Here is a 60,948-nt window from a genome sequence, read left to right as displayed (position 1 = left end):
TTTCTTTGACAAAAGACGCTCCAACAATATTGTATGAAGACAATGCTGCATGTATAGCTCAACTGAAGGGAGGATACATCAAAGGAGACAGAACAAAACATATTTCACCAAAATTCTTTTTCACTCATGATCTTCAAAAGAAGGGTGAAATAGATGTCCAACAAATTCGTTCAAGTGACAATTTGGCGGATATGTTCACCAAAGCATTGCCAACTTCAACCTTTGAGAAAATGAGATACAAAATTGGAATGCGTCGTCTTCGAGATATTAAGTGATATTTTCATCAGGGGGAGCAAAATACGCGCTGTACTCTTTTTTTCTTAGTCAAGGTTTTGTCCCACTGGGTTTTCCTGATAAAATTTTTAATGAGGCAGCACTCAAGGCGTATTATTAGATATGTGTACTCTTTTTCCTTCATTAGGCTTTTTCCCACTGGGTTTTTCCTAATAAGGTTTTAACGAGGCACATTTCTCGTGGACATCCAAGGGGGAGTATTATCAACCAAGTAAAATGGTTGTCCACTTAAAATGGTGGATAATCCATTTACTTTTTAAGTGGGTAAAATGCCCACTAATATTTTCCTCTACTTGTAAATATGACTATAAATATAGCCTTAAACTTCAATGTAAAAACACACAAAACATATAAAAGAAGAGAATTACTATTACTCTCTCTATATTACTACTCTCTCTATTAATACTTTCTATATTATTCTCTTGTTCTTCTTCTTTTATAAAATTGTCAAGTAAGTTCATTTATAACACCTTGGTGATTATAATTAATAAATTCGTTTGTTATACGCTAGAAAACTTAGAGATTTCAACATCATCTTTCCTCTTAAAAATAGAATGATGCAAGTGACTCTTTTTTCAGATGTTTTTCAAGAGTGGGAGAGAATTGAATGAAGAAAACAGACTTTGGACTGCCTCTGACCCTCTTTGTTTCTGATCACGATCAAGTTTGAAAGTTGAACTCTTGAACTCAGATGGTGGTGTTAAATGTTCATGCAAAGACGAGACAAGAAAAGAAATTAACGCACCTAATCCTTAAAGATGAATGAGACGTTATCATACACTTGCTAACAAACATCAATTATTATTAATTGAAACTGTAATAATTATATATCTTATCTAAATATGCTGTATTTTAAGATAAATATATCACACACGCGCTGGGTTATGCGAATAAGTTTAGTAGTATGTATTTTATCTAATAATAATAGTAATAAGTATCCTATAAAAAGATGGGAAGGGACGCTCGGAAAGCGCGTGATAGAATAGTGGTAATTTGGTATGTGTCCATAATTAAAGATTGTTCGAAGAGGAGAAGAGTCAACACAAGACTTGACATGAGCGCTTGGTTTCTGATTGGAATTAATTAATGTGTGAGTCAATGCTAGGGTTATTATACTTTTCCTCATTTCTAAAAAGGTTTGGTGCTTTAATGGAGTAGTAGTAATTCATGTGCTAATTTGTAATTGAGTTGAGTATGGAAGACAAATTTGGAGAGGTAAAAGTGATGGTTGTACAAGGCAGACGTTTGGTCATTCGGGACTTCAAGAGTAGTGATCCTTATGTCATTCTTAACCTGGGTAATCAGGTACGTAATAAGTTACAAATATGGATCCATCTTCACACATGACATCCTTATCTCATTCTCATCCTACTCTTCAATATTTGTTGTACCAGACTGCAAAAACCAAGGTCATAAATAGCTGCCTTAATCCTGTTTGGAATCAAGAATTTCATTTTTCCATTTCAGAACATCCTCAGCTTCTCAAATTGGTAAGCCTCTCAATTTCATTTACTTTATATTTTCTGTCTTTCAATTACATAATTGTGATGTTTGTATATCGAATAGTGTAAACGGCACTTAAGGAAAAATGGCATCTTGACATATATCATGGAATGAATGTGTACATAGCATTCATTAAGAACTAAAAATAATTCTTAACAAGAATTATCACTGGATCCTAATGACCATAAATTATTAATTCTGAACTAAAAGGCCAGGGACGATAATCAGATAACTGTTGATGCATGAGAGACCAAAAGCTTAATCTTTATACACCTGACTGGCAAAATCCCATAGAAATGGAGAAAGAAGCTAATAAAGAGAAAGGTCTTACAGGGAAACAGTGCTACTCAAAGGTCCATCTTTTGCAGTTTGGACAAGATTTTAATACAATAAGTTGGGGCTGTGTAGTCTTTCTCCAATGTACACACTGCCTCTTGAGAGTTTAATATCATGACCTGGCAACTTCTATTTTCAAGTGAAGGAACGTCTCTGTGTAGTATCAAGGCATATGATAGCTTTCATGTTGACAGAAGTGATATTTAAGCTGTCATTTTGCTGCTGAGGTGTTATATGCTAGTAGCTCTGTGGACAAAAACTATATTTTGAAGAAAATGCATAACATGGAATTTGTGGATGTTGATCAAGGTATATCTGGTTTAAGCAGCCATATATATTATTCTGTAAAGGAATTTGTCTTGGGATTGTCCGTGCTCAAGAATTGCACCCCAGTATCGAGTTATCAAGAAAATATGATGCCTTGAAGTAGTTTGATAGGAGTTGATCATGCGTTTGAATGCACAAATATTAAAAGCAGCAAAGGACATTTTTAGGGCATTAATTTCGTTGTTTTTGAGAGATGGTCACCATCAGTTGGTTTGGGAGTTCCTCCATGTTAGTCCATGAGAATATTGAACTGTGTGAAAGATAAATATAAAGGCAAATTCCTGAATGGGTGAAAAATAAGTGATTATGCAAATCACTTTGGAATAGGTAAAAATTACCTTACCCATTTTTTATGTCATTTTTCCACTTCCAAGTGGTGTGATAGTGCAGATAATATGATGAAACTAAGCTGACGAAACAAATAGAAAAACAATCAAACAGCGGGAGAGGGGGCTTTACAGGATATGGGGAGAAGAAAATATCAGACCGTCCCTTTTAGCTTATTGTCCAAAGATGTATTCTTCTATTCCACATCGGTACTATCTTGTACCAAAATTCTTTTCCTACTTTCATGGCAAAGTTTTTGATCTGGGAGTAGTTATAAGAGGATCCTGTCATTCTTATCAAGGGAAAAAAACGACAAGTATAGTTAAATAAGGAGACCACCCATCTCATTAACCACCGATGTGGTACTTTTCATACTTCAACATAATTTTGTTTTAATGTTTGAACAGATAAGTTGGTCAAACAGGTCTTTAGGTTATCCACTATATATTTAGAGCATTCTGTGAAACTTGCTATGACTGAGCTTGATCAGTTGCTCCAGTATTCTTTGATCCTTCTTTGTAGTGGGCGGACATGTGCGCGCACACTCAGTTTTTCATTTCTATGTTTACGTAATTAATTTACATGTATGTTAAAGATAAACTTAGATGTAAGAGAGGTGCTGTTCTATTCCAAAAGAAAAGAAAAAACATTTTCACTAGGCTTTTCTAACGCCTTGTCTTCAGGGTTGTATATTTACTACCTGAAATATGATCATTTCAATTCAAAACTTTATGTATTAAGTTGTTTTCAGCTTATGAAATTTCAATTGTGACAGCAAGTGTTTGATAAAGACCATTTCAAGGCGGATGACAAAATGGGAAATGCTCATCTCAGCCTTCAGCCTTTAGTTGCTTCTGCTAGATTGAGAAAGATTCTTGGGGTTACCACTGAAGGAACAACACTGAGGAAGGTTATCCCAGAGAGTGATAACTGTCTAGCAGCGGATAGTTGTATTAATTGGGTGAATGGTGAGGTTGTGCAAGACGTGTGGTTGAGGCTTTGTGATGTGGATTCTGGGGATATAGAACTGAAGATCAAATTGATCAATCTTCCTTCTGCAGCTCCCTCTAAGTAAGAAGGAAATGGATCTAAGATTGGTTTGGGCCGTAGAATTTTCATGTTACAGGTGGAAAAGGATGTCGAAGATTTAGCAGTAGGAATTGTATCTCAAATGTATCGTATAGTGTGTACTTGTGCTTCAGCTAAATCCTTGTTAGAACATTACTTCTCTTAGTCCTTTTCAATAGCCAACAGCAGTGAGCTGATGGATTAACGTATCATCGCTATGTGATATATCGTTCAAGTTATCGCAATTGGCTTTGCTATTCTATATTTTTAATTTTGACTGCTATCGCATTAAAGCTGAGAAAAGTATTGTTAACATAGAGGTCAACAATAATAAATTTCTTTCCAAAGTATGAGCTACGCACCTGAAATTAATAGACTAGGTAAATGTGTCGCCTTGTCTCGTTCACAAATGAGTTGAGGGTGATTATAATACATGTATTCCCTCTTATTCATATTAAGTGAATTTATGAAGCAATGCACATTCATCAAGAGTGGACACAAATGGGTAAATAATTCATTGATTTTTCAAACTGAACAAGTATTGTTGGACATCTATTTTAGTATAGTGGACAAGTAAAGATGGACAAATGGAGTAATAATGTTGGGATTGATATGTAGTTGTACATGGAATTGTATCCATGAATTGCTTAATTTAAGGACATGTTTTGTTTCTAAATATTTTACTTGGGTTTCTGCCCCAGATCTCTTTAATGTACCTTCCAAAATCTCTTTTAATGTATCTTCCAAAATTCATATCTTAAAAGAGAAACTATTCCTTGGACCTCACATCTGTCTTTTTTGTGGCCATTTCTCCCTCAACAGCCATTTGTATGGTTTTTGCGCTTATTCCGCAAACACCATTCTTGGAAAGACAACTTCACAGAGAGTAAAAAATAAAAATAAAAATAAACTCGTATATTCTGCCATTGCATTGCATGATGCAACAAAAAAAACTTATGAACCTATAGCTCCGTCTTCCTAACCACCTCTGTCTTTTGATATTCTTCTTCTTTCTTACCCCTGCGTATCCTATTTATTCTTTATCATTTGCTTCCAGGGGGGGAAAGAAGATGCAGCTTTGAGTTTTTACAACATACAGATATATAAATATATTTACCTTTCCATATATAAGTAACAAACACAAAGACATCTTGATATCATTGAGATACTCAGATACATATGATAAAACATTAATTAGCTATAAGGCTATCTGTTGGATCCTGACTTTGAACAACGCGAGCTACTCGCTAATTTGTCAGGTACGCACTAGTTGGGTAGATAGAGGTGATGAAATCTACCTTGATTTTTACCATTTTTTGTTTATAAATTCCTTCAATGTAAAATATAATTATTTTTCTCATTGGACTTGTACCATAATCTCAAAAATATATATTGGTTCTAATTCATTTCATTATGAAAGGTTTGGTTTGGATCAGAAATCGTAATTGCAGGTTCTCAGAACCTTCATTAATGTCATGTCATAAATGCGATAGTGGCTTCATTGATGGTTATTTCGCATAGTTTCAATTGATAATATATCCAATTCGATTAGACTTTAATAGGCATATATTAATTTATTGTATTTAAAAATAGAAATAAGACTTGACATGATTGAGTATTGTGATGTAGGATTCAGCAGGCAGGATTTCATATAATACAATGTTGAGAAACCGTAAGCAAAATGGGGGTTCTCCAAGATACACATCTTCTCCAACAAGTAGTCCATCAGGTTCTCCAAGAATAATAGTAACTCGAAGCATAGGTGGTTCTCCTACAAGTCGTCATGAGGTGGGAGAGATTGACACCAGATCACCTTTTCAATCCGTCAAAGCTGCTGTTACTTTGTTTGGCGAAACTGGCACTGCTACTTCTTCTGGTTGCTCCCCAAAAAAGGCTAATAAGCCTATCAGCACCTTTAAGAAATCAAAAACTGCTGAAGAGGTATATATATATGTTTGTTAGAATAGTTCAATATTCACACTGACTTGATTAATGTATATATATTTAGAGAGTGCAGGAGAAGGAGAGTCTGCTTAACTTGGCTCTGAGAGAAGTTGACAGCTTCAAACAACAGATAAGAAGCACTGAGACTACAAAAGGTCATGCTCTCCGTGAGCTCCAAAATGCCAAAACTACTTTGCAGGAGCTCACAAGCCAGCTCCAAACATTATACAAATCAAAGCAAGAAGCTCTTCAGGAAACCCAAGCTGCAAATGAACGAGCCACACAACTACAACTTAATATTGCAGATTCCATGCAATCTCTTAGAAAAGCCAAGGAAGAAGCGATATTCCACTCTCATCTACAGGAAACTAATAAGGGGATTCAAGTCTTACAAGAACAACTCAACAATATTCGTGCCTCAGATCTGGATTCTTTTACCAAAGCAACTTCACAGCTTCATCTTACAAAAAACACATTTCAAGATATTGTCGCAGAAGAAAGGTCGTTAAGAAGCCTGGTGGATTCCCTTCAAGCAGAATTAGATATGTTGAAGGGCCATAACTCTCAACTTAAAGATAAGGCAGATGAAGCAGAAGCCCTTGCTGAGAACTTGCGGTTAGATCTTGATAACAGCAAGCCAAAGGGAGATGCAATCCAACAGTTTACTTGTGAGGCTGTTCAGTTTCTAAAGGAGGCAGAGGAGATGAAGAAGAAGGTGGAATCACTCAGACAAGAAGCTGTCACAGCTCGAGCTGCAGCCAAGGAAGCAGAGGAAAGACTGAAACTTGCACTAAGAGAGGCTGAAGAGGCGAAAGCTGCAGAGACACTCACAAGTGATCAGATTCACAAAACAGAGAACGGAAAGATCAAATTGGCAGTTGAGAAATATGAAGCTTTCAGCAAAAAAGTCGAAGAAATCAGAAATGAGGCTGACACAAAAGTTGCCGCTACCATGGCTCAAGTAAAAGACATCACTGCCAATGAAAAGGTGCTTCTCATGAAAGTGGAGGCAGGTCTGAAAGAGAAGCAGGAAATGGAAGTTGCAATCAAGGAAGCTTTGAAGGCGACAGAGATGGCTGAGGCAGCCAAAAAGGCAGTTGAGGGCCAATTGCGGAAAAAAGCATCAAGAAAACGAAGTTGGAGAATCTTCTAAGAGCAAAGGAAGAAACAGAGTTTTGTGATCATCCATATGATTTTTATTATATAAACAACTCTAAGCTTTAATAAATATGGCTAATTGAGCACCGAGTGATTGCTTGAAAGATAAAAAAAGAAGCAAACTTCCTGCTCTCCCATATGGGAAATTTGTTCTTTCTTTTTCCGTTTTATGTTGCCTGCATTTCTGTTACTTTCACCAATTTGTTTGCACTATGTGTAGAATGTCTTTAAAGCTCTTTTTTGCTTCAGTAATTAGTAGTATGATGACTTTAGCTAAACTATGTAATTCCCATTATAACCAAAGACAAACTGCTGCATATTATCAATCAAACATACAAAAAAAATACATCTCCTCAAACCAGCTTTCAGGATTGTGCTGGACATTATTTATATCATAAAGTCAATACATAAAAGGGTCAGCATCAGAGATACATAAATAGTATTACTCTTATTAATACATGTGATAACTAATAAGAGCTCGAGCAACATATACCTCTGTACATCTAACATAACATAACAATAATAAATGTCAACCGTGTATCCCCTATATATACTTGGTAATTTTATATTGAAAATGCACCTCGTGCAACTATAACATATAAAATTTGAGTGAGACTTCTAATTAGAAGAGGACCTCTGCTATACTGCTCGAGCTATTAATACTATACTTGCATGAGGATCCAGAATTGTCAGCTGGTGAAGTGCATAATGACTCTTATTATAGAATGTTATTGGACCTCAACTTTCTATGCTCGATGATCATTGATATTAAGGTCATCTAGTGATTGAGCAAGCCCATTTTGCTTTCCGAACTTTTGAAATTCTGATTCCAACGTCTGAACAAACTCAGTCCCCTCGGTGACAGCATCAGGAAAATCCACATGGACAGAGCCCTGTTTAACAGGCCGAAGAGGTCTACGAAGCAATGCCTGCTGCTTTATGTAATTATAAAGTTGCTGGTGGAACGGATGATCCAAGGAATAACAATTTTCATTCGAGCTGCCTGAGTATCTGGAAGATCCAGAACCTTCTCTCCGGCAAAAATGGGGCAGTGACGAATAGTCCATGATCTACACGAGTTAACAGCCCAGACAGGGTTAGATCTCTCAACAACTCTGTAAATGAATAACACAAGATATTCACAACAGATCAGTGAGACCAGAAGTTGTTTATCCAAGTGGCACACTCATAATCATGAGTTTATGCCAGACTATCTGGCAGTTAACATAGAGGTAATTATTTGACAGAATCAGAAAGTTAATACATCCTCGTAGAAGATAAAGAAAATGGCAACAAAACAATTGTAGAAAAACTGCTACCTTCAACAGATCATTCTGTCCACAACCTGATAAAACTTGAACCTTTTTTCTGGTTCTCTCCTGCAGAAGAGGTTTGACTACCTAATGAATTCATACGTTACAACAAATTAGAAAATTGTCATTCACAATTGATAAAAGAGTAACAAAAAGGAAAAGGAAAGAGAATTGTATGAATAAGAGACAAACCTTCCAACAAGCTGAAAAGATATAGGGAGCATTCACAATGTAGTATGAAACTACTTTCTCCGGGTAATTTAGGTCATCGATGGAGGAAATTATAGTCAATAGCTGAATGATAGCAATAACATTCAGTTAGTATATTTTTCTCCAAAGATTTACAAGAACAGTTCCAAGGTTATTCAAATAAAGATATGTATCAGTCTATATGGTTAAACATAGACATAAGTCTTGCAATTACAAATTCTTCTGCAAAAGAAATATCTTTGTTCTTCGCGCTAGGCAAAGAGTGGAAAGGAAAAAAACTACTCCATAAAAGTAAGGGTTCTACATCAACAATCAGCAACCACTGAAATCTTCCCCAATTTAACGAATCAAATAATATTGTGTTAAGTCCCATATTAGTTGAAAAAATGGGTTGTGGTCTCCTTATACAGTATGGGGTAATCCTCCCCTCATGAGCTAATTTCTGGGATTGAATTAGGCCAAAAGATTATTTCTTGACATGTTATCAAAGCCAGACATGTCGATCCCTGTTGTTGTGTTTCTCAATGTTGCACTCTCATACTATATCATCCATGCTCTAGTTTTCCGGTCCTAAGCGTGTGGAGGAGTGTTAGTCCCATACTGAATGAGGGAATGGTTGTGGTCTCCTAATATGATCTTGGGTTAGCATCCCTTCATGAGCTAGCTTATGGGATTGAGTTAATGCAAAAGTCCTTTACATCATATTTTGAAAGGACCCAACTAAACGAGATTAGAACTCTTGATGGAATATACCTTTATTTGGTTTAGAGCTGAAAGTTTCAAGCCAGTCATATCTAAAACCTTCAGTGATTTGCTGATATGTTTCCCATACTTCTTAGTTACAGCAGGCTGTGACAGATGAACCAACTTAGTAAAATATAAGGGATTAAAGCGCGCACACACATACACAAAGGAAAGTGATTTATGAATCCTTTTTACCAGAACCACGCGATCGCGATATTCATTAATCTGAATGTGTGATTGCACATAATAATGAACCTGAGATGAAGAACTCAAGTTACTATTTATATTAGCAGAACAATAGTTAAAATAATGAAAGCAATAATTAAAACATGGAAAACAGAAGAGTTCAAACACTAAACCTTCCCTCCTGGGGATAAAGCAAATAAAAAAAAAAAAACTGAGACAAAATAACCAAAGTCAAGGAAAGTGTATAACAGGGGGGAAATTATGTGGAAGTTCCCAGTGCATGTTCATGAGGTAACAGTCAGTGCACAGAATATCACAGACATAACGGGGGCATGATTGAAGGATCAAAGGTCTACTATTACTACTATCAATTGATGTATATAGGTGGACTTCTATTTGCAATTTTACTTTCCCTCCTCTATGCTTTATCTCTAATCTCTGATAAGTAGAACCAAAATAAAGGAAAAATGTTCAAAATACTAATCGATTATGAAATAATAACAGGTTTAGCAGTTTCATATCTATATATATGCAAACTGTTTGCAAAAATGTGTTGCCATTGGACTTGACAAAAAATAGCATTGGTCTTGATATGGATGGAATTCTTGTTTTTTGCCGGTGAAACTAATCCAATCATTAGACCTCCATTATCCATAAATCAAACATCCATTACTTGACAACAAGTTCTTGAATAAGTAAATGCACATGAAATCTCATAGCCTTGAGGGAAGATAAGAATCTTAACGACCCTTACAGATGCTTTATCATATGTGCTGAGTCCTGCACCAAAAGCAAATACCGGAAGGCCCTGAAAAAGAGGGAAATGGAGTTCTCAAATAGTTATATGAAGTCCACAGGAGCATCAATAGAAAAAGATAGCTATAATGTGTGTCACAACATTGTTTCATGAATGATACCTCTCTTGTGTAACCTGGCATTCCTATTAGTTGAGAATCGCGAATTGCTCTGTAAAGTTCAGTAGGAATGATAGGTTTCTGACATAACATTTACAAATGAATCAACATTAGATAGTAATTTGCAAAGTAGCCAAGATACATTCAAGTTCAACTATAGTAAGAATATACTAGGATAAAATACAATTAATTACCTACGCCGAGGGTCTATCGGAAACAACCTCTCTACCTCCTTGAGGTAAGGTTAAGGTTAGCTTACACTCTACTCTCCCCAAACTCCACAAGTGGGATTACATTGGTATGTTGTTAATAAAATACAACTAATTCTTGTGTAAAAGAATGTACCTAGTATAAATACAATCAGTCGTAGTGAAGAAGTATCTGTGTGTACACACTCCTAAGGGGGACTCAGGAAGCACGATTTCCTTTCAGAACAGCCAGCAATCTTGTGAAAAGATTTCTACGGGTCTATACCACCATAAAACCCCCACCTAAAGTCTTCTCAGGATTGCTAATTTTTTTAGAGCAAAAAAATCTTGCCTAACAACATTTATCACAGCCACAGTGTCAGGCTCTAAGCTCCTATATAAAGTAAAGACTACACTCGATATAGATAGAAACCACTAAAACTGATTGTTATAATAGCAATAACAAGCTTCCATAATACTCACCGCTAAAATATCATCTATCTCATTTTGTATCCTCCACGTCGAAGAATCAACCAACTGAAACATTTGGAAAAAGGAAGTATCAGATACACCTAATGTTTTTAATATCCCACACATGGAAGGCCAAAAAAGGTTTAAATCTTAAATATAAGTTTTGACCATTTTATGAGCATTTGCAACATTTCCCTCTCTTGCTTTTAGGAATCGTAGATATGTGTCTCTTGGAAAGCCTTGATGAATATTCTGCAAAGTAGAGTAAAAGATCCTTTAATGAACCATTCATTATAACACAGAGTCTGGCATAGATCAAAAATTGAAATGAATGACCAATCTAATTTCAATTGATTCTATCATTAACTTCTAAGTTTTAACTGAACTAAGAATAGTCACAGGCAATGACAGCTATTGTCATACTCATCTTACAGCTCTTTGCCTGGACAACCATGATTCAGGAAATTTACCATCACAAAAAGTCCCAATGTGAAACATGTTATAGCGTTCTATTTGGATATTATAAAATTTCTAGAGACTAATTTAGTTACTAATACTCTGGCAATGCAATATTCAGAATCGTCTAGTCCCAAATGCTAGAAACTTTGAGTAAATGCTCTGAGAAGATCAATTTTCAAAGAGAATTCATTACTTTCACCAAATTCAATCATTCTCTTTGTATAGATGCATGATAACACTCTCTCAGGGTCAACATATAGAAACTGAAATGGAGATAATTAAAGTCGAAAGAAATATGGCTAGATGGTGAATCCGTACAGGGATGAAGTGAATTAAGAATTCCAATAACAGGAGACATGACAGATTTTTGTTTAACTAGAAAAAAGTAGCAGAAGAAAGTGAGAACCTGAAAAGTAGTTTTGAGTGCTTCATCAACTGCTCAGAAAAATGAATGAATGAATGAATTGGGTCAGCAAAATGAGGAGGACGCTGGGTTAACACAATAAGAGAGATGAAGATGTGTACCTTGCTCCATTAAAGCTTCAAACTGAGTGATGGCTTCTTCTGAAATCACACACATGGCTTGGCTACAGAGACAGAGACAGAGGACAGAGGAGGAAGAAATACAACAGTGTTTTCAAGTGAATGAATGAATGAAGAAGAATAAAAGTAAAGGTATCCCAAGGTCAAGATTCAAGAAAGGTATGCTTTTACTTTTCTCTCATTCAACCTTTATTTACTTTTCTTTCTTCCCCACTCCAACCGACACTTGTAATGAATAGAATACTCACTCAACCAACGTGACGCTATGCTTAATTACATGCCTCTTTCCTCAACGTGGAATTTTCTAATACAATTTCCTTCTCTTCTCCGATGCACATGCACTTGTATTTTTATAAAACAATATATAAGCTACTTTTCTATTCAAATTTTTTTATAGGATTTTAAATTTAATTATTTTAATTCATATTATTTTTTACATAATTTTTAGATAATATTATGTTATTTTTTAGGAAAAATTACACAGATCAATTGTGAAACTATTTATTCAAATTGGACTAAATCCAAACTATTTATCCAGATTCATGATCCAAATTATTTAACTTCTTACCCCCACTTTTTTTCTTTTAATTCCGTGTGTGACGTCATGCTGACGGCAGCATCACTGATCCTCTTTGATATCATCAGAGTATAATATACTCTATCGGTATCAAACAGTTTCGCTGAATCACTGTTCTCTTCCTTCGTGATACCATCAGAGTATATATATATATACTATTATGGTATCAAACATATATTTATGTCAGTGCCCCTTCCCTTGTTCCTCTTTGATACCGTCAGAGTATATTATACTTTGATGGTATCAAGCAGTTTTTTTTATACCATCAGAGTATAATATACTCTATGATATCAAGAAGAAAGAGATAGTGCTTCAGCGAAACTGCTTGATACCATCAGAGTATATTATATACCCTCATGATATCAAATGCGTGAAATAGTTAAACATAAGGGGTATGAAAGTAATGAGTATCCAATGGTAAATAATATTTTATTTTATTTTTTTTTGGGGGGGGGGGTTGTTATAACAATAATTATCCCAACTATTTGATAATATATTATATATTCACATAGTATCAAATGCGCGAAATGATTAAAAATAGGGGTTCTGAAAGTAATGGGTATCCAATGATAAATAATTATTATTTTTTTGATATAACAATAATTATCCCTATTTTTTATGTCTTATGATATTAATATAATTTCGAAAATCAATTAATTTCTTAATATTTTTTATATAATTTTTAAATATATAACAGATTAAAAAAAGAGTGAGACGAAGAAAGTACTGGATTTTCAAAAATTTCCTCAGCTTTCCCCATTTTAGACTCGGAAAGACGTGTTTTTTCTTCATTTTCTCTTTTATTTCTCCTCTTCCCTCCCACTCCGGCGTCCCTCTCCCTCCAGCAACCCCCTCCCTCCGACGACTCTTTCCTCTCTGTTAAGGTATGGCTTTTGTCCTCCCTCCCCCCCCCCCTCGATATTTTTAGTTTGATTATATATATATATATAATAGGGCTTGTTAAAAAAAATTCATTTGCAATGCATGAATTGTGTAGTTAAAATTCCTTTTTTGCAATCATATTTAAATCCCTATTTTAATTGTAATGTTGAATGTGTCGAGAGAAGAAGATAGATTAGGGTTTCAAATTTTAGAAATTTAAATTCTTTTATTGTTTTAAAATTTATTGAATATTATTAACCAACTAGCGTTAATTTTATAAATTTATGTTAAATTTAGATAATTTAAATTTGAATTTGAATTCATCACTTTTTAAATTTTGAATTTGTAGATTTAGGTTCTTGTCATTGTTAATTCAAAAAATGACCTAGAATGTTCTTAAAGTTGCTGCCATGTGACCAGGAGGTCACGAATTCAAGCCTGAAAACAGCCTCTGGCAGAAATGCAAGGTAAGGCTGCGTACAATAGACCCTTGTGGTCGGGCCCTTCCCCGGACCCTGCGCATAGCGGGAGCTTTAGTGCACCGGGCTGCCCTTTTAATGTTCTTAAACTATCGAATTTGGTATAAATTTATCCTACGTTAATTTTTTGGCTCCAAAATGCTCCGATGTCAAGGGCTTTAAATTGTTCTTATTTTTAGTAATCCACTTCAAAAATAAAATTAATAAATTCATTTATTACTTGGCACGTTCTTACTATGTTGTAGTTTCTTGTTCATAATTCATTTATTAGAAATTATCTTACTAGTATAATGTTCTTGTGTACTAATAGTCTAATAGTGCACTTGTTCTTTCTTTGTTGAATACATTGCATATTTAAGCAGCTGTTGAGAGACCTCAGTGAGGAGATCATTGATCGGTCGGATTCAAGAGTGAACTAATTCTTTCACGCTGCGCTGAATTTATCTTAGCTCTTAGTCCTTTTCTCTTGGACTTAGACATTTTAGATTATTGTTTTATATTTATTGTTTTCGGGATTGCATCCCCTTATTTTAGACCGTTAGTTATAGTTTTGGTACAACGACTTTTAGATTTTAGGGGGTTAAAATCTCGCATGTTTTGATAACTTTCCTGAGCTTATTGGGACTCAGCGTTTAAACTAATTATTTAAATTGTTTTCACATATTTAAATGTATGTTTGGTTAATAGTATATTTTAATTGGGTGTAGTATTGATTCTTCTATCATAGGGTTAGTGTGGTGACACTCACGACAGATCAGAACAGTGTGAAAAGGCTATGCTTCAAATTTTAAAAAGTGTGAAGATATGAATGAAGAAAAATTGTCCTGTGCGAAAAGCCATGATTGTCATGTTTTGATGAAAATTTTAATTCCTATCGCACTTAGCTGCTTACGTGACAGGTTATTAAAATTAATTACAAAGGTAAATTTGATCTTTGAAAAATTATATTTTAACACTTTGTGGGAGCATTGGGAGGGTATTCAGTAATTTGGATTGGCTTATTCTAAATATTTTTAGCCAAATTTTTAAAAGTATTTTTACACCTAAAATAAGTCAAAAATTTTAAGTCCATCCAAACAAACTCTCATACAATCTGCCCAAATGATCCCTAATAGTATTAAGTATTAATTACTTGGATAAGTATTTTTTAATAAATAATTACTGTTTCTAAGTATATTTTTTTAAATATAGCAATACTATATTCCTCTGTCTCTCTCTCTCTCTCTCTCTCTCTCTCAATAGTACGATGATTATCTCTTTTTCTCTCTTTCTATTGTTCGTGTATCTTCTTCTCATTTCTTTGTCATTTTCTTTATCATCTATGTCTATCTTTAACTATCCATAATCGATATTAAAAAGCTTCAAACTTTTGATTGTAAAATCAATTTTAAAATTTCTTATTTTATTTGGACTGAATATTATTGCAAATGATTGAGTATATCGTTTGAAATTTATGTCCCAATATTGAGGATGTTTGATGAAGATTCGAGTTGATTTTGACAAGATTTGAAAATATGAATATTTGAAGATATGAAGTTTATATTAAAATTGGAATGATTTTTGCAATGTGGATTTGTGCATATATTATAAATACATTATAAGTATGTTATAAATTATATTGATTGATACTACTGAGAGTGATGTCTGCAATATGTCTTATAGAATACATGTTTATTCATATTTTATAATACACATGTATTTTTTATTTGTTCTAAATTATTGTAGTTGGTTTCACTAAGAAGGAATTGATGTCTGTATTGTGCATTATAAATATATTGTTCATAACTAAAATATGTATTATATGTGTCTTAAAAATTATTCTAGTTGAAATCACTAGGAAATGAATTATGTCTATAATATGTATTATACATGTATTGTAAGTGTGTCTGTATCTAAAAATATTTTACATGAATTTAAATTAGTTTATATTTTTCGAAATGTACCATATATTGAAATAACAAATGTCGAATTCATAGCTATGTATAATGTTGAATTCAAAATGTATTACAATTGCTGTTTATATTTGATATAATTTTGATACAATTTTAAGATAATCTTCAAATATTCATATCTTCATAACTTTAAACTTTCTAACCTTCAAATCTTTAAATCTTCAAACTTCTAAACCTTCATGAAAATCCTTCAACACAACAATATTTTTTTATGATAATGGTGTTCAGATCAATTTTTGCGCACATCAACTAATTTCACGGAATACTTGTCATTTTCCACTAGCAACTGATACCAGGTAATTCTGTCCATCAAGGTTAGGACAAATGAGAGGAATCACCTAAATTTTTTTTTATCTCTGCTGAAAATTGAACCTAAAACATTATAGTTCTCAATCACTTCATTGGCTACTAGGCCACACCATTGAATGCAACACAACAACAAATTTGCAATCAGAAATCACAAAAAATTCTTCGACTGATACTTTATTTTTTAAAATTTTGTAATTATTACTGCAAACTTCAAAAATCTATAACGGCGGATAATTTATATTGCTAAATTGAAGCGTTTTGTAGTATTATACATATATAGATGTAAAAAATAATTGTAGCGTTAAGTTTTAGAGAAAATTGCAATTGAGATTATGAATTTTGAAAAAAAAAATTGTGGTTGAAATGAAAATGGGCGAGAATTTATAAGTAGCTGAATTTATTTTAATTCAAAATAATTGGTATAGTTGGTTAATTTTGTTTGAATGACATAAAATAATAAATATTTTCTTAATATAGCTCATGATTTACCTAATATTAGAAATTGAGAAAATATTTTAAAACCCCCTTAATCTATAATCAAAATTTCAACTACATACTCCAATTACACGGGGATCTATCACCCCCTAAACTATTTAAAATCTTAATTAATTTCATCCTAAATGCTTATGTGGCAAAGTGAGTGTATTTCACTCTCCTTGAGAGAGTGAACACCACAGATAAATATTAAAACTTTATTTTTAATAATATCTCCTATTTTTTTCTTCTTTTTTTTTCATCTCTCTTTCTCATTGAATAACCTCCCCTACCCATCTACCCCCATGCCTTCATCTTTTTCATTTTCACATCTAACCTGTACTCTTCACATTCCTCTATAAAATTTCTTCATCAATCCTAACCCTTAAATCTACTTAGTTATTATTTTTCAATTAAAGTTTCGAAAATAATAATTACTCTTTCTGTAAGAACCCATACAAAAAAATAAATTCTCTTCTCTCAAATGTGAACTCCAACAAACATGAGAAATAAATTTATTCTTACACAAATTTTCATCAACACTGCCTATATAATCTCATATAACATCTTCAACTCATGTAACCCCTGTATTCATGCTATACTAATGAACAATATACATAGATATAAATCAAGACCCAAAAGTAATGGGTATCTCCAAAATGGAGAAATTCTAATTAATTGAATTGGGTTTGCTATTTTCACCAACATTAGAAAAAGAAAAAAATTAAATTGCATTAAGATTGTGAAATGACACAAAAATCTATTGAGTAAATTGTGCACCAATGAAAGAAGCTGTAGAAAAATTTAATTGAAATATCAATACGACGTCGCTTGGAAGTGAATTGTTCTGGCCATAGAGAGTACTTTCACTCATCGAAAAAATTATTTGTTCTTTCCCTTCCCGGCAGGTTAATCGCGACGAGGAGGGGGGTGGATTTGGGGATGGTAATGGTGATGCCATCAGTTATAATGGAGGTTTTGTAATGGGTATAAAATGAAAAAAAATGTAATAAACATAATTATAAATTTATTGTATTTATTATGTGGCATTGACGTGGCGTTGAGGTGGTGTTGATGTGGCATGACGTGACGTGCACGTGTATCACGACACAAGATACATAACTGATTATGACATTTTAGGGTGACAATAATTACAATTTTAAATAGTTTAGGGGGTGATAGAACACACGTGTAATTGGAGTGTGTAGTTGAAATTTCGGATATAGATTAGGGGGGGTTAGACTATTTTCTCTTAGAAATTTGATTAACTCTACTAATTCTATTCGTATCCACATAAAATGAGATAAATAAAATTGAAAAAACTACACAAAATGAACTTTTTGAACAAACTATTTACCACCCCATACCCCACCCCAAAATAATTTCTTCCAATACCCATTCGGCCAAACTAATCACCCCTGTACCTCCTTTAATTATTTTTAAATTCGCACGCTGACATTATGATGACGCCAGAGCCCACCCTACATGATATCGATAAGGTATCATTTACCTATGGAGCATCACAGAGAATTAAACTCAGTCCTATATGATACCGATATGGTATCAATATACCGACGGAGTATCACAAAGAACATATTTACTAATTAGTTTAATAAATAAAATTGTAATATTAATAATTTTCTCTTAATTATTTTGTTTTTATTTCTTAAAAAAAAGCTCAATCCTATATGATACCGATAATGTATCAATATATTGTTATGGTATCATTGGAAATTTTAAAAGTGTCTCATTAAAGATTTTCAATATCATAATAATATACGAATATACTGCGCACTGTGGTAGTATCATTCATGTAATATCAAATGACTTAGAAAAACCTTTCGAATACTATCATAATATATATATACTATGATGATATCATTCAACATTTGTATGAAACGATCCTTAATGATTTATGTGAAATGATACTTAATGATACCATGCCAGTATATAATGATTTTATGAAGATGCGGCTGAAAGATTAAAGTAGACATCAATGATACCATGACAGTATATAGATATACTGTGGTGGTATCACTAAAACAACTTCAATAATATTATGTCAGTATATGATATTGCGACGATATTTTGATCGCGAATCTCATGCTTTGGAGGTATGAATTATAAAAAAATATTTATCTATAATTATTTTATTTTTATGGGGAATAATTAGTCTTTTTTAAACATATATTATCTGTCTAAGGAGAAAAGAAAATGGGGGTGTATTTAAGAAGTTGAGCACTACTCCCAGGACACTGCCTGTCTTTTCCCTCCAATTCATTCTAACGTCTGCGGCGGTTTTCGGACGACTAGGGTGAAGGGAGGACAGTATTAATACCACAAAACTCGACAGTGAATGAGCTACCTACGCCCAGAGATAAGATATCTTTCTCGGGATTGGTCGAAATTGAAGGCACTTCTAGGGTTTCTGGTCAAAAGGTTAAACATTGGTAAGTCCCTTGGCATCGACCTGTATTAATTAGAAAATAGGTTTAAAATTGTTGAAGTGGATGTTTTTGAGCAGAGTTCTTGTTGTTCTGTTGTTTCTTACTTCGTTTGATTTCCAGTCTGGCACGATTCTATCTCCTTTAATATACCATGTGTGCAATTTGAGTTCAGTTTGCGTTTTCAACAGCGCACAGGGTTGCGGGTTTAGTTATGCATTGCTTTCATTCTAGATGGCAGTAAGCGATCATCCAGGACACATAAATTCTTTGTTGATTAAAAAGTCTTGTAAGAAATTACTGTTTTCTGCTGATTTGGGTTTTTTTTTGTTTGTTGTGCTTTTTTACTTTTTCTAATTATCACTCTTGGTTGGAATTATTATTAGCTTAAATTAATTTTAGAGTATTTGATTCTTGAAATATTCTCATGTCTTTGATCTGTTATGCATTATGTCTATTAGCTTTTACTGACATATACTTTTAGTTGTTGGTACTTCATTATTAATTTCATCATAACTAAAAATTAACGTATTTAATGTGTTTTGCATTTCAGTTCAAGCTGCGAAAAAGTTAGCATCTTGGTGGAACTCTTAAAAGAACATCATCTTGGTGGAAGCAGTCATTGTAGGATCCACAAGGGCTGAATCTGTGTGGTAAAAGTAGAGGCCCTGACAGAAAAAGGAAGCAGGTCTGTGAGTGGAGACAGTTATGGCCTTGGTAGAAGCAGTTAAAGTAGTGCCTCTAGCGGTTCTAGATAAGGATGAGGAAGTTGAATTTGTCTGGGGTAGAAAGAGAGGTATTGGTGGTAAGAGAAAGGAGGTGCAATTTTATGAATCTTTTACCTATGATGGTGTGGAGTATGCTCTATATGACTGTGTATACATGCACAAGGAAGGTGAACTTCCTTACATTGGTAAGATCATAAAGATATGGGAAAATCCAGACAAGTCTAGGAAGATAAAGATCCACTGGTTTTTTCGGTCAACAGAGATCTTGTATCACCTGAAAGATGTAAAGGTAGCTGAGAATGAAGTATTTCTTGCCTCTGGTGAAGGCACTGGTTTGGCCAATGTTAATCCTTTGGTGAGCGTTATAAAACTGCTTTATCTCATTGCGTTTTCTTTCTGTCTGCTTTTACCTTATGTTAAAATAGGAATTAACTACGTAGAGTTACTTAAACCATATTGTTTTATGTATAGCATAAACTTGCTTTTAACCAACTGCTTATGGCTTGAGGAGTTCAATTTATGTCCACATCTAATCCAATATATATATATTTATTGTCCACCTCGTCAATATTAGTAAAACTCACTCAGTTCTTGTGGAGACCCTTCTGCTTATTTCTACTTGGTTTCGGTGATTCTTCAAGGGATGATGGGTTTGTATTGCGGCGATACAACACAAATTAACTTGAAACATATGTTACTATTGCTATCTTTCTAACTTACATAGTGGTTAATGTGGTGGAAGATGAACAATTAGACGGAAGTCTAAGATGATTTATTACTAGCTGATGATGACAAAGCAGATGAACCTGTAACAATAAGTTCTTCTCTATGAAGGTTGTCTAAAGTGAGAAATGGGATAAGCTAGTAGATTGATCTCTCCTATATTCCCGCTGAATGCCAATTTTGTCCCTCCTTCTTGTTCATCTGCCTTTTTACGAAATTTATCCTCTTCATTGAAAAGCTACCTCTTTCTAAATGATTATTTGTTTGGGTAATTCTTCTCGACCCAAGAAAAGGAAGAAAGAAGGAGAATGATAAGGGGTGCGACTGTTGGTTTGAATAGGCAAGGGGACTTTGAAAGTGAAATGTAGGATGAAAGGTGTAGTTTTTTTAGAAACAAGTTCCTTCTTTTGCATGATTAGTGGAATAGCATCAATGACATCTAAGTTGCCTAATTGTGATAGGAAATCATTGTTGAAAGTATGGGAGTATAAAAAATGAATGAAAGGAAAATGGAAGGGGATAAAGGGAAATTTAGAAAGAAAAGCAGGCGAGGGGTCTGATTAGGTTTGGGAACAAAGACAAGAATTCAATTGATTCCTCTTTGCTATAAGATCTGGCTGGAGCTTTTCTTTTTACCAGAAGGGTGAGGTCTGATTAGGTCTGGGAACAAACTTACAAACAAGAGTTCAATAAATTTCTCTTTGTTGAGATTTTGTCGGAGTTCTTTTTTTTTGGCCACAAGGGCATTGAAGGTTTTGGTAAGCATCTGTGCTTGCTAAATATACACATAATGAACACCTTCAAAATGAGCGTGTACATGAATTATGCTGACATGGACGACAATTAGGTGTTGCACGACCTCATCTTCCACTCTTCAAATTCTTTTTGACTTCCATTGATTGTAGGTTCCACTTCTTTTTCTTCTTCACCATTACAAACAAAATTGTCACTTAAAGTAGAAACTTACCAAATCCAAATTCCTTTTTTTTTGAAACTAGTACTTCTCAATTCCTCCTCTTTCTTCACCATTGCAAACCTATGATTTCACATAAACCTATTCAAACTCCTCTTCTCATTTTTTACCACCATCACAAATCCAAAAAATTCAAACTAGCAAATCCAAACTCTTTGTGATTAAAGCCAACCCGTCTCAAATTTCAAATGACCCATTTTCTACTAGTTCTTTTTCTTGTTGTGTGCTCTCACATCTCTTGAAACAATGAATGCCTATCTCAATGGCAGAAGAGAAGTAAAAGATTTTCAGGATCAACAATTGCAGAAGATAAATGAGATGAACTAGGACTAAAAGATTGGGTTTTTAAATTTGGGTTCAAAAATGGTTTTACCATGCATTGTGTTTAAAGCTTCTTTTCTTGAGGGTCAACTGGGCCAACATTGATGAGCGATGTGGTCGATTTCTTTGTTGGGATTGTTTCAAAACATTAAAAGTTATTTGGATAATTGTTCTAGTGTGTCTCAACCTTCCTGCAAGTTCCAATTTAGAAGACTGGAATTGACCATTAGAAAAAACAAAACAATGGCCAATCTCCATTGAAGTCTATATTAATGAGCATTAAACTAAGCAAAGAGTCTAATAACTTCCTTATGATGTAACTTCTTTGAGACCACAACGTGGATGCATGGTTGTGTGAGTTCTGGGGAGAAAAACGTCAGCAAGTTGAGTTAACTTGTTTTTTCCTATTAAATCTTTTTTAATATGTATTCTTTATTGTTTTTCATGTTAATCTTGTTAGCTCATGACAAAGACCACACTTCCCTCTTGTTATTATAAAAGTTTACAATAGAGTCGAGATTATACAATCGCAAGTAGATAAAATTCTTGTGGTGTCACATAAATGCTTTTCATTTTCTTTTGGACATCATGCTTACAACTCTTAATCTTATCTATATATTCATAATATCAAAATATTTTGAAGAAGTTGACCAAGGGTAGTGGTGATTAGGCTTTTATTTTTAATTATTGAAAGAGAAATCTATAACTCATCTGTGGAGGCTGAAATGTATTAGATTACATGAACATGACAATTTGGAAACTTTCATGTCTCTAATATGATATGCTTTTGCCACATCAACAATCTGAAAAGGCAAGTATGTATGGTCAATGGCTAAAGGTACTTATATGTGTGGTTTTGCATCTTTTGAACATCTTTTTATAATATTTCACTTCATAAAAAAGTACTTATCATCTGTCGTTTTTGCCGTCGTGACCGCTAACTTCATGTCCTTTTTCGTCTCATTATACCTTGTTGTGTTCGCCCGCCTCTACCCCTCGTCTTTGCTCTCCACCAACTTAGCATAAATAACCTTCTTTGCTTCCACATTGCCTTGAACACATGCATTCCACCACCAATTTCTTTGATGGCCACAAATGCGTGCTTATGGCAACAAAAATCCTTATAGTTGAAAATTTAAATAATGAGAAAATACATCTTCTTAGGTTGTCGTTATGGATTTGGATATCAAGAGGAAGAAGAGGACTTTGTATGACCTACCGAGGATTAGATGAAGAGGCTTGACCAATACCAAAGCTGAGGAGCTTAAGGAGAGGTTCATGGCTATGGGGACGCTAATAGTATGTGGACAACATGCTACATCAAGGTAGAAACTAGAGAGGTGTTTCGGGTTATAAGAGGTAACATAAGTGGTCATAAAAGGGGGTACAGGTGGATTGGAGAAGTCTAAAGAATAGTGTGAGCCAAGAAGGTTGCTTATATGACGTTAGTGAAAGCATATTAAGGAGAAGTATAAGCCGAAGAACAAGGAGAAGTATAAGCCAATGAAGATGGAAGCAAAGCTAGCGGCTACAACGGCTAAAACAATAGCTTTTGAGCACTTGTATGAGCACGCTTGGATGGGCTTATAAGTTGGTCAAACCAACTTATAAGCCCTGTTTAGCTTATTGTGGTGTTTGCGTAATGCTAACTTTAAGCCATAAAGTTCTTAAAGTCCATCAAAAATGAAAAGTTAGGATTTCTAACTTTTTTTTCTAAGTGCTTAAATCCATTTTCTTTGACCATGGAAATTACTTTTATATCCCTTATATTTTAACTAAGTTAAAGCCCCTTTTTAGCTTTTGGACGTGTTTGCCTAATGTTGACTTTAAGCCATAAAGTTCTTAAAGTCGGTCAAAAATGAAAAGTTAGGATTCCTAACTATTTTTTTCCAAAGTGCTTAAAGTCATTTTCTTTGACCATGGAAATTACTTTTATATCCCTTGTATTTTAACTAAATTTCCAAACTACCTTTTTTTATTCTTTTAACCCTAAAATTCACATCATAAACACTTTTATCCAAACACTCAACTGCTTATTTATAAAAATAACTTTCAGTACTTCAAAGTTTTAAAAACACTTCAAACATAAAAGTTATTTTTTTTAAGCCAATCCAAACGGGCTCTAAATTCCCAAACTACCCTTTTTATTCTTTTAACTCTAAAATTCACATTTTTTTCCTCGTTTCTTCGGCATAAGCACTTTTATCCAAACACTCAACTGCTTATTTATAAAAATAACTTTCAGCACTTCAAAGTTCTAAAAACACTTCATACATAAAAGTTACTTTTTTAAGCCCATCCAAACGGGTTCTATGAAGAGCTGAGGCACTTTTGAGCACTTGTATGAAGAGCTGAGGCAAATGTGAGGAGAAGAAGTTGTTTAGGCTCACCAAGACGAGGGAGTAAAGGGATCATGACCTAGACCAAGTGAAGTGCATCAATAACGAGAATGGAGAAATGTTGGTAGAGAAGGCACATATTAGGTGGAGATGGCATGCGTATTTCCATAAGCTACATAAGCTCTTGAATGAGGAGGGGGACAAGAATATTGTGTTAGGGGAACTTGAGCATTCCACGTCGTAGGGATTTTGGTACTATAGGTGCATAAATTTTGCAGAGGTTATGGGGGCAATTCGTTGGAAGTGTAAAAGAGCGATTGGCCAAATCAGATCTTGGTAGTAATTTGGAAGAACACATGCGTAGTAGGTATGTAGTGGCCAATTGGGTTACTTAATGTCATTTTTAGGACAACTAAATTGCCAGAGTAGTGGAGATGGAGTACAATGATCTTTTTGTACAAGATTAAGGGGGATATTCAAAATTGTAACAACTAGTAGGGTATTAAACTACTAAGCGACAATATGAAAGTTTAGGAGAAGATAGTCAAGGTGAGGATGAGAATGAGTGTCTATCTCTGAGAATCGATTAAGATGCATGTTAGGACAATCAACAATAGAAGTCATTCATTTTGCAGGGAGATTGTTGAAGCAATATAGGGATATGAAGAGACCTACACATAATGTTCATCGATCTAAAAGGACAAACGATAAAGTTCCTAGGGAGGTTTATGGAGATGTTTGGAGTCTAGAGGTGTACATGTTGCTTATAATAAGGCAATTAAGGGCATGTATGATAGAGCCAAGACCTAGGTATGCATACTGGGGGGTGACTTGGAACACTTCTCGATCATGATAGGGTTGTACCAAGGATCAACCCGTATTTTATTTCTATTTGCCTTATTGATGGACGAATTGACGTGGGATATTTCAAGGGGAAGTGCCATGGTGTATGCTATTCGCAGATGGCAGTATTGATCGATAAGATTGACGATCGATAAGATTGACGATGATGTCGCATATTGTAATGATGTGGGGTGGATAAAATGGAGACTCACATCTGGGGTACTATGTGATGGGAATGTCTCACCAAGGCTTAGGTGTAAGTTTTACAGAGTATCCATTGTGGTTCACTTTCATATTTTTCACGGTCTATATCATGCCAGTTATAGCAGTCCTGGTGGTTAGAACTATGTTGTTGAATGAGACAGTGTTGGCCAGTCAAATACACATTCTTTTAGAAGATGAAGGTAGTAAAGATGAGAATGCTCCATTTGATGGATGTGTGGACATACTAGGAGAGATATGATTAAGAATAATGTTATACAGGAAAGGTAGGAGTTGCCTTCATGGCATACAAGATGATGGAAGCGAGACTGAGATGGTTCGGGCTTGTGAAGTGGAGGTGCTCAGATGTACTAGTAAGGAGGTGTGAGAGATTGACTATAACAAGTTTTAGTAAAGGTAGATGCATACTGAAGAAGAACTGGGGAAGTTTTTAGAAGGACATGACACATCTTCAACTTAATGAAGACATGACCCTATAGAAGAATGTATCAAGGTCAAGGATTAGCCTATAAGGGTAAGGGAGAGGATGGGGATTAGTTTTCTCCTGATATTTGCCTTCTTTAGTAGTATTATTATTTAGAACTCGCGTCGTATCTTATTCTTCAATTTACTACTTCATGTTGCTTAATTTGCTTACATCTTTCTGTTTTGTTGTCATTATCTTTCTTCGGATCTTGCTTTGATTACACTTCTTTTGAGTTGATGATCCTTTTGGAAACAACCTCTCTACCCCCAAAGGTAGGGGTAAAGTCTGCGTATATTCTACTCTCCCCCACTTGTGAGACTACACTGGGTATGTTCTGGGTATGTTGTTGTTGTACTACATGTCAAGTGGCGCTTCATATACAAATGGTCGTGAGGAGATGTAAGTCACTTACCAGTAATTGCCACGTCTCTACTTAGATGTGGTAGACAATGTTGAATTAGTTTGGATTACTTGGTCAATGCTGGAAATAGTGAATGATGTGATGCATAGCTGGGCTTTCATCACAAGGTGAATGAATAATAGAGCATGTCATGTAGCTAATATAGAGTAGTGTTCCTCCCCATATTGCAATTGAGTCCTTTTTTGTTTACATTTTTTTGGAGTACAGGTAACATTCCAATGAGTATTAAGTATTGGTTATTGTTTTCTAGACACATGTTACTCCATAGACTCATGTAACTTTGCATACAACTACTTTGTGTGGTAGTACTTTTTCTCCTCAGTTTTTAAACAAAATATGTGCCGTAGTCAAAAGATAAGCTCTCATTGATCTAAAAAAATTGCAATCAGAATGGGATCTATGTTTTTTATGACGGTGTTCAGCCTGCTTGCGCACACCTCAAATTTTTTACAAGGTGCTTGCTATTTTCCATTAGCATAGGTACTAGATAACTTTACCCACCAAGGTGGGACGAAATCACCTAGTGTTTTTTTGTTTGAGTCTGTCCATTTCTGAGTTTGCATATAGCCATTGTCAATATCACATGCTTAACGTTGTAATTTATCATATGCCTGTCATTAGTGAATGCTTCCTCGTAACTGTAAGAGAGTTGGCTGCTTAACTTCTTGTTGATTAACTTCACCAGGAAGCTATTGCTGGCAAATGCAATGTTATCTGCATTTCAGAGGACAACAGAAATCCACAACCATCAGATGAAGAAGTTAAAATGGCTGACTATGTTTTCTACCGTGCTTTTGATGTTGGAAATTGTACAATTTTGGATAAGATGGTTGACAAAGTTGGTGGGCTGGATGGTATGTGCCTCAGCTCCCTGGGTGTCCTCTCTCTGTGGTGTCACTGTAGTATAAGTTTCATTTTAATGGAATAATATAAAGCTGCTTCGATTAATCTCTTATGCAAATTTGTTTACATTTTGGTACAGTCAAGTATGTTTTTAACAGGAAAGAGAGTGAAAAGGCCAGTCATGTCCTCAAACTTGATTCTGACAAGAAAGATGACAAAACTGCCGTGGAATATCGAGCTAATGGGGAGTCCTTTGGGCTAAAACCACAGAAGTATCTTGGAACTGCCAAAGTGAGTCATTTACTTGGAAAAAGTGATGTAGATGGACAAAGTTCTCCTCTGGTTAGACAGGATGCTTCACAGAGAGATACAAATGTTTCACGTGTTAATCAGGAAACTGCTAAGAAAGGGAATTCTGTCCCTGGTGAGAAAAACTCGCATGATTTGGGAGTTGCAAAAGCTGCTGGTAAATCAAGTCATTTAGTGGGAAGAAGTGATGTAGATGCGCAAAGTTCACCGATTAGAGAGGATGCCTTACATGGAGATGCAAATGATTCTCACATTGAGCAGCAATCAACAATGAAAGGAAATGCCACACCAGTTCTGGTTGTTAACAGCAGAATAGCCACTACAGTTGTTCACAACCAAAATACTTTAAGTGAAGAAAATGCACTCTGCACAGTTAAGAATGATAAAAAAGTTAATAAGCTTTCAATAGAACTCGTAGAAGCTGGTGAAAGAGGAAAACCTTCGAAGGATCTTGGCATTTTGGATAGTAGGCCTTCAAAACGAATAAAAGTAAATGGTTCTGTGAAACTATCAGAGGACAAGGGTGGGGACAGTGTACAGAAGTCCACTGTTTGCAGAAATGACAAAGAGGTTATGGGGACAGGTGCTACTCCTTCTGAAGAAAGAAAGAAATCTGGAGATAGCAAGCTTTCTGGTGGACTGGACAAGAACATGCAGAGCAGAAAAGATGGTGCTGCCTTGGATATCAGACCTCCAAAGAAGGCAAACATCGACTCTCTTAAAGTAAAAGAGGATAGAGATAGAAGTAACATGTCAATAGGTAAGCCTGTTGACAATATAGGCAAGTTGCCTAAATTATCTGCTGGAATATCCCCCAAGGAAGTTGAGAGAATGGGAGGCAAGAGCTTCATAATCACTCGGAGACCTGTTGCAGTAAGTTTTGCCTCGAACAATGTCATTTTCTTGCGAAGTTTAATTTGTTGCTAGATAAAATTGTGCGTAACCTATTCTACTCAAATCTTTTGTGAATCCGGTGCTTCTAGTTCGATAAAGAACTGAATCTTTTCTTTTTGATGATACAATGGTGGTATTACATGGAGTTACTTACTTTTCCATGCCATTGAGAGGTTTTTGGACCAACTTCTCTTTGATTGCACTCTAGCATATTAAGAAGAACCAAAATCTCTTGAATTGAAGCAAGACAACTCTACAACATAACATTCCTTTTATATTTATAGAGAAAAGCCTCATAGTAGGTCCATGAAGTAGCATCTAATTTGACTCATACAAATTGTAACTCAATAAATTGGCTTATATAGCAATAAGAATGAGAGTTTAGTCTGGTAATGGAAAGGTGTTACATGACTAGAAATTGGTGGAGATTAAAGAGTTCCTTCATAGGATATATGAGCAATCCATTGGTAATGAAGAGGAGGCTAAGATGGGATGGTTGGAGGGATAAGTGTATTTATGGTGAGAGTCAGTGAGTCATGCACAGTTGGGGATAAGAGGGGGAGGTGTGGAAGTGACTGTTGATATTAGAGTTATTAAGGTGTAATTCTTTGCATGACACATCATGTAATTCTAACGGTATTTGAGGAAAAGGATTTTCATGAATTACTACACATTAGATTCACAACATTGCTTGGGAGGCTTGCACTCCCTTTGTCCAAGGTGGCTTAGGTGAAGCAGAAGGTATTAGTGGTGGTGATCAATGGTTGGAGATCACCAAGGATGGGCAGCCTGATGCATTAAAGCTCCCGCTATACGTAAGGTCCGAGAAGAGCCCGACCACAAGGAGATCACCGAGGATGCACAAGGAAAATAAGGCCCATTTGTATCCATTAAGATTAAAACGTTTGAATCTGAATAAGCTTCTGAATATTAAGATGTGCATTAAGATCTAGATGCCTAGATCTGAATACACATTTGGATGTTAAGATGTGGTCTTTAATGTGTACACTGAATTATTAAGATTGTTTGTTTTCAATATTTGAATGTGCATATGAAATTATATATCAATATAAAAATTATTGCGACATGAGTTTTTTCAAGAATTCAACATATACACATCTTTTAGTAAAACAATATCATCCGTGAATAACATATACCATGCTATCTCATTTTATTTTTTGTTGGTTAGCTTATCCATAACCTAAGGGTAAACTTGCTTCCTTTTGAGTGCTCGTCTTGACGTGGTTGTGCCCTTTTGGGCTGGTCAGGCTCATTTGACGCTAATGTCAATGAGGAATGTGGATGGAAAGCCTTGTTGTAACTGGTAAAATTGTTGCATATGACCAGGAAGTCACATGTTTAAGCCGTGGAAACAACCTCTTGCAGAAATGCAAGGTAAAACTACATACAATAGACCCTTGTGGTCCGGCCCTTCCTTGGACCCTGCACATAAAGGGATCTTTAGTGCACCAAGCTGCCCTTTATTATATTTCTAGGAACAGCTTGCTAGCTAGATCATTCACATAAACATTTTAATAAAAAAATTGACACCATCACTTTCTCAAAGTTACACTTTGAAATATGATCCATATTCTATTATATGGGAACAGGATAAGTTCTTCTGTTTTTAGTTCACCTCTAGTGTGTAGTTTACCGTTGAATCTTTAAGCAGACTACAAGTGTAATGTAGATCAAATAATTCATGATGTGCTAGCTGTCGTCGAGTCCCCTTTCAAAAGCAGAAAAGTTGACATATGGAAAAGAATGCCACTAGAATTAATCCTTGTCCTCATCTCAAGCGATCATTCCAAATCAGTCCATGCAGACCAGAATGCGCAGTCAACATCTCAAGATTCTTATTGCTTTCGGAGATATAAAAAGAGATGCAAAATTCAAGTAATTATGGAGAGTTAAATATTTTAGTTTTATATTCATGTAAGACTCATAATTTTGTAAAAACTAGTTAGTGGCTAATTATGTTTTACCAATGATGGGAAAAAAATAGATGTTTACTCAAAAAATATGTGCTTTTTCCCTTCTATCTTTTTTTGGACGATGAAAAATGGATTTACTTGCTGCTATCTCGTGTATGTGATTTGATCATAATGTCATCATCCTTTTTTACTCTAGATTTTCCGGCATAATTATTTTTTCGAGATCTGATTTTTAATTCGGATTGACGTAATTTGTTGTGAGATGATATTAGATTATTGATATGGTACGGTGGAAATTTATGCTGCTTCTCTCCATCATGGCTGCAAATCAGTTGGTTTTGTTTACGATCTTTTTTAATTTTAAATATCAAACTTATGTATCCCACTTTCTTGTTTATAACAGGAGTCGAGCAAGTGGTTCAAGGCACCTGTAAGTGTTCCTATCCTTAGTCCTATATTACTTAGCTGATTAAGTAACTCTATCTGATATGCTAATTATTTCTAGGAAATATGTAACTCTATATATTTTTTGTTCTTCGATTCCTGCTACTATATGTTGTTTTGTGTACTTTGATTATAGTATTATTTTGTTGTAGTTATTGTTCCTTTTTTTGAAGAATGCTTTGTCATACTATCTTTAGTATTTTGTCTTGACTTCTTCATTTTTGTTATTTCTTTTCTCAAACTACATTTATATGCTTTTCCTTGAGTTGAGGGTCTTTTGGAGAAAACCTCCCTACCATACCTTGACATGTAGGGGTAAGATCTGCGTACACACTATTCTTTCCAGACCTTACATATGAGATTACACTAGGTATGTTGTTGTATGTAGCTTGTCTCATGGTATAAATATAGGTGACCTATTTGAGCTTAGAATTGTAACTTTGTTGTTCTTCGAGTGATTCATTTAATCAAGTTCTTAACTCCTATGGTGACATGACCTAGTTGATTAAAGATCAAGTTTGATTGCTCATGTGTTGCTCGTCAAGGAAGAGAGACCGCAAAAGGCGTTGTCGTGGAGGAAGTGTGACCTCTACTGAAATGCTTGAGCTATCTTTGAATCCTAGGTCATTGTTTGGCCTGTTCTTTTATTACTAAAGAAATACAAGTCAACAGTATTGTTGAAAAATTATCCTTAGGCTAGGACAATAGACTTTCTTATACTTTAGCTTTTCTAGTTTATTCGAGAATTCTGTTCTCGGTTACGACATTTACTAATTAGTTTTTAATTTCTTTATGAATAAAAGCTATTGTGAATTCAATGTATAAGACTTTGAAGTTTGTTTTCATGGGTTGAACTGAAAATTTATGCAGTTTTGCTTTTTATTTCTTAGTTGTTGAATGTAATGTTACTCCACGTAAGATAACTAAGGGATCTAGGAGGGGCTTTTGGAACTTCTCCATTTCTTTTAGACTCGTGTAGTGATTTTTTTTTGAAGACAAACTCCTTTAGGTTTATCATATGTCAAAACCTTTCTATGTTACGTCTGAAGTATTTAGCCTCAAGAGTCAAGACCACACATCAACATTAAAAGCTATTTATCCCATGTTGCAATATAAAATCATTCAACTTGAACTTGATAAAAAAGGCAAGATATCACCCCATATCCCCCCTCCGCTCCACTACACACAAAAAAAAGAAGAAGGGAACCTTTGCCCAGTGAATTTCTACTCACTATGAACCCATTCTCATAATATGCCTAATCTTCACGGGAGTGAGTAATAGAGGTTGGCAGATGGCTTATTTGCTTAGTAGTGGCATGTGATTGTTGGATGTTTGGGGGTGGGGGGGGGGGGGAGATAATGGATTTGGAACTGGCTCTAAAAAATTGGTTTACTTTTTCAGTTTGGTAATGGTTTTTTGGTTAATAGATTAGCACAAGAAAATGTTTTGGCTCGACAATTAATGCAAAGAAAAGAGCTTATTTTGTATCTTCGAAATCTTGTTAAGTTGCATGGAATGATTCTTTTGGATGCCCATAATATGGAACTCACTCATCAAGAAAACATGGCTTACACATAAGTCTTTCTTTTCTCATCTATTAGTAGTGAAATGAAAAATAATGAGTTGATATTGTTGTAGGTTGGTCGAGTGGTAATAGTATTATATGTGGTGTGTGGGTTAGACGCAAGTTATGAGTTGTAATCTTGCATCCGACAAAAGCTAGGTAGCTAAGTGGATAGGTGTAGAGGGGTGTGAATGTTATCTATCGAGTTCCAAACCTTATGCCAAGGGCCTTGGGGATTTCTCGGTTATTAAAGGAACAAAAATATCTGGTACAATTGATGCTTTTTACATAAAATAATGTGTCATAACATTTATTTCGATAATGTTGGTTGAGCTAGCTTTCGTGCAACTTAGCTGTTCCATCGGGTGCCTGTTACCTCCCACTAGCACAAGTGTACAAGTATGGGGTAAATACCTACCAAGACATGAACATGTGAAAAGAAATCACCATAACATATTTGTAAACTATTTCTTGAATACCAAACTAACAAAAAAAGAAATCTATTAAAAAATTAAGTGAAAAAAATTACATAGTTCGCTATTTCATGTTTTTCTTGTTTCTCCTCTCTTGTTCTTCTCTCTTAAGCCGAGGGTCTTTTAGAAATAGCTGCCCTACCTTTCAAGGTGGGGGTTAGGTCTGCGTACACTCTACCCTCTCCAGACCCCACATGATGGGACTATACTGGGCTTGTTGTTGTTGTTGCTATTTCTTTTTTATATGCCCATGTTGAATTGACTGCAACTTAACAATTAGAAGTTACCGTCACGTGTGGAGCTAACCATATGCCAAAATTAAAGGTTTTCCATGTGTTGGAGTATGTTTCACACATTAGAGTTAGCTTGTGCGACATTTCCTACATTATGATTACTGCCTTAATAAAATGCTCATGCTTTTGGATATTATGATCTTTAGATTATATGATTGTTTTTTTCTAGATGAATTCTAACATCCTTTGTGTTTAATAAGATGTCATAATTTTCACTCTTTCTTTCTTCTCATATTTAGCCATGGGAGGAGGTGATGCAAACATCAAATGAGCAAGGGACCCTTATCTTACTAGAAAATTTGAATCCTGAATATACATCAGGAGAGGTGGAGGTAATACCCTATTACATGCCAATTAACTTCGGATAATATCTAGTTTGACTTTATACCTATTTTTTGATGTTTTTATGTGAGTATATCATGCTTGCTTTGGGGATAAAGTGTCATGCTTTAAGTTTTTTTAAAAGTTGTGAGACAGAAGAGAAAATAAGAGGAATCTATGGGGATTTAAAGGTGTTAAAAGGAGATAAAGTGGACCCAAAATCCCATGAAAGAAACTTGCCTTAAATGACCTCCAATCTTGGAATCAATGCACTAGGAGTCCTTTAGTTTTATAAAAAACTCATATGTCATTAGATTATCTAGAGAAATTTTAATGCTAGATAAGCTAGTTTTTTTTAATATTTGATTGAAACTAGCTTTATTAGGGTTGACATGGACAAGAGGATTCATTGAGGTTGTGAATTAGCCTAGTAGGTTAATTTTTGGATTTGCCTGCCTGTTGCCAAATCCATATTACCTAGCTATCCACCCCGCTATGCAGCAGAGTGTTCGTCGTCATCCACCTGCCGAAGATGTCAAATTTGCCTTCCTTTTTTTGTAAGATGCAGAGGGGAAGAGAGACCCAGCCAGATGAGATCTCGATGGATTTTTGGAAGAACGCAAGTGAGGCATGTATATGGAGTGACTGGCTGAGTTATTTAATGTCATATTTAGGACGATTAAAATGCCAGAAGAATGGAGGTGGAGTACAATGATTTCATTGTACAAGGATAATGTTGATATTCAAAATTGCAACAACTATAAGGGTATCGAACTACTAAGCCATACTATGCAAGTTTGGGAAAAGGAGGTTGAGATGATGATGATGAGGGGTGTGTTTATCTTTAAGAACCAATTTCGATTCATGCCGAGGTGACCAACCACAAAACCCATTCATCTTGTATGGAAAGTGTTGGAACAATATAGGGATAAGAAGAGAGCATTATACATGGTGTTCATTGACCTGGAAACTATGCTGCTCGGACTCCAAAAATGTCAACTGGTGTGTGTGGGATTCTCCAAAAGTAGTGTTCATTGACTTGGAAACTATGTTGCTTAGACTCCAAAAATGTCAATGGGTGCGTGTGGGATTCTCTAAAAGTAGTGTATTTTTGGAGAATTCGATACGGGTGCGGCATTGAAAGTGAAGAGTCCGCACAACTTAGCCTGAAAAAGGCTTACGATAAAGTCCATAGGGTAGTCCTTTGAAGATGGAGATGTTTGGATTCTAAAGGTGTACTTGTGATTTAGAATAGGGCGATTAAGGATAGGGTACAGTGGAGCTAAGACCAAGTTAGAACAGTGAGTGGTGACTCAGAAAACTTCTTGGTTGTGCTAGGGTTGCACCAAGGATCATCCTTTAGCCCGTTCCTATTTGCCATGGGTTGGACGAATTGACATTACATATAAAGGGAAAGTGCCACGGTGTATGTTATTCACAGATGACATAATATTGATTGACAAGATGCACAATGGAGTTAATGACAGGTTGGAAGTTTGGGGACAGGCTCAAAAGTCAAAAGATTTCAGGTATAGCAAGATTAGAACAAAGTTCCTAGGGTGCAAGTTCAGTGATGTAATTCATTAGGCGGAGGTGGAAATGAAGATCAATGCACTACCCAAGAGAGTAGGCTTCAAGTATCTTGGGTCAATAATTCAAGGAGACAGGGAGATTGATGATGATGTCGCACATTGTATTAGAGTGGGGTGGGTGAAATATAGGCTCACCTTCAGGATACTATGCAATAACAATGTGTTTCCAAGGCTTAACGGTAATTTTTATATAGTGGTGGTTGACCAACATTGTTGCATGAAGGCAGAGTGGTGGCCAGTAAAGAACTCCCATATTCAGACTTCAGAATTTGAAAGTGGCAAATGGATGGTCAAATGGATGTGTGGGCATCCTTGGAGAGATATATTAGCTAGTATAAATATTAGGAATGAAGTTATATGAGATAAGGTGGGGTGACCTCTGTGGCGGACAAGATTGGGAAAGCGAGGTTGAGATTGTTTCAAGATAGTGAAAAGGAGGTGCATGAATGTGCTGGTAAGGAGGTGTGAGAGGTTAGTTGTAGCAGGAGTTAAAAGAGGTAGAGGTAAATCGAAAAAGGACGGGGAGAAGTGATTAGCTAGGACATGGCACAACTTCAGCTTATAGATATAGAGGTTATGACCCTAGATAGGAAGGCTTGGAGGTCAAGGTTTAGGATAAAAGTTTAGTAGGTAAAGTGTTGTCGTACTTTATATAGGAGAGATAGGGTACTAGCCTCCTCCCCTCTTATTCTCCTTATTAGTATTATTTAGTAGCCGCGTAGTCTCTCCGTTGCCTAATTTACTTCGTTTCTTGTTATTTTGTTGTCATAAATTTTTTGTAATCCTGCTTCGAAAATATTTCTTTTGAGTGGAGGGTCTATTGGAACCAACCTTCCTACCCTACAAAGGTAGGAGTAAGGTCAACGTACATCCTATCCTTCTCAGACTCCACTTGTGGAATTATATTGGGTGTGTTGTTTTCTCTTTTTTGTTCCTTTTGTCTTGTCTGAGAGCTAGAGAGAAACAAAAAGAGTTGAAAATATCAGCTTTCCAGATTCATTCAATTTCTTCTTCATCTGCAAATTGTCTTAATCCTACTGACCGTCGTACTGTCATCCTCCATGCCCTTTGCGATTATGTATCCTACTGGCCACCTTACTGTCATCCTCCTTGCCCTTTGCACTTACGTTGTCATTATGAATGAAGAAGAGTTGTATAAGTTACTTACTCACAAATCTAAGGTGAAGTAACCGCAACCGTAACCGGTACAATCATAGAAGGCCTTATTGTTTGGCCTCTCAAATATAATTGCATCATTGATGATTTTTTGTTGAGAAAGTTAAAATTGATGACGGATAGAAACACATGTTTTGATTCCACGAATGAAGAAAACTTGCAGCCAGAAGTCCAGACCTACTGTTAATTGTTTGTAGTTTTTTTCTTGGTTTGAGTAAATTCGAGCCATCTCCACGAAGAAGGACCATGTCATAGTTGGCTGTGATTTTGGTTGTTTGTTGAGTCAAAAGTTCCTTTTAGGAATTAGCTTGAGATCTGTTGTTCTAGTAGCAACAGTTGAAGGAAGAAACACCCCAATAGAAAAGTGAAGTAGCGGGACCCTTTCTTTTGTTTGCTTGAGAAAAAATCTTGACACGAGCTAAGCGAGAGTTATTTTAGTCATTTTGTGATCTTAAACTAGAGACTTATTGCATATTTATTTTTCATGCCAACCGTCAAAAGAGTTCGAGGCTGAATGAAAAGTTTACATAAATAAGAAGGGCTCTTAGTGGTCAATGAAGTGGTTGAGAATCCTGAGGTCTCAGGTTCTAAACTCATCGGAGACAAAAAATACTAGGTGATTCTTTTCATCTGTCCTAGCTTTGGTGGACATAGTTACCTGGTATCTGTTGTGGTTAGAGGTGGTAATATCCCATGGAATTAGTCGAGGTGCCCGAAAGTTGGGCTGGACACCACGGTCATCAAAAAATAATAATTAGAAGGGCTCTTAGGCCTTCTTTTCATTACAATGAGATGCATGCAAAACACAACACTATAGGGGCTAGTTTTTCCATGACATTATGATGTGAGTTGTGACCTAGCGAATCTTATCTTGGTCTCTCTTATCTCATATTGATTCGGTTGGAAGAGCTTGGAGCATTTTACTGAATAAATATTTGAGCTTTTTATGTTTGTAGCTCATCCTTCTATGGTTTGATGTAACATTGTCTCATTATTTGACAAATATTGATTCCGACCAATAAAGTTGTCAAAAAGAAAAAAGAAGTTAATTTCAATCAATTAGTCATAATCTTTGAAATTGAAAGCTGGATAGTTGATGGTTTCTATTGAATTTCTTGCAAAGTTCTCCCAAATTTTACTTTTAAATCCTAGTCTCCCTTTATATTGATATACTCAACCTTTTTATCTCTTGCCAAAACAGGAAAAAAGACATGGAAATTGCAATAGGAGAATACTAATTGTGAGAGACTAGATTACATATCTTTACGAAAACCATGAGAATGAGAAGTATCATCTTTTCTGGATTGAGAAAAGTCATTCGGGGTCCAATAAAGTGCTCTATCATCTTCTGTGTCCTCAACATTGGCCATAGTGTTTCCTGATGATATTAGTATTTTGTTAATCTGATAGGGTAACACTGCATATATGTATATATAATAGTTATTTGTGTTATAACACGGTTCTCTTAAAGTAATCAATGGTGATTGAGATACTGTATGTGCTCAAGAAGTGTCAACAAAAAATGAATAAAGCTATAGTATTCTGGAAATTGTTTTTACATAGACACCAAAGGTGCTATTGTCCGTGCTCTTTTTTGAACGTCTTTCCTAGGAGGATAGTTCTAATGGTTCCTAATATCACCTTCTCAACAACTATAGAGGTATTAAGCTACTAAGTCATACTATGAAACTGTGGGAAAGAGTGGTAGAGATGAGGGTGAGGAGAGACGTGTCTATTTCAGAGAACCAGTTTGGATTTATGCCGGGACGCTCAACTACAGAAGCCATCCATCTTATGAGGAGACTGGTGGAGCAGCATAGGGAGAGGAAGAGGGACTTGCATATGGTATTCATCGACCTAGAAAAGGCTTATGATAAAGTCCCAAGAGAAATACTATGGACATGTTTGAAGGCTAAAGGTGTACCTATGGCATACATTAGGGTGATCAAGGACATGTACGAGGGAGCCAAAACCAGGGTAAGGACAGTAGGAGGGGACTCAGAACACTTCCCAGTGGTGATGGGGTTGCATCAAGGATCAGCTCTTAGTCCTTTTTTATTTGCCTTGGTGATAGATGGATTGACGCGACAAATTCAAGGTGCGGTGCCATGGTGTATGCTCTTCGCGGATGACATAGTCCTGATCGATGAGACTCGCCACGGAGTTAACGCTAAGCTGGAGGATTGGAGACATACCTTGGAGTCTAAAGGGTTTAAGTTGAGTAGGACAAAGACAGAGTACTTAGAGTGCAAGTTCAGTGAGACACCTCAAGAGGTTGATGTTGAAGTTAGGCTTGGTGCTCAGGTCATCCAAAAGAGAAGTAGTTGCAAGTATCTTGGGTCTATCATGCAAGGCAGCGGGGAGATTGACGATGATGTCACACATCGTATTGGGGTAGGGTGGATGAAATGGAGGCTCGCTTCCGGAGTGCTATGTGACAAGAATGTGCCACCAAAACTTAAGGGCAAGTTCTACAAAGTGGTGGTTAGACCGGCTATGCTGTATGGGGCGGAGTGTTGGCCAGTTAAGACTTCTCACATTCAAAAGATGAAAGTTGCTGAGATGAGAATGCTGAGATGGATGTGTGGGCACACCAGGAGCGACAGGATTAGAAATGAGGCTATTCGGGACAAGGTAGGAGTGGCCTCGGTGGAAGACAAGATGCGGGAAATACGACTGAGATGGTATGGACATGTGAAGAGGAGAGACACAGATGCCCCAGTGCGGAGGTGTGAGAGGCTGGCCATGGATGGTTACAGAAGAGGTAGGGGTAGGCCGAAGAAGTATTGGGGAGAGGTGATTAGACAGGACATGACGCAGTTACAGCTTACGGAGGACATGACCTTAGATAGGAGGGTGTGGAGGACCCACATTAGGATAGAAGGCTAGTTCATAGTCTCGTTATTCTTCTCTATTCATAGGTGTAGTAGTGCATTACGATCTCTTGCGCTTTGACTTCTGATTTCTGTTATTTCTGTTATTTCTGTTATTATTTATTACTTTCTATGCTTTGATTACTCAATTTTACCTGTGACGCTTTCATTATTTATTTAATCGTTATTTGTTATTAGTCTTTATTTATTTGTATTTATTTGTCATTTATTCGTTATTTGTTTGTTGTTTTTCTCATAAAGCTTTTAATTTTCTATTCTTATCTAACATTTTTTTATGCATTTATGCTTTTACTGAGCCGAGGGTCTCCAGGAAACAGCCGTCCTACCTTGGTAGGAGTAAGGTCTGCGTACATTCTACCCTCCCCAGACCCCATGTTGTGGGATTTCACTGGGTTGTTGTTGTTGTTGTATATTTCTTTTTGATAAAGTTCAATATATAGCATATTTCACTCTGCGCTTTGTTGTTTTTATAAATAGGCAACTTATTTCACACTGCACTTTATAGTATATCTGCAATGGAGTGGGGTAATGGATGGTTGAGGCCCCCTCCCCCCCTTGTATTTCAGTATGCGTTCCACTTGATGGCTTTTACAAATGTAAGTGATCACATCCTGGGTAATTGCTGTAGTTGATATTCTCTTCATAAAAGTCGCGGAAATGCGAATGCTGCGGTGGATGTGTGGGCACACTAGGATGGATAGAATTAGGAATGAAGATATCCGAGACAAGGTGGGAGTGGTATCGGTGGAGGACAAGATGCGGGAAGCGAGACTGAGATGGTTTGGGCATGTGAAGAGGAGAGACACAGAGGCTCCAGTGCGGAGGTGCGAGAGGTTGGCTATGGACGGTTTCAGGAGGGGCAAAGAGAGGCCGAAGAAGTATTGAAAAAAGGTGATTAGACATGATATGGCACAGTTGCAGCTCACCGAGGACATGACCTTAGATAGGAGGCTGTGGAGGACTCAGACTAAGATAGTGGGCTAGGTGGCCTATCTTTTCTCCATAGTAGTCGTAGTTGCGCTCATTTGTTTATTAACATATGATTTTTGCATGGGATTACTGCTTATATTAGTTGGCCCAGTTTACTTTGGGTATCCTATTTTATCTATAGCAGTTAATGCTCCTTTATCCCCGATCTTTCCTACCCTGACTTTATCGCTCTCATTATTCATATTTTTATATTATTTTCTATATGCTTGGCTCTACTGTTCTATGTCTTGTTTTCCTTGTTTCTCCTCCCTTGTTCTTCTCTCTTAAGCCGAGGGTCTTTCGGAAACAGCCGCCCTACCTTTTAAGGTCGGGGTTAGGTCTGCATACACTCTACCCTCCCCAGACCCCACATGGTGGGACTATACTGGGTTTGTTGTTGTTGTTGTCTTACTAGATTGTGTTGTCGAAGGCGTAAAATATTGAGAAACAGCAAAGTTTGCTGGGAGTTCAAGCATAAACCACAATCAAAGCATGAGTTTTAATGAATAAATGAGCTCTCACTGAAATATATATATGTGTTTAGGTGCAGTCGTGTGTAATGCATGAAAAAAAAATCAATAAGCATTGATTCAAAGGAAATATCAGAAAATAATTATAGGAATCCTAGTATCACAAATTTGGGAAATCTTAGTAGCTTTAGTCCAGTTCAGTGTCACAAACGTTTTTCTTTTCTTGCATTAATGCCAGAGACGTCGCTAGTGCTATGGGCTTTGGCATATGTGGATCAAAAATGATGAATAAAATTGTGGAGACTCTACTCTCTGCCAATGTGGAAGGATGCCGCTGAAAAGAACGGAACGCTGTTTCGTTTTGTTGGATGTGTCGGATCCCGTATAACAAGCGAGCTCTTTACCCTCAAATTCAAACATGTCTCATTTCCCCTTACCCTATCCCAATTTAAAATAAACAATTTTTTAGTACCCCAAATTTTAAAAGCCTTTCTCCGTACACTCCGTGTCAAGGTACACTATGTCAAACAAATTAAAATGGAGGGATTATATTTTTAATTTCTTATTCCGATTCATTGAAACTTGATCTATAATGTTTTTTCAACTATTAAATAAATCACTTAACAAAATATATTTATCTCTAGTGATGCTGATTAGGCACGCTTCTTCCATACTTATTCAAGGAGGAAGAAGCGAAGAAAGATAGGAGAAGATAATGATTTGCATCTTCTCAAATTCTTGGAGGTGTCACACATGGAGGATTGAGCAGTTCTTACAGTTATTAGGAGTTATTTGGCAGTTTCTTATGGTTACTAGAAGTTATCCGTCTTTATCCTAAATAGTTATGAAGTAGTTATAGTTATCTATTATAAAATAGGAGATCTAGTAATAAGTAGGCAGGTTGCAATATATCTTTTATATGCAAAAAGGTTGTTCTAAGATATATGAGATACTTGTCTCTCTTTGTTTTTTCTATTGTTCTAAGAGATACGAGATACTTGTGTCTCTCTTTGTATTTTCTATTGCTTTTATCCAGTATAAAACCTTGGTTTCTATCAGATGCTCTGTTTATGATAGAGCTCATAGGCAATGAGGCTCTTGTTTTAGTGCCATGGTACCTTTAGCACTTCCTAGGTGAGGCAAATCACCAACTTGGCAGTCATCTAGCCGTAGTGATTGAACATACTTTAAGTGAGCCTTTAACAACATTGTCCGTTGCCCTCCATCCTATTATCCGTGAGGCTTTTCCAATTTGTGGAGTGGTGCTCCTACCGCAGCTTGGAGTTCCCATGATGAGGCGGGGAAATTTTATGGGGAAATTATGGTTTATCTGGTGAAAGAAATTGATTATAATATGTACTATGCTCATAACATGCATTTTCCCTCTCTCCTGTCCTCTTAAGTGTGCTATCTATTTGGTCTTATCCTTTTTATTAGCACTAACTGTTTGTTGGGAGAAGGCTGGCTTGCATTCTGTAACTTTTGCATGGCTGTCTTGTTGGTACTGACAATTGTGTTGATAATGTTACAGGATATTATCTGGCATGCATGTAGGGAAAACTGCACAGCCAAAATGGTTCAGCGTACTGCTTTCTCTAGTCCATACTCTGGTATGTTTTCAAGTGTCAATCTTTCTGTCTACAAGCTTCCACTAGTTATCTTATAGGAATGTATTTTTTTGTCTGTCACAACCATATATGAGTTTATGTTTTCTTCGTTCACCGTTTCTACGGGACACTGGGTGGCTTATTGTCGAAGAAACTGTACTTTATGATCATGAATAAGTCATGTGTATATGCATTTGACATTATTTCTTGTAATGTGGTAGGTAGAGCGTTAGTTGCATTCAAAACAAGAGAAGCAGCAGAAAGGGTCAGTAAAATGTTGGCTGATGGATGCTTAATGCTGTCAAATCAGAGGTATTTATATTCAAAGGTTGTTTTGGCAATAGAACACGCTTGAGTGTCCTTATGAATTTTAGGATGAGGATTCAAAGTGGTTTGTTAGCTTAGTTAGATTGGTTAGAATAACACAAGCTCTTCAAACAAAATTGGCAAAGGTGCTTCCTAAATGCTTCCACGTTTCACTGTTTGGGTACTTATGAAAAATGTAGTGGACTTGTATTGGTTTTAGATGATTCGTGAAATATCAAGTTCCAAACCTATTTTCCTGGCAACACAAATGCAGAGTTCGTTTTTCCTTTATTGTGTAAACTGAATTCAATACATGACACGACACTAAATATGCAGGACTGTTCCCATCCAAAGCAGTTCTAATTTAATATTGTGTCAATGTTTTCCAATCTCTAGGTCATTCAGAAAATTTATTCTGATCATTTGATTCTCTTGTGGGTTGTTCAGCATTAAGAGTTGGACTTAATAAGACTTGGTCCATATCTTCTAATCTGGCTGGTGGGATGGGGTTTTGCAGCGAACTAGAATAATCCTCTTGTGGGTTGATGGGGTTTTGTGGCAAACTAGAATGATCCTCTTGTGGGTTGTTGAACATTAAGAGTTGGACCAAGCCCTTGGGTGTGCACCTGTATTTTAAAAAAGGAAAAAGAAATACTATATTCAAAATCAAGTAAATAAAAAAGGTTTCCCTCTCCCCACACCCCAACCCTCACCGCATTGCCCCTTTTCTTCTTATTCCACTAAACAACAGACACCCAAAGAAGAAAAATTAAAAATGTCGTTTTAGCAATTAATTATCTTTTTATCAATCATATTTATTTTTTAAGTATGGTTCATTCCAAGATAGAGCTTACGGGCAATGAGGTGCACACTTTAATGTCTGACCTACACTGAAGCCAGCCTAAGTGATGCGTAGTGCCTACCCTGAACTTCTCTCAGCTTCAGCTCTTAAGTGCGCTCAAATGAGCCTTTGACAACTTTGATTTAATGAAGTGTTAATTTATGTTACTTTGAACTGTTTGAGTGAGAACATTTAGGGAATTTTGAGAATTTCTTGGGGAAGGATAATTATGATAGTTGGTCAGGTTCCCTTCCTCTTTTTTTTTTTTGGATAAAGGATGATAGTTAGTCAAGTTATTAGTGTAGGTTGTATTTTTTGAGTGAACCTGATGCGGTAATGTGTAATACTAAACATTTTTGGCTGGGATGATTCCTGTTGCATAAAAGCTTCTTTAATGCACAGGCCGCTTGTTGCTAGCTTTGTAACTCTTCCGAAAATGGAAGGAAACACTCCATCATTTGCTGGGCATCTATGTGTTGACAAACTAAGACTACAATTGCAGCGGGAAATGGTGAGTCTCTCTCCCATCCACTCTGTATATCCACCCACCCGAAGAAAGGACTTGCTTACCGTGTTCAGTCACGTTTATCTAGCCTAATAAAATCGTCTTTGTTATTCAGAAAGAAGCAGTTTCTACTTCTCATTGTTCTCAAGGCAACACCATAGAGGATGAAATGGGCATTGAGTGGCGCTTACTGCAATCAAGATCTGACAGCTGGTGGAATCGGCTATATAAGGTCTGGAACTAGTTTATGGTTTTCCAAGTTTGTATCAGCATTGCTCTCCTTGTGTTTTACACAACATTCTGATAGCCGCCTTTAATTATTTGTTCTAGCAACAAAAAGAGGAACTAAGAAAAACAGTGTCAGAACTCAAGAGAAAATGAGAAGCAAGCTGCAGTTTTGTACATAGTGTACTTGTGGTTAGTATACATTCCTGCCCCGTAATATGTTGTACTTATCTTGTTCTTTCATTGAGGGATTTTGTGAATTATTTATAGCATAGGATATGCAAAATGTTATGGAGGTTGCGATATATGAACTTGAAGGTTGTCACATCATGATGGCACCACTTCAAACATTATCTCATCTGAATATTATCTACATATGAAGAGAAGAGGCAGTGTTTGTCCATGAAACAAGCATTCCAGATGAAAGTGATTGATCTTTGAAGAATAAAATGTGGTGACCAAAACGATAAAAAGCTCTCTGTTGTAAAAATGGATAGTTCAGTGACTATGGGTCAAGAGTGACATCAATATGTAGGATCAGCTGTTTGTAGGAAGGAGAATGTCAATAGAGGATTCATGGTATATACTAAAGATTTATTTTTCCACTTTTTAACTCGTCTCTTGTGCATAAGATAAGCATTGCACTAATTTTCTTTTTTCCCTTCATATTTGAGCAATATTAATGTACTATTCTTTGTCTTCTCTCACAACTGGATTGTCAATAAAGAAGGTAATATTTTAATAAGGCTGTCATAAAAGTAACGTTAAATTTACACTCTTGGCCCCAAATTGAAAACGTAGTGCTGTTTTTTCTTCCGTTGGATGAATGTTGTGGAGAATTACATTAGATAAAGCGTGCACCGTACTACTGTTTTTCATGGGTTTTATGTTTATCTAAACCATAATAATGTTTCTTTTCTTGTTTTATTAATAGTTGTTTTTTATGTTTGAAAGTACAGATTTCTGACTTCTTGGACCTGACTTCTGATAATGGTGTTCTTCCAATAAGTTCCATTGGATTTATGCAAGATTTTTGTTCGATTGACACATCTGAGGGTTAGGATCTCTCTCTACTGCATTTAACCTTAAAGCTGTATTCTATGCAAGGGTTCTTTTCTTTTACACCAAAGATGGAGTGAAATTATCTAGTTTCATTAAATGCTTTTGAAGTTAGGAAAGGAACTATTACTCCTAGCTTTTCATGATGTGGTCTATTATGTGGTAGAAATACTATATTGAAGTGAGAGAGAGGACCCTTCCTCCTAGCTTTTCATGGATCATTCCGCAAATCAGCTCTTTGTTTTGGTCAAGTCTTTTGGGTACTTTGATTCTATTTTCAGCACATTGGAGTCTTGTGTTCTCTCTATCCCAGGGCTTAGGTATTAAAGTGAGAGAAAGGACCCTTCCTCCTAGCTTTTCATGGATCATTCCGCAAATCAGCTCTTTGTTTTGGTCAAGTCTTTTGGGTACTTTGATTCTATTTTCAGCGTATTGGAGTCTTGTGTTCACTCTATCCCAGGGCTTAGGTCTAATGGTAAGAATACAACGCGTGATGTGTGGGTTAGGCATTCTTCATGAGTTTGAGTCTTGTTGCAATCACAAGCCTAGTATTTAAGTGGAGAAGAGTAGAGGGGTGTTCCTATTATCTGCCGAGTTTCATACACATGTGCTTGCTGGCCCCTGGAGATTTCCCGGTTATCAAACTAAGGCCTTGTGTTTTTTGCCATTAACTCGTCCCTGAAGGATTGCTATTAACTAGTATTACTTTCAAATTGTCGGTATGAGATGTACTAAATCTAATTTACCATTATTTGTTACATGCATTTAAATGACTATTATGCGATATGCATGTTTATTGAGACCTCACATGCTGCTCAACTTGCTTACAAATATGTGGTCATGCCAAGCATGAAAACTGAGCTGGAATAGATGATGTGCTTGCCAGTTGTACAAAGTTACCAAATATTTAACTGATTTGGTGATTTTTTGCTTGACAGGTTCGGGATAGATGACTACTTGACACTCAATCCTCCAAGCGTCTTGGCAATTTTTGTATGTACCCTAATACTCCCTACCTTCCCTGGGGACCCCAACCTCATAGTTTGGAGCAATTGGTTAATGTCAAAGTCACAAAGTTTAGCTTGCAGCGATATGCATATTTTTATCAGAATTTTTGCTCCATGGCATAATCTTTTGTTCAAAATATCTTTAGAAATTGAAAATAGAATCTCTTATCTTTGGTTCTGAATTAGGGTCGACAAATGGAACTAAACATGTTCCCGTTAAACGAGCATTGGATTCATTTCTTTATTGCTAAAATCTTGGCAAATGGTATTTTGTTTGAACATACATGTAATATCTAAGGGGAACTATTAAACTATTTTCCTCCGATGTTGGCCAAAATACTTTGGTAGAAGTGAATGATTGCCGCCCCAGTAAGATAGACTCACCAAATTTAAGGCCAATGGATAGCACCAACAGAATTTAGGAAAATCAACAATACACAATCTCACGAAGCATGAATTTGGGGTTTTACGACCCAGAGGCACAAAAAAAACCAGGTTGGTCATGTAGAATATTGCTTTTCAAGCTGTTTTCAATGGATGGGTAGGATACAGTTGTGTTTCATAACCTTGTAATGCCAAAGAAGGGACATCTGTCACAGGGAAGCGATGAATGCCGGTCACTATGACAATCATGAATTAGATGATCGTTATTGGAATCCTAAATACTAAAATAACTTGAGTATTTATTTATTAGGCTGTCACAAATAGATCACAAGATTTAAGCTTATAGATCCAAAATCACCGTCTAACACAAATCAGTGCCTTTTGATATTCAAAACTTTCTTCATCATTAAATCAAAACGGTACAATAACAAACACTAAAAATGGAAGAAGAAAAATAATTAATACAATTGTGCCTTCTACACAATTAATAATAATAATATATTATCAGTTTCATCTTGTCACATTTCACTTGAGTGTTCTTCATTAACTTATATCATCACAATACCTTAAATATTCAAAGTTGACTCAATACTCAGCTTTTCTCAAACATTATTTATTTGGTACCTCAAACAAAAATGAGACAATACTAATGCACATTAACATCTGAGACTATGCCGTGCCGTTGTGCATAATTTACTTGCAAATCTATACTATAATTCAATATTGCAACCTCATTCTTGCCATATTATAAAAATCTGTTCACATTCAATATTCTTCTTTTTCGTTTTGTCTTCTAAAGAGCAGAGAAAATAATAACAATAAATTATAATTTTCTTAATATTGTTGTCTAATTTGTATTACTAAGATACTTAGAATAATAACTTTGCAGAACTTCGTAAAAAACAAAAGAAAATATAATTTCAAAAGAATACCAGGAAGGTGAAGATGTAGGACTAACACACGTTCTTGTAAAAGGTTCTGCACAATAAAATAAACAAAGCGATATGTTTACTACACAAATCCTAAGATGAATAAACAGATAAAGTTAACAATGACATAATCAAACTAGCAAGTACTTGTATCTATTGGCTTCACCACGTAATCCATACGATGTTCCCAATGCTCCAAAAATGCACTATGTATCTTGGTCCAATCTTTCTTTCTACTTTTTCTTGTCCACTCTTTAAAAATTTCATACAAATTAAGAAATTTCTTATGATGGGAGGATATATCGTCTGAAACATGTTCCACGCCAGCTTTAAGTGTAGGGTCATGTAAGATCCTTTTCTCCATATAGAAAATGGAGTTAAGAGTATAACCCATATAAACTTGCTCATTGCATGGGGCCGACAAAAATACATCAGTTAGACGATCATACGAAAACCATGTGATCTATAATGAAACACCAAAATAGGAAAAATTAGATAAAGATAAATTACACTTTATTACTGATGTAAGTGTATTTCACTTCATAATGATAGATTGCACATACAATGTATACACAAGCTAGATACAAAAGGTTGTATCCCTGAGATCACGCCTTCTACATACCTATAATATTAGACTATTATCTGACAGATAATATGATGGATGAAGTATATTACTCACAATATCTTAACACACTTCAAATGTTGATAACTTTCGGCTACTCACATGGAACTTACAATACAATAAAAACAACAATAACATACTCAGTATAATCCTAAACTAATATATGTCAAATAGATATTGTCTGCTGGTTATTTTTCTGTTTCAACTTTTGAGGATGAATAACTGACAACGTAGAACCAAAATAGTCCAGCCTTTATACATTAAGGAGCACCTTGATCATTTTCTCGAATTTTGATAGATAAATGACTTACTTCTTCAGGTGTTAACTAACTAAACAAATCCTGCATTGCGGAGACAGACAGCCTGAAGGAATGATTCTTCACTCGATTTCTCAATAGCTCTATCCATCCAAGTGCCAAGGGAATGTGTTTGGACACTCAATATTGGACATGTGAAAGACCAAGGGCGGCTCAATATAATAGAATGGGTGGCCTAAAGCTAAAATTTAGAAAAATGAGTTACTCTTATTTTTTATATATATTTTATTTTCATAAATTCTAAAAAAATATTGTGATAGATCATAATTTAATAATTAATTTTTCTTTTTCAATTGATAGTATAGCCATTCTTTGTAATATTTTGTAGGACAAGAATATATATATATATATATATATATATATATATATATATAAATTATTGTAGGTTACATACAACACAAATGTTCAAATCTCTCTTATTGATTATAGTTTTGAAAACTTTTTAATATAATCAATTGTTACATGAACTATCAAAATTATTCTAAAAGTGTTTAAAAATAAAATTAAGACTTCACTTCATTGAATATGCCAATTAGGGTATTAATTTTTTCTTATATAATATTTCGTAATATTTTAAATTACAAAAAATAATATTATAGTGATTGTTACCTTTAGAAGATCTTCAAAGTTAAGATATTTAAATTTAATTATTTGATAATCTATTTAGTTTGAGCTTGAAGTGATTAATTAAAAATCTCAAAGAATTGAAGAAAATCTTACAATGTCAATATAAAAACATGGTTAATTTAAATTAAAGCGAATTAGACAAATTAAGAAAAAAAAGTAACTATTACAACAAATAATTTTTTTATATTCTACTTAGGGTTTCTTCCAAGTGTGCTATTGCGTGCTTCTCACAATTAATATTAACATTTTACATCGCCTTTCAGTAGATCTGATGTCTCTTTTATGTATGTAGGTATGTATCTCCTTCATATTTTGTTTGGTCAGTCTTTTGGTTCTTAGTTTAATCGGTCAAATTTATTTTCTTTTTGTGCATCTTCGGTATGTTTTCGTATTTGAGCAAACTGAATTTGGGGGATTTTTGATTCTTTGGAGGCCCTTATTTTTTGGGGCCTAAAGCCACTGCTTTAGTGGCTTTAGAGTTGAGCCGCCCTGTCAAAGACTATACCAACTCTAGGAAAACGCTCTAACATGAATATCTACCCACATAAAAAAAATATAAGACTAATTCAATGTCGTTTAAGAGAAATCAAAAGGCAATAGAGGCATAGTTGTAGTTGTTGTTGTTGTATTACCATCAAGAAAAGGTTGTCTATATGCTAAACTATCATCTCCAACTCTTTTTGGAGCATTATGCATGATAGCTATGCATGGCTGTGCCTCATGCATAATCTTTGATACGATCAACATCCCTCAAGAAAGACAAAATGAATGCAGAAATATATCTGGTTACTGAAGGATACGTTGTCAAACCAATTAGGTATAGCACATATGCTCTAATGTACTCATCACTCTTGTCATCAAAGTCTATATATGCCTTCCTAATGGAAGCGAGGCTAATCAAACCATCTTTAAGAGATAACTTGTCTCTTCTTCCTTTTAAATGTTTTTCAAGAAAATTTTCATCCTTTTCATCCACTTCAATAATAGGTTTACCATCTATAGGGAGCCCAATTATTTTCAATATGTCTTCCAAACCAAAGAACAAGTTGATCCCATTAAATACGAAGCATGTTTTTTTGTTATCGTAAAACTTGATCAACACATCTAGTAGTCTCATAACAATATTAGGAATAAGATTGAATCTAGAAACTATTAGTTTTTTTCACATATCATAACATCTATATTGAAGAAAGACCTATTTGTTAAGAAATAAATAAATGGTGTAGTTGTCTTACCGATGAAACTTGAAAGTTTTCAATGAAATTATCCATTAATATCAGCAACAATAGTTGGAGTAGCACTTAAACATTCTGTAAAAAATAAGACAAGTGAAATTAACTTAATAAACACACCAACACAATATAATATTTTTATATGCATAATGAAAATAATGAAATTAGTCAAAGATTGTAGTACCTTCTTCAATCTCTTCAAGCTTTTCAATGTTTTCTAGCGATTCACGTAAATCAATAAGAGTAGACCGCAATCAATTGTGTGTACAAATAAGAGCTTCCACTGTTTTAAGAGTTAAAGAACTCCTAAATGAATCAACTACACGACCACCAGTGCTAAAGGCTTGTTCACTAGAAACAGTAGACACTAGAATAGCTAGAACATCTTCTGCCAGTTTTGAAAGAATAGAAAATCTAGTTCTATTTTCTTTCCACCAAGTCAAGAGATCAAGTTCACTCTTCTTTTCTACCAACACGTCATTCAAGTATTTGGCTATCTCTAATGCATTTTCAATTTTTTTAGTGATTCCATGTGCTTTGCAAATTAAGAATCAAGGAAGTTGTAAGACCCCAGAAGTCAGAGAGTTGGATCAAAAAGAGAAACCCAAGAAAATATAGTCTGACTTTAAGTTTACGAGTCCCTCTACGACTCGTAGCTATTCCTACGACTCGTAGGGACGAGTCGTAGAATAAACTCTCTGAGCTTGTTTAGGACCATCCTCAGAAGAAGTCCTATGAATCCACATGACGAGTAGTAGTCTTGTTGACGAATCGTAAGGACGACTCGTAACAAAACTTTAGAGGCTCAAAATTTGTAGGTTTTCAGGCCTGTAGGACGAGTTGGGTCTACGACCCCTAAATTCATTGACGAGGCATAAAAAAGACTCGTAGACAAAACTTCAGAGACTTAAGATTTCATGGATTCTCAGACCTGCAGGACAACTCAAGAAGATGAGTTGAAGAAGTTATTACGACTCGTAGAGTACAATTCATGGTTCAAAAATTTGAGTTTAATGAAGGTATAAGGGTCTTTTCACCAAGTTCGGTTCAATGAATGCGATTTAGGATTTTTTTTGATATTTTCAAAAATATACAGTCCGACATAAATATTATGATATGTATCTCAAAATCTAATACTATATAGGAATTTATCTACGAAAATTCACATTGTTTTGTTAAATTACATATAAATTCTCTTGACATGATTTTTTTTCATTTTAAGCACACTCTTTATGTATAGTATGTGTATCATCATATATAATAAGTTTGTATCAAAATTTATTTTACCTTAAATCTTGTGTGGACCTAAATGCTATGAATGCCCTAAGGATCGTGCCGAGGCCGCACACATTGGTCTCCCAGGTACCTACGGAGGGTCTCATAATAGTTTCAAAGAAAAATCAATTGGAAGCCAGTTCACCAAAAATATTCATTGGCTAACACACACGAAAATATTGCCTAATTCTATGAATGTGCCATGGACCGGCCAGGCGACATGCCAAGTGCCCAGGCGACATGCGACGTCGGTAGAGCCTATATCCTAGGCGATGTTATCTCGATAGTCATGCTCCCCTGCACTTATGAACCATGGCACAGGTGCACCCGGGCACCATGGCACCGGTGCATCCGGGCACCAAGGCACCATGGCACTGGTGCACCCTGATACTAAGGCACCATGGCACTGGTGCACCCAGGCACAAAAGCACTATGGTACCATAGCAACGTGTGCACCCGGGCACAAAGGAACAATGGCCGGATTGGGGGAAAATTTAAATTGAATGCGGTAAAGGTAGTTTTTCAAAAAATTGGATCAAACAAACTGCCTTGCAGGAGTTTGTCCAGATAAATCTCAAAAAATACACAAAATCAATTTTTTTTGCTTAAAACGGACATCCGTGGCCAAAGTTATGAACGTTTGAAGTTTGGCCATTTTAAAAGCTTGTGCAGCCCTAAAATGCTATGAACGCATCGTGGATCCCACTGAGGCTGTATGCACTGATCCCTCGGGTACCTACAGAGGGTCCCATAGTAGTTTTAGAGAAAAATCCACTGAAAGCCAGTTCACCAAAAATATCCATGGGCTAACACACACTAAAAACTGACAAAATCGCCTAGTTCCTGTTATGTCTCCCCTAAAATACTCCTAGACACCGTAAAAGCCGCATCGGGGCTACTAGAGTGGTTTCCCAGGTCGTTACGGATGCTACTAAAGAAGAATTTAAAAAAATTCAACTCAGACCCCCGATATCTAAAAAATCCGTGGGCTAACACACACGAATAACTGATAAAATCGCCTAATCTTGTTGTGTCGCACCTAAAATGCTCCTAAATACCGTAGAAGTCGCGTCGGGGCTAGTAGAGTCATTCTCCAGGTCGTTATAGAATTTACTACAGAAGAATCTAAGAAAATTTGATCCGAACCCCCGACACCTAAAAAATCCGTGGGCTAACACACGAAATACTGACAAAATCGCCCAATTTTTGTTGCATAGCCCCTAAAATGCTAGTAGACGCAGTAGAAGCCGCGCTGGGGCTACTGGAGTCATTCCTCAAGTCGATATAAACATTACTAAAGAAGAATACAAGGAAATTTGACCCGGACCCCAACATCTAAAAAATCACTAGGCTAACACACACGAAAAACTGATAAAACCACCTAATTCTTATTGCATCGCTCTTAAAATGCTCCTAAACATTGTAGAAGCCACGTCGGGGCTGCTAGAGTTATTCTCCAGGTCGTTACAGATGCTACTAAAGAAGAATCTAAGAAAATTCAACTTGGACCCCCGGCACCTAAAACAATCCGTGGGCTAACACACACGAAAAACTGATAAAATTGCCTAATTCCTATTCTGTTGACCCTTAATGCTATGAATGCGCCATGGATCACTTTGAGGCCACACATACTTATCCCCAGGGTACCTACGGAGGGGACAAAGCAATTTCAGATAAAATCCACTGGAAGTCAGTTCACCAAAAATATCCATGGGTTAACACACACAAAAAAATGGCGAAATAATTTGATTTCGCTTGTGCGGCCCCTAAATTCTTTGAACACGCCTTGGATAGCGCCGAGGCTGCATGTACTGATCCCCTGGGTATCTATCGAGGATCGCATAGCGTTTTTGAGAAGAGTCCACCGAAAGCCAGTTCACCAAATATATATCCATGGGTTAATACACACAAAAAATGGCAAAATTGTCTGATTCTGCTTATGTAGCCCCTAAATGCTGTGAACGCATCGTGGATCATGTTGAGGCCACACATACTGATCCCTTGAGTACCTACGAAGGGTCCCATAGCTGTTTTGGAGAAAGATCCACCGAAAGCCTGTTTACAAAAAATATCAATGGGCTAACATACACAAAAAATATTAGAATATCGTCTGATTCCATTTGTGCGGCCCCTAATTACTTACGAAGATTGTTTTTATGCTTAATCATGGAGGCTTTTGATCTAATATTCCATACTCTACTTTAACCTCAGCTCAAATATCAAAAAATGGAAGAGAAAATGAAAAGATGAATGATAAGGCATAAATCGCATTCATGAAATTCGATTTATGAACAAATTTTGATATTTTCAAAAATATACAGTCCGACATAAATATTATGATATATATCTCAAACTCTAATACTATCAAAGAAATTTATCTACGAAAATTCACATTGTTTTGGTAAATTACATATAAATTCTCTTGACATGATTTTTTTAAATTTCAAGCACACTCTTTATGTATAGTATGTATATCGTCATATATAATATGTTTGTATCTAAATCTATTTTACCTTAAAAGCTTGTGCGATCCTAAATGCTATGAATGCCTAAGGATCGTACCGAGGCCGCACACATTTATCTCGCGGGTACCTACGAAGGGTCCCATAATGGTTTCGAAGAATTATCAATCGAAAGCCAATTCACCAAAAATATTCATTGGCTAATACACACGAAAAAATCATCTGATTATGCTTGTGCAACCTCTAAATGCTATGAATGTGCCGTGGATCGTCCAGGCGACATGCCAAGCACTCAGGCGACATGCGACGTTGGCAGAGCCCAAAGCCTAGGTGAGGTCACCCCGACAGTCACGGACCCCTGCACTTGTGCACCATGGCACCATGCCACAAGTGCACCCGGACACTATGGCACCGGTATATCCAGGCACCAAGGTACCATGGCACCATGACACTAAGGCTCTGGTGCACCTAGGCACCAAGGCACTATGGCACCATGGCAACGTGTGCACCCGGGCACCAAGGGACAATGGTCGAATTGGGGGAAAATTTAAATTGAATGCGATAAAGGTAGTTTTTCAGAAAGGTGGCTTGGCTAAATCACCTTGCAGCAGTTTGTCATATAGATATCGAAATACACAAAATAAAAAATATCGCATAAAATAGACATCTATGGACAAAGTGCTGAACATTTGAAGTTTGACCATTTAAAAAGCTTATGAAGCCCAAAATGCTATGAATGCACCATGATCGCGCTGAGGATGCAAGTACTGATCCTTCAGGTACCTACGGAGGGTCTCATAGCGGTTTCAAAGAAAAATTCACCGAAAGCTAGTTCACCAAAAAAATCAATGGGCTAACACACACAAAAACTAACAAAATCGCCCAATTCATGTTTCATAGCCCTTAAAATGCTCCTAGATGCCATAAAAGCCGCACCGGGGCTATTGGATTCGTTCCCCAGGTAGTTATAGACACAACTAAAGAAGAATCCAAGAAAATTCAACCCGTACCCCTGGCACCAAAAATATCCGTGGGCTAATACATGCGAAAAACTGATAAAATCGCTTAATTCATGTTGCGTCGCTCCTAAAATGCTCCTAAACGCCGTAGAAGCCATTCGAGGCTACTAGAGTCATTCCCCAGGTCACTACAGATGCTATTAAAGAAGAATCTAAGAAAATTCGATTCGTACCCCCGATACCTAAAAATCTGTGGGCTAATACACATGAAAAACTGATAAAATCGCCTAATTCCTGTTGCGTCTCCCTTAAAATGCTTCTAGACGCCGTAGAAGTTGCTCTAGGGTACTGGAGTTGTTCACCAGATCATTACGAAAGCTATTAAAAAATAATCCAAGAAAATTCATCCCGAACTCCCAACACCTAAAAAATCTATGGGCTAACACACATGAAAAACTGACAAAATTGCCTAATTCATGTTGCATCTCCCTTAAAATGCTCCTAGAAGTCGTAGAAGCCGCGCCGGGGCTACTGAAATCGTTTCCAGGTCATTATAGACACTACTAAAGAAAAATCTAAGAGAATTCGACCCAAACCCCCGACACCTAAAAAATTCATGGCCTAACACACATGAATAATTGACAAAATCACATAATTCATGTTGCGTCGCCCCTAAAATGCTCCTAAATACCATAAAAGCTATGATGAGCTATTGGAGTCATTCTCTAGGTCGTTTCAGATGCTACTAAAGAAGAATCCAAGAAAATTTGACCTGGAACCTAAGCACCTAAAAAATTTGAGGGCTCACACGCACATAAAATTGACAAAATCACCTAAATCCTTTTGCGTCTCCCGTAAAATGCTTCTAGACACTGTAGAAGCTGTGCCAGGGCTACTCGAGTCGTTCACCATGTCGTTATGGACGCTATTAAAAAAGAATTTAAGAAGATTTGACCTAAACCCCCGGCACCTAAAAAATCCATGATCTAACACACGAAAAACTGACACAATCGCCTAATTCTTATTGTGTTGCTCCTAAAATACTCCTAGATGTCGTAGAAGTCCTGCTAGGGCTACTGTAGTCATTTCCCAAGTCATTATAGATGCTAATTAAGAACAATCCAAGAAAATTCGACCCGGACCCCCGACCCCTAAAAAATTGATGGGCTAACACACACGAAAAACTGACAAAATTGCCTAATTCCTGTTGCATCGCCAATAAAATACTTCTAAACCCCTCTAAAGCTTCGTCGAGCTACTGTAGTCATTTTCCAAGTTATTACGGATGCTACTATGGAAGAATCCAAGAAAATTTGACTCGTACCCTCGGCACCTAAAAAATCTGCAGGATAACATACACAACAAACTGACAAAATCATTTAATTTCTGTTGAATCACTAAAAAAATGCTCCTAAACCCCTCTAAAGCGTGACTAGGGCTACTGGAGTCATTCCTCAAGTCGTTACGGACACTACTATGGAATAATCCAAGAAAATACTACCTGCACCCCCGGCACCTAAACAATTCATGGGCTAACACACACGAAAAACTAACACAATCGCCTAATTCTTGTTGTGTTACCTCTAAAATACTCCTAGATGCCGTAGAAGCCGCATTGGGATACTGTAGTCATTCGTCAGGTCTTTATAGATGCTATTAAAGAAGAATCCAAAAACTTTCGACTCGGACCACTGGCACCTAAATAATTTTGGACTACCACACACGAAAAATTGACAAAATCGTCTAATTTCTGTTGCGTCACCCTTAAAATGCTCCTAGACTCTGTAGAAGTCATATCGGGGCTATTGGTGTTGTTCCCCAGGTCATTACGAATGCTACTAAAGAAGAATCTAAGAAATTTCAACCCAGACTCCAGCACCTAAAAAACAAAATTCCCCTAATTTCTGTTGCGTCGCCCCTAAAATGCTACTAAAAAATGTAGAAGTTGCGCCGGGGCAACTGGAGTCGTTCCCCAGGTCATATAAGACACTACTAAAGAAGAATCCAAGAAAATTCAACCCAGACCCCTGGCATCTAAAAAATCTGTGGGGTAACACAAACAAAAAACTAACAAAGTTGCCTAATTTCTATTGTGACCCCTAAAATACTCCTAACCACCATAGAACCCACACCAAGGCTACTGAAGTTGTTCCCAGGTCTTTACGGATGGTACTTAAGAGGACTCTAAGAAAATTCGATCCGTACCCTCGGCGCCTAAAAGATTCGTGGGTTATCACACACGAAAAACTAAGAAAATCATCTAATTGATGGTGCGTCGCCCTAAATTCTCTGAACGCGCCATGGATCTTGCCCTGTACCACCTACATCTAAAAAATATGTGGGCTAACACACACGAAAAACTGGCATAAATTGCCTAATTCTAATTGCATCACCAATAAAATACTCCTAAACCACTCTAAAGCACTGTCAGGACTATTGGAGTCGTACCCCAAGTTATTATGGATGCTACTATGGAAGAATCCAAGAAAATTTGACCCGAACCCTCGGTACCTAAAATATTCGTGGGCTAACACACACAAAAAGAAAAAATCACCTAATTCCTGTTGCATTGCCAATAAATTGCTCCTAAGGCCCTATAAAGCACCACCGAGGCTACTGGAGTCGTTCACCCGGTTGTTACAAATGCTACTATGGAAGAATCAAAGTAAATTCGACCCAGACCCACGACACCTAAAAAATTCGTAGGCTAACAAACATCAAATATTGGCAAAAATTGCCTAATTATTATTGCATTACCAATAAAATGCTCGTAAATCCCTCTAAAGCGCCGTAGGGAATATTGGAGTCATACCCAAGTCATTATGGATGCTACTATGGAAAAATCTAAGAAAATTCGACCCGAAACCTCGATACTAAAAAAGCCGTGGGCAAACACACACTAAAGATTAGCAAAATCGCCTAATTCCTATTGCGTTGCCAATAAAATGCTCCTAAACCCCTCTAAAGCACCACCAGTGCTACTTGAGTTGTTCCCCTAGTTGTTACAGACGCTACAATAGAAGAATCGAAGAAAATTTGAATCAGACTCATGACACCTAAAAAATCCGTGGGCTAACACATGAAAAACTGGCAAAACCACTGATTTCCAATTGCGTTGCCAATAAAATGCTCCTAAACCTCTCTAACGCACTGTTGGGGCTACTGTAGTGTTTCTCTAGGTCATTACGTACGCTATTATATAAGAATCTAAAAAAATTCAACTCAGACCTTTAGCACCTAAAAAATCTGTGGGCTAACACATATGAAAAATTGACAAAAACGCCTAATTCCTATTGTATCGCCAATAAAATGCTCCTAAACCCCTCTAAAGCGCCGTCAGGGCTACTGGAGTCGTTCCCCAGGTCGTTATGGATGATACAATGGAAGAATCTAAGAAAATTCGATACAGACCCCTGCCACCGAAAAATCTGTGGGCTAACACACACGAAAAACTGGCAAAATCACCTAATTTCTGTTGCGTCGCTAATAAAATGCTCCTAAACCCTCTAATGCACCATTGGGTCCACTAGAGTTGTTCCCCAAATTGTTACGGACACTAATATGGAAGATTTCAAGAAAAATCTACCCGGACCCCTAGCACCACCCAAAAAATCTGTGGGCTTACACACACAAACAATTGGCAAAATCGCCTAATTCCTATTGTGTCGCCAATAAAATGCTCCTAAATCCCTATAAAGCACCAAAGGGGCTAATGAAGTCGTTACCAGGTCTTTACGGATGTACTATTAAAAGAATCTAAGAAAATTTAACCTGAAACCCTGGCACTTACAAAATCCATGGGCTAACACACATGAAAAATAGACAAAATCGCCTAATACCTATTGTGTCACCAATATAATGTTCTTAAACACATCTAAAGTGTCGCCGGGGATACTAGAGTCATTCTCCAGGTCATTATAGATGCTACTATATAATAATCCAAGAAAATTTGACTCAGACCCCGGGCACGTAAAAATTTTATGGGCTAACACACATAAAAAACTAGCAATATGCTTAATTCCAGTTGCGTCACCAATAAAATGCTCCTAAACCCTTCTAAAGCACTGCTGAGATTACTAGAGTCATTCACCAGGTTGTTACGAATGCTATTATTGACGAATCCAAAAAAAAATTGACTCAGACCCCTGACACATAAAAAATCCGTGGGCTAACATACACGAAAAAATGGAAAAATTGCCTAATTCCTATTGCGTCGCTAATAAAATAATCCTAAACCACTCTAAAGAGTTGCCATAGCTACTAGAGTTGTTCCCTAGGTCGTTACAAATGCTACTATGGAAGAATCCAAGAAAATACGATCCGAACCCCCACACCTAAAAAAATTTGTAGGCTAACACACACAAAAAATTGGCAAAATCACCTAATTCTTGTTGCGCACTCTTAAAATGCTCCTAAACACCTTTAAAGCACTGCCGGGGCTATTGGAGTCATATACAGGTCGTTACGGATACTATAATGAAAGAATCCAAGAAAATTTTACCCGTACCCTCGACAGCTAAAAAATCAGTGGGCTAACACAAAAAAACTTACAAAATCGCCGAATTCCTATTGGATCGCCAAAACAATGCTCCTAAACTGCTCTAAAGTACTGCTCGGGCTAGTGGAGTCATTCCCCAAGTCGTTTAGGATGCTATTATGTAAGAATCAATGAAATTATGACCCGCACCCCTCGCACCTAAAAAATTCATGTGCTAACACACACGAAAAAAGGCAAAATCACCTAATTCCTGTTGCATCTCCAATAAAATGCTCCTAAATCTGTCTAAAGTGCCATCAGGGCTACTAGAGTCATTTTTAAGGTCTTTATGGACGCTACAATTGAAGAATCAAAGAAAATTCGACTCGGACCCCCGACACCTCAAAAATTCATATGCTAATACGTACGAAAGACATGAATAATCGCCTAATTCCTAGTGCATCGCCAATAAAATGCTGCTAAATCACTCTAAAGTGTCGGCGGGGATGCAAGAGTCATTCTCCAAGTTGTTACCGATTCTACTATACAAGAATACAAGAAAATTCAACCATGACCACCAGCACCTAAAAAATTTGTGGGCTAACACACACGAAAAACTGGAAAAATCGTCTAATTTCTATTGCGTAGCAAATAAAGTGCTCTTTAAACCCTCTAATGCACTGTCGAGGCTACTGGAGTCATTCCCCAGGTTGCTACGGACGCTAATATGAAAGATGCCAAGAAAATTTGACCCGTACCCCTAGCACCAAAAAAATATGTGGGCTAACACATACAAATAATTGACAAAATTGCCTAATTCCTATTATATCACCAATAAAATGCTCCTAACCTCTATAAAGTGACAACGGGGTTAATGGAATCGTTCCCCAGGTTGTTACAGAAGCTATTATGGAAAAATCCAAGAAAATTTGACCCGAAACCCCGACATTTAAAAAATCCATGGGCTGACACACACAAAAAACAGGCAAAATCGCCTAATTATTGTTGCATCGCCAATAAAATGCTCTTAAACCCCGCTAAAGCTCCATCGAGGATACCGGAGTCGTTCCCCAGGTCGTTACAGATGCTACTATAGATGAATCCAAGAAAATTTTACCCGGACCCTTGGCATGTAAAAATTCCGTGGGCTAACACACTTGAAAAATTGGCAATATCGCCTAATTCCTGTTGCATCACGAATAAAATGCTCCTAAACTCTTCTAATGCACTGCTGGGTTTACTAGAGTCATTTCCAGGTCATTACAGACTCTACTATTGATGAATCCAAGAAAATTCGATGCGGACCCCCGACAACTTAAAAATCTGTGGGCTAACAGAAAAGAAAAACAAGAAAAATCGCCTAATTCCTATTGCGTTGCTAATAAAATGATCCTAAACCACTCTAAAGAGTTGCCACAGCTACTGGTGTCATTCTGCAGGTCGTTAAGGAAGTTACTATGGAAGAATCTAAGAAAATTCGATTCGAACCCCCACACCTAAAAAATCTGTAGGCTAACACACACAAAACACTAGCAAAATCACCTAATTGTTGTTGCGTCACTATTAAAATGCTCCTAAACACCTTTAAAGCACCGCCGGGGCTACTGGAGTCGTTCTCCAGATCGTTACGAATGCTACTATAGAAGAATCAAAGAAAATTTGACCTATACCCCCAGCACCTAAAAATCCGTGGGCACACATGTGAAAAACTGGTAAAATTACCTAATTTCTATTGCGTCGCCAAGAAAATACTCCTAACCCCCGCTAAAGCTCCGTCGGGGCTACTAGAGTCGTTCCCT

The 60,948-nt window shown here is 36.3% G+C and overlaps 3 protein-coding genes across 10 annotated transcripts; 2 read left to right on the top strand and 1 right to left on the bottom strand.

Moving 5' to 3' along the window:
* Window positions 1-1,232: 1,232 nt before the first annotated feature.
* On the top strand, window positions 1,233-7,189 carry LOC129895688 (protein C2-DOMAIN ABA-RELATED 11-like). 3 transcript variants are annotated; one of them, XM_055971440.1, is made up of 4 exons: window positions 1,233-1,599; window positions 1,689-1,784; window positions 5,485-5,796; window positions 5,873-7,189. In XM_055971440.1, exons 1-4 carry the CDS (start codon window positions 1,489-1,491, stop codon window positions 6,950-6,952), a joined length of 1,599 nt encoding a protein of 532 aa, XP_055827415.1. In that variant the 5' UTR covers window positions 1,233-1,488; the 3' UTR covers window positions 6,953-7,189. The 3 variants fall into 3 exon arrangements, with proteins under 3 accessions (XP_055827415.1, XP_055827407.1, XP_055827423.1); XM_055971432.1 differs by having other exon boundaries at window positions 5,864-7,189; XM_055971448.1 differs by lacking the exons at window positions 5,485-5,796; window positions 5,873-7,189 and adding an exon at window positions 3,563-4,117 and having other exon boundaries at window positions 1,305-1,599.
* Window positions 7,190-7,305: 116 nt separating this feature from the next.
* On the bottom strand, window positions 7,306-12,208 carry LOC129895704 (SEC14 cytosolic factor). Of its 2 annotated transcripts, XM_055971455.1 has the most exons (11): window positions 11,968-12,208; window positions 11,849-11,877; window positions 11,152-11,235; window positions 10,996-11,049; window positions 10,328-10,405; window positions 10,165-10,218; window positions 9,420-9,479; window positions 9,234-9,329; window positions 8,463-8,564; window positions 8,277-8,357; window positions 7,306-8,027 (listed from the first exon to the last, which is right to left on the bottom strand). In XM_055971455.1, exons 1-11 carry the CDS (start codon window positions 12,020-12,022, stop codon window positions 7,704-7,706), a joined length of 1,017 nt encoding a protein of 338 aa, XP_055827430.1. In that variant the 5' UTR covers window positions 12,023-12,208; the 3' UTR covers window positions 7,306-7,703. The 2 variants fall into 2 exon arrangements, with proteins under 2 accessions (XP_055827430.1, XP_055827437.1); XM_055971462.1 differs by lacking the exon at window positions 11,849-11,877 and having other exon boundaries at window positions 11,968-12,206.
* A 6,666-nt stretch (window positions 12,209-18,874) lies between these two features.
* On the top strand, window positions 18,875-46,144 carry LOC129895670 (protein ANTI-SILENCING 1). Of its 5 annotated transcripts, none has more exons than XR_008767819.1 (14): window positions 18,875-19,108; window positions 19,656-20,185; window positions 26,824-26,992; window positions 27,121-28,163; window positions 30,522-30,548; window positions 33,133-33,225; window positions 41,847-41,925; window positions 42,144-42,234; window positions 43,472-43,580; window positions 43,690-43,806; window positions 43,905-43,991; window positions 44,070-44,378; window positions 44,759-44,855; window positions 45,797-46,144. XR_008767819.1 is itself a non-coding variant. In XM_055971422.1 (12 exons), the coding sequence occupies exons 2-11, from the start codon at window positions 19,811-19,813 to the stop codon at window positions 43,953-43,955; spliced, it is 2,154 nt and encodes a 717-aa protein (XP_055827397.1). In that variant the 5' UTR covers window positions 18,875-19,108; window positions 19,656-19,810; the 3' UTR covers window positions 43,956-43,991; window positions 45,797-46,144. The 5 variants fall into 5 exon arrangements, 1 of the variants encoding a protein (XP_055827397.1); XR_008767821.1 differs by having other exon boundaries at window positions 44,754-44,855; XR_008767818.1 differs by lacking the exon at window positions 44,070-44,378.
* The last annotated feature ends 14,804 nt before the right edge of the window (window positions 46,145-60,948 follow it).

This window comes from Solanum dulcamara, chromosome 1 (genome assembly GCF_947179165.1).
Source record: "Solanum dulcamara chromosome 1, daSolDulc1.2, whole genome shotgun sequence".
NCBI lineage: Eukaryota > Viridiplantae > Streptophyta > Magnoliopsida > Solanales > Solanaceae > Solanum > Solanum dulcamara.
Note: the sequence above shows the minus strand (reverse complement) of the source record. Positions and strands in the feature narration are given on the sequence as shown.

Bases quoted from the DNA above. Each gene is read 5' to 3' on its own strand.
- LOC129895670 (XM_055971422.1), top strand. From the start codon at position 19,811: ATGGCCTTGGTAGAAGCAGTTAAAGTAGTGCCTCTAGCGGTTCTAGAT. The intron at 42,235-43,471 runs GTATTTATATTC...TTTAATGCACAG, and splicing joins TTAATGCTGTCAAATCAGAG to GCCGCTTGTTGCTAGCTTTG. The intron at 43,807-43,904 runs GTCTGGAACTAG...TATTTGTTCTAG, and splicing joins GGTGGAATCGGCTATATAAG to CAACAAAAAGAGGAACTAAG.
- LOC129895688 (XM_055971432.1), top strand. From the start codon at position 1,489: ATGGAAGACAAATTTGGAGAGGTAAAAGTGATGGTTGTACAAGGCAGA. The intron at 1,600-1,688 runs GTACGTAATAAG...TTGTTGTACCAG, and splicing joins TTCTTAACCTGGGTAATCAG to ACTGCAAAAACCAAGGTCAT. The intron at 5,797-5,863 runs GTATATATATAT...ATATATATTTAG, and splicing joins AATCAAAAACTGCTGAAGAG to AGAGTGCAGGAGAAGGAGAG.
- LOC129895704 (XM_055971455.1), bottom strand. From the start codon at position 12,022: ATGTGTGTGATTTCAGAAGAAGCCATCACTCAGTTTGAAGCTTTAATG. The intron at 11,236-11,848 runs GTTCTCACTTTC...TCTACTTTGCAG, and splicing joins CACTCAAAACTACTTTTCAG to AATATTCATCAAGGCTTTCC. The intron at 9,330-9,419 runs GTAAAAAGGATT...CATCTGTCACAG, and splicing joins ATCGCGATCGCGTGGTTCTG to CCTGCTGTAACTAAGAAGTA.